The sequence below is a fragment of the Bufo gargarizans genome, chromosome 2 (assembly GCF_014858855.1).
Source record: "Bufo gargarizans isolate SCDJY-AF-19 chromosome 2, ASM1485885v1, whole genome shotgun sequence".
Classification (NCBI taxonomy): domain Eukaryota; kingdom Metazoa; phylum Chordata; class Amphibia; order Anura; family Bufonidae; genus Bufo; species Bufo gargarizans.
The window spans coordinates 652,706,291-652,778,379 of NC_058081.1; the positions used below are offsets into that span (position 1 = coordinate 652,706,291).

General features: G+C 46.8%; 1 protein-coding gene across 1 annotated transcript; it reads left to right on the forward strand.

Moving 5' to 3' along the window:
* The first annotated feature begins 10,971 nt into the window (after nt 1-10,971).
* On the forward strand, nt 10,972-45,330 carry PLAUR (plasminogen activator, urokinase receptor). Its single transcript, XM_044277635.1, has 8 exons — nt 10,972-11,113; nt 11,646-11,759; nt 17,090-17,101; nt 22,393-22,530; nt 28,867-29,013; nt 32,462-32,614; nt 36,551-36,682; nt 45,083-45,330. The coding sequence occupies exons 1-8, from the start codon at nt 10,972-10,974 to the stop codon at nt 45,328-45,330; spliced, it is 1,086 nt and encodes a 361-aa protein (XP_044133570.1).
* The last annotated feature ends 26,759 nt before the right edge of the window (nt 45,331-72,089 follow it).

The following is a 72,089-nucleotide window of genomic DNA, read 5'->3' on the forward strand; positions in this document are numbered from 1 at the left end:
TACATTGTATAGTGGATGCATTTGGTATTGCAACCCCAGCCCTTTTCAATTTAATATCAATCGTTCATGTTTTTCAAGATCTCCGCTTGTTGTCATTTGCAGTGGACAAAAATGTGTCCTGATCACGTGACACGCAACTCTGAGCTGTGCCTCTGCTTAAAGAAGTCAATGAAGATTCCCATTTAATGACAGCAAGCAGAGATCTTGAAAACCAGGAGAAACTGACCCAGAAAGTGTATTGGAAAATGATACATCTTTTACTTTGTATCTTTTTTTTTATCTCTCCTGATTTCGCCGATTTGCTCGGATCTGCACAGACGAGCATGACGTGATGGGAATGTATTGCGTCAGGTCACATGAATAACACATTATGGAATTTACTTTTTTGGGTGGCGTTCCTGCTTATAGGTCAAGTATTTATTACTGTAATATTTACAATTTTCTGTTGCATTTTTTTGCTGGGGAGGGAGAAAAAAAAAAAAAAGAAGCGAGGTGTGTCCATCGTCATCACCAAACCAGTTCTGAGCTATGTCCTCAGTAGTGTACCCAGCTGAGGGACAGGCGAGGACTGAGCGTCCCCCCACACACCGGGCGGATAAGAGGAGAGACCCTCAGGGCTGACCTGGACTCCGCGAGATGAAGGCCAAAGACTGGACACTCTTACTGCTCTGCCTCCACATCTCACCAGGTAAGTGACCGTCCCCTGGGCGACCATGGAGGAACGTCAGACTATGCCTGCTGGACTCGTGGATGGGATCGCATCCATTCCCTCTTACCACAGAGATGTAGCAGAGCTGAGTTTATCATTTGACACATTTGTAACCTATAGTCTTACATAGGACTGCTAGTAAACCTAGTGTGAGCTATCACAATGCAACCAAAAAGAGCTAAGTGTCATTGTCAGCTCTGCTACATCTGTCCTGGGCCTCTGTTCTAATCTGATATCATAACGAGGGAAAGGGCCATTAATTGCTTTCCACTGGATTGCTGTTGGACATCATTTCGCCTAATTTTGGGGAGCCCAATTTTTTTTTAAGGGGAATTGAATGGTGTTGATATAAGTTTGGTTGATAGAAATGGAGCGGAGCAGATGTCTGCCCTGTCCCTGCATCAAAATACCTTGACGATGGCGGATCGGTTCGTTTGGACTCCCTTGAAACCGGCATCTGGGGCCCCTCGGCGACACAATGACAATGATTAATTGCGAGGGGTGCCCACATTCCAAGTGCTCTGTGGCCCCCAGGCCTGGAATCTTAGTAATCCCATTACGCCCTGGCAGAGGTTGGGTGGGATACGATGACCTCACAACGTAGTGTACAGGCGGCCACAAGCTGGAGTCATCTAGGACGGAATCTTAGTAATCCCATTACGCCCTGGCAGAGGTTGGGTGTGATACGATGACCTCACAGGTCCAGGAGGATCACAACGTGGTGTACAGGCGGCCACAAGCTGGAGTCATCTAGGACGGAATCTTAGTAATCCCATTACGCCCTGGCAGAGGTTGGGTGGGATACGATGACCTCACAACGTAGTGTACAGGCGGCCACAAGCTGGAGTCATCTAGGACGGAATCTTAGTAATCCCATTACGCCCTGGCAGAGGTTGGGTGGGATACGATGACCTCACAACGTAGTGTACAGGCGGCCACAAGCTGGAGTCATCTAGGACGGAATCTTAGTAATCCCATTACGCCCTGGCAGAGGTTGGGTGTGATACGATGACCTCACAGGTCCAGGAGGATCACAACGTGGTGTACAGGTGGCCACAAGCTGGAGTCATCTAGGACGACTTAGGCTACTTTCACACTTGCGTTGTTGGATTCCGGCAGGCAGTTCCGTTGCCAAAACTGCCTGGCGGTTCCGGCAATCTGTATGCAAACAGACAGCATTTGTAGACAGATCCGGGTGCGTCTCACAAATGCATTGCAATACCGGATCCGTCTCTTCGGTTGTCATCCAGAAAAATGGATCCGGTATTTATCTTTTCCACATTCTTAAAGTTCTGGGCATGGGCAGACCGCAAAACCGGATCAGTTTTTCCAGAACAGATCCGGCATTAATGCATTTTAATGGTGCGGTATTTTCGCCGTCCAAAAACCGTACAGTGACTGAACTGAAGACGTCCTGATGCATCCTGAACGGATTGCTCTCCATTCAGAATGCATGGGGATAAAACTGATCCGTTTTTTCCGGTATTGAGCCCCTAGGATGGAACTCAATACCGGAAAAGTTTAACGCAAGTGTGAAAGTATCCTAAAAAAAAGTTTCTACAAATCTAAAACAAACAGCAAAAATTCACCACCAATAAACAATAAAAAATATAAATAAATTGCTAACGCCGCGAAAAATTACAATATCACTCTATTTATCCCATATGGTGAAGATCGTTAAAAAAAAAGTGCAATGTCAGAATTATCAATTTTGGTCACGATGCTTCCCAGTGAAAAAAATGTAATAAAAAGATAATTAAGAACTCATACTGTATGTGCCTCAATAAAAACTTCAGCTCGCCCTTGAAAAAAACAAGGAGCAAAAAACACGGAGAATTAAAAAAAATGTATTTACTTATTTAAGTTTTTTTTACTTTGTAAAAGCACTAAAACATAAAAACTATAAAAGTTTGATATCGCCGTAATCAAGACATATTATATGGAACATTAAATGGCGCCACTAAAAAATACAAAATGGTTACACCGCGTGTCAATGGGACAATAAATAAAGTTATGGCTTTCGGACGGCGAAGGGAAGGGGGTAAAACTATCACCCCCATTATTGGCCGGATGTCCTGCGGAGGTGCAGTTTGCGTGGTTTACCTTTAGGGGGCGCCCAGGAGCTCTTTCTGATAGCGGGATCCCTTTAAGATGCCGCTCGTTAACGTCTCATCTGTCATGTCTACGAGGCCAACACGAAGTGCCGCCTCATACCTCACAGGCGCCCCCTGCGCTCATCCCACAGATAAATCTACCGTCACGATGCAGATCTCCTCGACCTGCATGCAGCCGGCAGATAATGGCGGCGCCCGTGTAATTATCGCCGGCGCCCCAGCTGAAACGCGCCGCCTTGATGTTTCCCGCTGATTGAAGACTTGTTATTTCCCTTTATAGCAGTTTGTTCTTTGATATTTTACAAGCGGCGTTATCCGAGGCGGCAGCGGCGGCGGCGTAGAGATAAGGCCATTGTCTCTCTGCGCCTCCATAAGAAGATGGAAAGTGATGGATCCTTCTGCTTCAAAAGTCGGAATTTACTTATTTTTATGGCAGGAAAAGAAGCCAAAAATGGGAGATAATTGACAATAATTGCCGTCATGTCTGGTAATTAGCGTTACCTGGAGCGCCGCCATTCAGGAGGCTGGATCCGTAGAGATTGTGAGAGGCTGATGATAAGATATTGGCGGCGTACGGCTAGGCCAGTCAGTCGGGAACCCGGATACGCGACGCTCTTCTGCCAACGTCATGTCCTTGACCAGGTTTCCGGCTTCGGCTATGGAGGGGGCGTCACTTCCGCTGTGGACGGGGACAGAACTATTCCTCTCTCCTCATCCCACTCCATCTGCGCAGGCGAATTTGCGTGGTCCGTGAAATACTAGGGGACTGGCCTAGGTCCGAAGATGGTGGAGCACGGGTCGCACCAGAGGTCCCAGCCACACAGGCTCCAGAAGTGGGGCCCCGACTGATAGCACATTCATGGCTGCTGCTATCAATATGCCAATATATGTGGACGGCTCTTAAAGGGGTTGTCGTCGGCATTTCTATATTGATGACCTGTTGTCAGTATCTGATCAGTGGGGTCTGACTCCCGGGACCCCCACCGATCAGAGAAAGCAGGTTCGTGCTCTCGTCTTGTTTCCCTGCTCGCCGCCGTCATTGCGGTGATCATACAGTGTGAATACGGCTCTGACGTCCTGTTGACGTGAAGCCGGAGCCGCCCCATCGAGGTGAACGGGACGGTATTCACACTGTATGATGACCGCAATGACGGCGGCGAGCAACAAGAAGAGAGCACGGCGCTCGTCCGAACCTGCTTTCTCTTCATACAGCTGATCGGCGGGGGTCCCGGGAGTCAGACCCCACCGATCAGACACTGACAACAGGTCATCAATATAGAAAAGCCGACAACCCCTTTAATAAGGATGAGCTGATGAGAATGATCGACAGATAGATAGACATATGAGATATCTCGGAACTGTCCATCCGGGGCTGAAGACGCGACTCCGGGAGATATCAGCCCTCGGTCGCACGGAGCTGCAGAGCTGAGTTGGTTATTTAACCCAATCAACCATGATAATGATATTGATGCAGAAAGGCACAAATCCAGCTCTGCTACATCAATAAATTCCGTCTACAGTTTGGAAGCATCAGATCCTCGTAAACTTCCTCCCACGAGTGACACTGACGTCCCAAATAGTGATTTCTATGCAGAAGAAGTGAAACATGACGAGTGAGCGCCACGTGAAGGACAATGGGAGGCATGGGGGGGGGGGGGGGGCGACGCTCACAATGCGCTGCAATCCTCTGCTTTTGTCTCTGTAATCTCAGCCTTTCGCCGTATTCTCCGCAGACTCCCCACCGCCCACTCCTTTATGTGGTCGACATAAAAGCCCCGGGAACAGATGTCACAGCCCGGGGCGGAGGGCTCGGCCAGGAGGACACCAGGGGCCCCTCACCAGCGACACTGACGCCCCAAACACTGAAAAAACATTCACATTTTTACCAGACACTCCCCAGAGGTTCCTGACACCCTTATACCATCTCCAGCAGCAATGTTGTCAGCAGTTTGCTCTACATCGCCCATGACCCTGTGGCTGATTGTCCTTCCCGGAACTCTTTTTGGTAGGTACCGACCACTACATACCGATATACTGCACACCGCCGTCCTTCTGGAGTTCTCATCCCGTCGTCTACAGATCCTCATGCTCGCCCATCTTTCCCCCTTGCGTTCGCCCATCTTTCCCCCTTGCGCTCGCCCATCTTTCCCCCTTGCGCTCGCCCATCTTTCCCCCTTACGCTCGCCCATCTTTCCCCCTTGCGCTCACCCATCTTTCCCCCTTGCGCTCACCCATCTTTCCCCCTTGCGCCCACCTATTTTTCCCCTTTGCGCTCACCCATCTTTCCCCCTTGCGCTTGCCCATCTTTCCCCCTTGTGCTCGCCCATCTTTCCCCCTTGCGCTCGCCCATCTTTCCCCCTTGCGCCCACCTATTTTTCCCCTTTGTGCTCGCCCATCTTTCCCCCTTGCGCTCGCACCATCTTTCCCCCTTGCGCCCGCCCATGTTTCCCCCTTGCGCCCACCTATTTTTCCCCTTTGCGCCCACCTATTTTTCCCCTTTGCGCTCGCCCATCTTTCCCCCTTGCGCTCGCCCATCTTTCCCCCTTGCGCCCGCCCATCTTTCCCCCTTGCGCTCGCCCATCTTTCCCCCTTGCGCTCGCCCATCTTTCCCCCTTGCGCTCACCCATCTTTCCCCCTTGCGCTCACCCATCTTTCCCCCTTGCGCCCACCTATTTCTCCCCTTTGCGCTCACCCATCTTTCCCCCTTGCGCTCACCCATCTTTCCCCCTTGCGCTCACCCATCTTTCCCCCTTGCGCCCACCTATTTCTCCCCTTTGCGCTCACCCATCTTTCCCCCTTGCGCTCGCCCATCTTTCCCCCTTACGCTCTCACATCTTTCCCCCTTGCGTTCGCCCATCTTTCCCCCTTGCGCTCGCCCATCTTTCCCCCTTGCGCTCGCCCATCTTTCGCCCTTGCGCTCGCCCATCTTTCGCCCTTGCGCTCGCCCATCTTTCCCCCTTGCGCTCGCCCATCTTTCCCCCTTGCGCTCGCCCATCTTTCCCCCGTGCGCTCGCCCATCTTTCCCCCTTGCGCTCGCCCATCTTTCCCCCTTGCGCTCGCCCATCTTTCCCCTTACGCTCGCCCATCTTTCCCCCTTACGCTCGCCCATCTTTCCCCCTTGCGCTCGCCCATCTTTCCCCCTTGCGCTCGCCCATCTTTCCCCCTTGCGCTCGCCCATCTTTCCCCCGTGCGCTCTCACATCTTTCCCCGTGCGCTCTCACATCTTTCCCCCTTGCGTTCGCCCATCTTTCCCCCTTGCGTTCGCCCATCTTTCCCCCTTGCGTTCGCCCATCTTTCCCCCTTGCGCTCGCCCATCTTTCGCCCTTGCGCTCGCCCATCTTTCCCCTTGCGCTCGCCCATCTTTCCCCCTTGCGCTCGCCCATCTTTCCCCCTTGCGCTCGCCCATCTTTCCCCCGTGCGCTCGCCCATCTTTCCCCCGTGCGCTCGCCCATCTTTCCCCCTTGCGTTCGCCCATCTTTCCCCCTTGCGTTCGCCCATCTTTCCCCCTTGCTCTCGCCCATCTTTCCCCCTTTCGCTCGCCCATCTTTCCCCCTTAGCGCTCGCCCATCTTTCCCCCTTGCGCTCGCCCATCTTTCCCCCTTGCGCTCGCCCATCTTTCCCCCTTGCGCTCGCCCATCTTTCCCCCTTGCGCTCGCCCCATCTTTCCCCCTTGCGCTCGCCATCTTTCCCCCTTGCGCTCGCCCATCTTTCCCCCGTGCGCTCGCCCATCTTTCCCCCGTGCGCTCGCCCATCTTTCCCTCTTGCGTTCGCCCATCTTTCCCCCTTGCGTTCGCCCATCTTTCCCCCTTGCGTTCGCCCATCTTTCCCCCTTGCGTTCGCCCATCTTTCCCCCGTGCGCTCGCCCATTTTTCCCCCTTGCGCTCGTCCATCTTCCCCCTTACGCTCGCCCATCTTTCCCCCTTACGCTCGCCCATCTTTCCCCTTTGAGCTCGCCAATCTTTCCCCCTTGCTCTCGCCCATCTTTCCCCCTTGCGCTCGCCCATCTTTCCCCCTTGCGCTCGCCCATCGTTCCCCCGTGCGCTCGCCCATCTTCCCCCGTGCGCTCGCCCATCTTTCCCCCTTGCTCTCGCCCATCTTTCCCCCTTGCGCTCGCCCATCTTTCCCCCTTGCGCTCGCCCATCGTTCCCCCGTGCGCTCGCCCATCTTTCCCCCGTGCGCTCGCCCATCTTTCCCCCTTGCGTTCGCCCATCTTTCCCCCTTGGCGTTCGCCCATCTTTCCCCCTTGCGTTCGCCCATCTTTCCCCCTTGCGCTCGCCCATCTTTCCCCCTTGCGCTCGCCCTTACGCTCGCCATCTTTCCCCCTTGCGCTCGCCCATCTTTCCCCCTTGCGGTCGCCCATCTTTCCCCCTTGCGGTCGCCCATCTTTCCCCCTTGCGGTCGCCCATCTTTCACCCTTGCGCTCGCCCATCTTTCCCCCTTGCGCTCGCCCATCTTTCCCCCTTGCGCTCGCCCATCTTTCCCCCTTGCGCTCGCCCATCTTTCCCCCTTGCGCTCGCCCATCTTTCCCCCTTGCGCTCGCCCATCTTTCCCCCTTGCGCTCGCCCATCTTTACCCCTTGCGCTCGCCCATTTTTCCCGCTCATGCTCGGCCATCTTTCCTGCTTCCAACTCATCAACCTCAAGGGCTGACGGTTCTGTCGGTGGCCGATGTAAACCTGATAATCAGTGCAATTCCCTTCACCTGTCGGTGGTTTTACGGTATTTTCATCGCGCTCGCCCATCTTTCCCCCTTGCGGTCGCCCATCTTTCCCCCTTGCGGTCGCCCATCTTTCCCCCTTGCGGTCGCCCATCTTTCACCCTTGCGCTCGCCCATCTTTCCCCCTTGCGCTCGCCCATCTTTCCCCCTTGCGCTCGCCCATCTTTCCCCCTTGCGCTCGCCCATCTTTCCCCCTTGCGCTCGCCCATCTTTCCCCCTTGCGCTCGCCCATCTTTCCCCCTTGCGCTCGCCCATCTTTCCCCCTTGCGCTCGCCCATCTTTCCCCCTTGCGCTCGCCCATCTTTCCCCCTTGCGCTCGCCCATCTTTCCCCCGTGCGCTCGCCCATCTTTCCCCCGTGCGCTCGCCCATCTTTCCCTCTTGCGTTCGCCCATCTTTCCCCCTTGCGTTCGCCCATCTTTCCCCCTTGCGTTCGCCCATCTTTCCCCCTTGCGTTCGCCATCTTTCCCCCTTGCGCTCGCCCATTTTTCCCCCTTGCGCTCGTCCATCTTTCCCCCTTACGCTCGCCCATCTTTCCCCCTTGCGCTCGCCCATCTTTCCCCCTTGCGGTCGCCCATCTTTCCCCCTTGCGGTCGCCCATCTTTCCCCCTTGCGGTCGCCCATCTTTCACCCTTGCGCTCGCCCATCTTTCCCCCTTGCGCTCGCCCATCTTTCCCCCTTGCGCTCGCCCATCTTTCCCCCTTGCGCTCGCCCATCTTTCCCCCTTGCGCTCGCCCATCTTTCCCCCTTGCGCTCGCCCATCTTTCCCCCTTGCGCTCGCCCATCTTTCCCCCTTGCGCTCGCCCATCTTTACCCCTTGCGCTCGCCCATTTTTCCCGCTCATGCTCGGCCATCTTTCCTGCTTCCAACTCATCAACCTCAAGGGCTGACGGTTCTGTCGGTGGCCGATGTAAACCTGATAATCAGTGCAATTCCCTTCACCTGTCGGTGGTTTTACGGTATTTTCATCGCACGTACACGGCTCTCTCATATAGGTCACGTTTTGATTCCTTTCCATTTTTAACCCCTTAATGACCACCCATAAGTATTTTTACAGCGGTCATAAATGTCCTTTATTCTAGGCCACCTCCTCACGTGCAGTAGAGAGTGGGGTCTCAGCTCTCACATGATGAGAACTGGGCTCCTACTTTAATGGCACAGATCGGCAGAAGTGCTGATCTGGGCTACTTAACCCCTTAGATGCCACGGTCAATAGCGACTGCGGCATCTTAATGGTTTAGGGGGAGAGGGTTTGCTCTCTCAGGCATTAGCACTCCAGGGTGCTGATGTCTGTGCACAGCAGACTGGAGCCTAATGAAGGCCCCCAGGACTGTCTGCAGTGTATGCCCTATCAGGCTGTACCTCTCTGGCGCACCCTGATGGTGCCTGTCAGTATAGCACTGACAGTATAATACACTGTATGCATAAGCAGTAGAATGCATTACAGAAGCGACCAAAGGATCCCCTGGCAAAGTCCCCTTGTGGGGCTAATTAATGGTAAGAAAGGAGTTAAATAAAGTTTTTTTTAAATTTCTAAAAATTAAAATACTCCCTTTTCCATTGAAAAAAAAAAAGCAAAAATAAAATCCCCTCCATGTATTTGGTATCACTGCATCCGTAACAATCTGCACTATACGGTTATCACATCATTTATCCCTTCTGGAGAATGGTGAATTCTGTAAAGAAATATAAATAAAATCAATGGCAGATTTGCAGTTTTTTGCTTTTCTGTCACCAAAAAAAGAACGGAATACAAAGCGATCAAAAAGTGTTTTATACTCCAAGATGATACCGATGAAAACTATTAGAGAAGCTTCATGTGAATAACTGCAGCTCATTGGAGCCCATACATTCTAATACTGTATGGAGACGGATCTCCGTACAGTATTGTTCGAAGCGACGCCGGATGAAGCATAAGAAGCGCGCTTCGCTCAACACCCAGGAACAATCAAGCCCTCACACAGCTCCGCACAACGAAAAATAAAAAAGTTATGGGTCTTGAGAAGCAGCGATGCAAAAACATTTTTTTAAAGAGTTTTTATTGTGTAAAAGAAGTAAAATGTAACCATACACGGAGTATACTGCACATGTGGTGTCGCTGCGATCGCGCTGACCCAGAGGAAGGCTATTTGTTAGTTATGCCACAAACTGAATGTCATAAAATTAGCAAATGTGTTTTTTTGTGTTTTTTTCCCCGTTCTCTCAGAAAGGGCTCGTTCACAAGACTGTATGGCTTTTTCAGTGTTTTGAGGGCCGTTTTTAACGGATCTGTTTTTCCGTTTTTTGTTTCAGTAGTGTTTCCGGTTCCATTCCGTTTTTCTGTTCCATTTTTCCGTATGGCATATACAGTATACTGTAATTACATAGAAAATATTGGGCTGGGCATAACATTTTCTATAGGCCTCATGCACACGGACGTTTTTTTTTTGCGCTCCGCAAAAACGGTTTCCGTTGTTCCGTGATCCCTGTCCGTTTTTTCTTCCGTGGGTCTTTCTTGATTTTTGGAGGAACCACGGACATGAAAAATGAAAAAAAAAATCTAAGTCAAGTTTCCCTTTTGAAATGATAGGAAAAAACGGACACAGATCACGGACACGGACGCGGATGACAATCTTGTGTGCAGCCGTGATTTTGCACGGACCCATTGACTTGAATAGGTCTAGTGAACCGTTGTCCGTGAAAAAAATAGGACAGGTCCTATTTTTTTCACGGACTGGAAACACGGATCATGGACGCGGATGCCAATTTTTCCACGGACACATTGAAAGTCAATGGGTCCTCGGAAAAAAAAGGAAAACGGAACAACGGCCGCGGATGCACACAACGGTCGTGTGCATGAGGCCATAGATGGTTCAGCAAAAACGGAACGGATACGGAAGACATACGGAGTACATTCCACTATGTGTTCTGTTTTTTTGCAGACCCATTGACTTGAATGGAGCCACGGAACGTGATTTGCAGGCTATAATAGGAAATATTCTATCTTTGGACGGAAAAACGGAAATACGGAAACGGATTGCATACGGAGTACATTCAGTTTTTTTTGTGGAACCATTGAAATGAATGGTTCCGTATACGGAACTCAAAAAACGTTTGTGTGAACGAGCCCAAAGAGTTAATAAAAGTTAAATCTGTAAGTTCTGTGCCATTGAAAATTAGAATAAAACAAACCCCCGTGCGGCTACATTGACGGAAAAACGTTATAGCTCCTGAAACGCAAAGATGAAAAAAAAACTGATTTGTCTCTTCAGCCCCAGATGCAGATGACAGGGGTTAAAACCTCTGCTTGATGTCACTGAATTATAACAATTTTCTCTCTTTCCAGAGGCTTCTCCCAGTTTAGATTCGTCTCCCAATGTACCCAGTTTACACGATCCTCTGATACATTTTACCTGCAATGATACAATGTTACAACCTGTCAGGAGAGGAGGGGGATGAGGTATGAGGTCACAGCAGGCGTCAGTCTATGTGACGCAGAACAGTACGGGCCCCGTGTACGCAGCAGTGATGAATATGTGGCTCCTAAGGCTACCATTAACCTTAAACAGGGAGGCCCAAACTGCGTCTCTCCAGCTGGTGCAAAACTACAACTCCCAGCATGCCTGGACAGCCTACAGCTGAGCATGCATGTGTCCTGTGTGGAGAGAGAGGAGAACGTTCCTGCCAGAGACCTCAGTCCTGTCCTCATTCCTTTAGCAGAATAAAGGGATTTCCCATGCTGGATCCTGATCACCCCCGATATCGGCTGCCGGTAGAGAGTCGGGCCGATCCCTCCGGAATCTGCGGGCTGGGCCGATATTTCGCTCACGTGCAGGGCCTGCTTTTGTTATGAAACAGGTGGAACGATGTAAATGTCAAGAGTTTTGTAAGGTTCAGAGGACGACTATGGAGGTTCACGCGATGGTGATGTCAGCACAGGGCGCAGTTTACACTTGACATTTAAGAAATAGGCGTCGTAGCCAGAAGGTTCAATGCCTGAGAATAATGGGGGGGGGGGGGGATTCACAGGTGATACCTGTACCTATCCCCCTTTTAATAGATGTGCAGATAACTGAGAGTCTCTGAAGGCTTCAGCTCCATCCTCACCCTTTTCTTCTTCCTCCCACAGTTCTCTGCCTGAAGTGCCTACAGTGCGTTGGCACCAGCTCCTCGTGTCGTATGGTAGCAAGGACGTGCCCATCCTATGAGACCACCTGCATCTCCCTGGCCTACAGGTCAACAGGTGAGGCTGATATTTCATACTTCTGTATCGGAGATGGACAATGAAGCTACAAACAAAGCAATCAGGGTTGTGCAACCATCTAAGCAGCTGTGTAACAGTCTCAAAGCTCGTGCACATGAACGTAGGGGCACCGTGACTGTTAGTGGTCCGCAATACATGGGCACTGGCCGAGCTGCGGATGGGAACCCATTGACTTGAATGGGTCTACGATCTGCAAAATACAGCCAAAGATGGGACATGTCCTATCTTTTGCGGAGCGGAGGCACGGATACTACGAAGCGCTTCTGTGAGCTTCCTGGTCCGTGCCTCCGCACCACAAAAGATAGGACATGTCCCATCTCGGGCAGCACCTTGCAGATCGCAAACCCATTCAACTCAGTGGTTGTGGGAGTGCAGGCGGCCAGTGCCCGTAGATGTAATCTACTGCTTTGGGTTAACAGCAAATATGCAGACCTTTGTGTCTCCATGGTTACAGACTACAAACATACCCAGGGTAGTCTGGTCAGATCCTGGCGTCATGTGTTAAAGGGTTTGTCTCATCATGGACAATGGGGGCATATCGCTAGGATATGCCCCCATCGTCTTATAGGTGCGGGTCCCACAGCTAGAACCCGCACCTATATCGAGAAAGGAGCCCTGCAAGTGTAGGAGGACGCACTGAGCATGTGGCCCTCCTTATATTCTCTATGGGGCGGCGATTTCCGTTGGCCCCATAGAAATTAATGGGAGAGAGGTCCGCGTGCGCGTGGTGCGATTCCATTCACTTCTATGGGAGCTGGCTTGGTGGTGGAGGGACCGGAGTCCTCCAGCCACCACCTTGCGGGGCTCCTTCCTCGATATAAGACAATGTCCTAGCGATATGCCCCCATTGTCCATAATGAGACAACCCCTTTAAGCCACCCATAGAATATGTTGGCTGCACCTCGGCATAAAGTTTGGGATTCAGCTGGACAAAAGTCACTGCAACTGTTTTTGTCCAACCGGATCCCCGCGTCAATGGGCTCCATCAGTGAACGGCTGCATCCAGAGACCCTGTGCCGGTGCCTGCCGCATTGCCTTAGCGCGAAAGTAGCCTCTCTGATAGCGGCTTGTTCTCCTCTCCATATTGACCTGTATGCTTGACCTGAGCCCAGCACGCATGTGGCCAGTGTCCGGGAGAGGATACTCATCTATCAGGGAACATGTAATATCACATGGCCCGCTATAAGGAACATGTGGGCCCGGCCTCCAGAAAATGTGTTAGCAGCCCCCTGCTCTGGTAAACAGGGTGGTCCATGCATAGGAACCTCTCTACATGTTCATTACATAGTACATAGTGATGGACAAACATCGGCCGGGACGGTTCGCGAACGCAAATGCGCTTTTACGATCAAATGTTTGCAAACCGGGCTTTCGCGGCGGGCCCCATTCACTTTAATGGCAGGTGAATCTGAAAAACCTTCAGGTCATATTTGCAGCCACCAAATACTTACTAGAAGTGCACAAATAGTCCCACCACATGGACAGTGATATACTAGAGAAGGATCACTGGCAAAAATTCCCACAAAAAATATGTATTTTAAACAGGGGCCATTTTTATGCATCTTAAAGGGAAGCTCTCAAAAATGTGCCCTGCTGGAGCCTAGAAATTTTTTATTTTAGGCCACGGGAGTACAGGCCCCAAAAATTCGGCATTCACCTGACAGAAAGGAACTTGTGATGATGTGGCTGGAGGTACATTAGGCGGTCACTGGAAACAAACTTTAGGCATTCACCTGACAGAAAAGGCTGTATTTACATAAGACAGGGACCATTCTTTGTTCTGGGTGGTGGCGGATATGTGTGGGCTGGCATGAGGAAATTCAATTACACGTGGTCGTCACAGGTGTTGAATTCCTCCGAGATCCATGCCTCATTCATTTTTAGAAATGTGAGGTAGTCCACACTGTCGTGATCTAGGCGAGTGCGCTTATCGGTCACGACCCCCCCCCTGCTGTGCTGAACGTCCTTTCGGACAGGACACTGGACGAGGGGCAAGTTAAGAGTTTCATGGCAAATTGTGCCAGCTCTGGCCACAGGTCAAGCCTGCACACCCAGTAGTCCAGGGGTTCCTCGCTTCTCAGAGCGTCCACATCGGCCGTTAACCCAATGTAGTCGGACACCTGTCGGTCCAGGCGTTCCCTGAGGCTGGATCCAGAGGGCGACTGTCGATGGGTTGGGTGCAAGAATGATCTCATATCCGAAGTGACCAACACACCTTCAAACCGCCCTCTTCTTGCAGGCACGGTAGGATTGGTAACTATTTCTCTGTTAATGGAAATTCCTCTGCCAGCGCCCGCAACAGCAGAATGCAGTATCTCTCGCAGTAAGGCCTGGAATGCTGCATTCTGCCAGCCCTCTGTGATGCTGGTAACATGTCCGCCATTTTGTGTTTGTATCGGGGGTCTAAGTATGTTGCCACCCTGTACTGGTCCTTGCCCTTTATGCTTTTTATACGGGGGTCCCTCTTCAAACACTGGAGCATGAAGGCCCCTATTTGCACTCAATTGGAAGCGGTGGAGCGTCCTGGCTCCTGCTCATCCCCCAGGAGAATGTCGTCCTCGGTCTCCTCCCCCCAGCCACGGACAACACCAGGGATCCCTGAAAAGTGTAAAGTCCCCCTCAAAGCCTGCTCTTCTTGCACCTCCTCCTCCTCCTCCGCCCGGCACTATCCTCCTCTGACTCCTCTTGAGACTCCTGCTGACTTGTCTCAGATTGAGCAGCCCCCCCGGGAATTCTTCCAGCATTGCGACTTCCTCATCTTCCAGCTCCTGCTCATCGACGGCTTAATCATTGACACGACGCAATGCACGCTCCAGAAAGAAGGCGTAAGGTACGATGTCACTGATGGCGCCCTGGCTGCGACTGACCAGTTTGGTGATCTCATCAAATGGCCGCAGAAGTCTGCATGCGTCGCGCATGAGCAGCCACTGGTGCGGTGAAAAGAAACCAAGCTCCACAGAACCTGTCCTGCCGCAGAGTTCGTACAGGTAGTCGTTAACGGCACGTTGCTGCTGGAGCAGCCTATCAAGCATATACAAGGTGGAGCTCCAGTGCGTCGGGCAGTCACAAATCAGACATCTGATGGGCAGGTGGTGTCGCCGCTGAACGTCAGCAAGGCGAGCCATGGCCGTGTAAGATCTTCTAAAATGGCCAGAGATTTTCCTGGCCTGTCGCAAGACATCCTGGACCCCGGGGTATTTGGAAAACGAATCACTGCACGACTAAGTTCAGGACGTGTGCCATGCACTGCACATGTGTCATTTTGCCCTGTTTCAGCGTGCTCAGCAGATTGGCACCGTTGTCGCACACCACTTTACCAACTGTCAAATTAAGCAGGGTTAGCCACTCATCGGCCTGTGACCACAGAGCTGAAAGCAGTGCAGGACCGGTGTGGCTCTTGGCTTCCAGGCACAACAGTCACAGCACAGCATGGCAATGTCTCACCTGGCACGTCGTATAGGTTCTGGGGAGCTGATTCCTCAGTTAAGTCTGTTTCCTTTATTTGTGTTTCCTTCCTGGCTTGATTGTAGGTGACCCTGACTCCGTCTGTATTAAGTGCAGGGAGCCGGTGGTCGTGTCCCCTCACTATTATAGGGTTTTCAGGTGTCACATAGTAAAGGTACGAGGGCATGCAATCGTCTACCATTAAGACCTTTGCATGGGCATAGCAGTCAGGGAGAGCTCTAGGGGTTTTAAGGCTCACCCATATGCTCCTTAGTTTGGGATCAAGCAAGTTGGATGTTTATTTATAATTCCAGCTTTCTGCAACACCATCCGTGACATTGCCAGAGATATATTCACTTGCCGCTGAACGTGGCCATATAGCTCCGGGATACCCTTCTGGGAGAAATATTTCCTTCCGGGGACCTTCCATTGCAGTGTGCCAATGGCCACACATTTTCTAAAGGCCTCCGAGTCCACTAGTTTATATGGCAGTAGTTGGCGGGCTAGCAGTTCCGACAAGCCAGCGGTCAGCCGTTGGGCAAGAGGGTTATCAGGCGTCATCATCTTTTTACGATATAACATTTGGGCCTCAGAAGCCTGCCTTCCGCCAGATGAACGCGCCAACGGCATGGTGAAAGGTGGAGTGGAGGACAAATGGGAGGAGAGAGGAGAAGGAATGAGGCAGGACGTGGAGCACCGGGAGTGTGGGTTCTGACGGCGTTGGTCCCACTAGGCTCGGTGATGGGAGGACAGGTGCCTTCTTAAGGCGATCGCCCCTAGGTCAGTGTTGGGCTTACCGCGACTTATGCGTTGACAGCACAGACTGCAGATGGCAACACTATTGTCAGCAGTGGAAACTTAAAAAAATCCCACACTGCGGAGCCATGTGCCGGCGTCCTGGGAGCGCCAGATGGGACCGTGCATGGTGGATCACACCCCTCAGTGTATCACACCTATCGATAGCACACCTATACCAGTCCTGAAAAGGAGTTTTGTGGCCCTATTAGCTTGTGCTTGGTGTCCCTAACAGCCTGTCCCTGATCCACACAGCAACCTCTCCAGATCGGGTTCTGTTATAGGGTAGGGGGTATGTCCATGTGCTGAAACGTCCTGTACCACCTGATGGATGTGTCGTGGGTAAAAGTTCGGCACAATGCAAAAGAATATAGCGCCGACGGACATCGCCATATGCTCGCATGTTCGGCGAATCGCGAAGTTCACAGCGAAACGACAGCCAGACAGCCATCTCTAATAGTACATATGAAAAGGGTTTGTCCTCGACAGACAACACCTCTAACACTTTCACTGCCTTCATATATGTGGACCACCTCTGGCAAATGGAGGGTTAATCTGTCTGTTGGACTACTGCCCGGATTCTCATCTGATATTAGAGGAAATCATCATACGCTGTAATCTTTCATAAAACTGTCTCATGGTTCATCCTGTGAGGGTTTGGTGGACCGAGACCTGCCTGCTCATGCGTCTCCGCGCTCCCTCGGGCCTCGCCGCAGACCTTCAGCTCATTTCACCCGATCATAAGTGAATTTCAAGCATCAAGAAATAAAAGAGAAGCAAATAAGAAAACAAAAGATGACAACGGCCGGAGTGACTCATTACATCAGAGACAACAGATGAGGAGATCACAGAAGCGCTCATCATCATCATCTAGACAGATCCAAAATTCCCTGCTGATTCATTTAATAATAAATATTTAAAACGATCGGAGCTCAATTATTCTTATACAGAGCTTCAAATCCCATAGATTATAAGATTTTGTCTGCCTGCAGTCACCACTAGAGGGCACTCACTGCATACTGTGCTATTATAGAATTTTATGTATTATCAGCATGCAGTAATCTCCTGAGCTCCCTCTAGTGGTGGCTGTATATATCTGTATGTAGTAATCTCCTGAGCTCCATCTAGTGGTGGCTGTATATATCTGTATGTAGTAATCTCCTGAGCTCCCTCTAGTGGTGGCTGTATATTTCTGTATGTAGTAATCTCCTGAGCTCCCTCTAGTGGTGGCTGTGTATATCTGTATGTAGTAATCTCCTGAGCTCCCTCTAGTGGTGGCTGTGTATATCTGTATGTAGTAATCTCCTGAGCTCCCTCTAGTGGTGGCTGTATATATCTGTATGTAGTAATCTCCTGAGCTCCCTCTAGTGGTGGCTGTATATATCTGTATGTAGTAATCTCCTGAGCTCCCTCTAGTGGTGGCTGTATATATCTGTATGTAGTAATCTCCTGAGCTCCCTCTAGTGGTGGCTGTATATATCTGTATGTAGTAATCTCCTGAGCTCCCTCTAGTGGTGGCTGTATATATCTGTATGTAGTAATCTCCTGAGCTCCTCCTAGTGGTGGCTGTATATATCTGTATGTAGTAATCTCCTGAGCTCCCTCTAGTGGTGGCTGTATATATCTGTATGTAGTAATCTCCTGAGCTCCCTCTAGTGGTGGCTGTATATATCTGTATGTAGTAATCTCCTGAGCTCCCTCTAGTGGTGGCTGTATATATCTGTATGTAGTAATCTCCGGAGCTCCCCCTAGTGGTGGCTGTATATATCTGTATGTAGTAATCTCCTGAGCTCCCTCTAGTGGTGGCTGTATATATCTGTATGTAGTAATCTCCTGAGCTCCCTCTAGTGGTAGCTGTATATATCTGTATGTAGTAATCTCCTGAGCTCCCTCTAGTGGTGGCTGAAGGCAGACAAAATGCATCTTTTAATTATGTTTATGCAGGGATTTGGAGCTGCGTATTAGAATCATGTATTAGGTGTTGCGCTTGCTGTACAGTTACAGCTATGGGTTGGTTTTTGCTCTGATGCATTGTCAGCTGTGAGACATTATACAGACGGGGCTGTTTCCTTCTGAATCCTGTCCAATCCACTGAATTTAACACAGGTAATTCCAATCAAGGTGTAGAGGCATCTCCTAAATCAGTGTTTCCCAACCAGTGTGCCTCCAGCTGTTGCAAAACTACAACTCCCAGCATGCCCGGACAGCCTTTGGCTGTGTGGGCATGCTGGGAGTTGTAGTTTTGCAACAGCTGGAGGCACACTGGTTGGGAAACACTGTCCTAAATGATCCTAAGTTAATGGGAGGCCCCAGAGCTAAATGTCAAGTTTCATAGCAGAGGGTATGAATACTTATGTACTTAGGCCACATTTCAGTTATATTACTGGCAAATATTTCTAACATTCTGTTCCCACTTTCTCATTGTGTGCAGAATCATGGGGGAAATATGATTTTTTTTTATTTTAGCACAAGGCCGCAACATAAAATGTGAAAAAGGTATAAAAAGACTTTGTGAATGCACTGTAGATGCCGAGTCACTATTGAATGCAGCATTTAGGAGATTAAACAGCTAAGGTTTAAGGTTCCTCCGATCACGGCTGTCTTTCGACGTCTATGCCAGGGAGTTAAGGGGTTACAATCTCCCTGTCCCTGCACCCTTACTGCCTTGTCTTGTGTTTGTGTAAGGTAGAGAGGCCGTCTACAGTGCTGCAGACAGACGAGGGGGGCGAGGAGAGGCTGCCCACGCGGGCCCCTCTCCTCTTTCCTATGGCGATTCAAAGCAGCAAAAATGAAGGGCCCAAGGGTCAGACTGACTAAGAGGGAAGCATGTGAAGGGCTGAAGAAGTCCTGGACCGTCTGGGGCAAAGTGGAAAAGGTGCGGCATGTACGCCCCCTACCATGAGAGGTGACCACAACTTTTTCGGGGCCCCTCGGGGGTGGGGGATTCTGCTAGTCTGCATTAAGTTCCCGACCACCCTACAGTTTATTAAAACCATATGGAAGCAGCATCTAGTTTTTAATCGGAGGAGAGAAGATTATCTATGTAGATGTATGCAGCCCCGAGCGATGACACCGGTGATTTCACAGTATGGCTGACACGGCTGTTGTCTAGACCGCTTCTGTCACGGTAATAAATTCTCGGTGGCCCCCAGGTGGAAATATCTTTATATTATTGTCGCTAAGGGGACACATTTCAGACGCTGCTGACGTACGGCTATAAATCTTTACTGAGTCGCACAGTTCACAAGACGCCATCCCCCGCCCTGCAGAAAAAGACAGCAGAAAACACAGCATGGAGCGCCATGGCCCCTCTTACACCGGCCGTCGGCTGACCACTGCTCCGGAAACCCTCAGCCTATGAGAATGGAGGCTGACCACGGACAGACCGCGTCCGCCACAGCGAGGGCAGCTCTTGGACACGGCTGAATGCTCACATGCACGCACGGTTTGGATGAGTGTGCGTGTGCTCTGAATGGGGAGAGGGGCGGAATTTCTCCCCAAGGACAAAAGGATTGGGCATGTTGAAATCCATCAGCCCGATCCTCGTCTCCGGAGGCTCCCACACACATTAGATCAATATTCTCCAACCGGTGACTCTCCAGCTGTTGCTAAAGTACAACCCCCATCATGCATCCCATGACGGATATCCTGTAATAACCTGTTATCTTCGTAGTATCACCGAGGGCGTCAATCCCAAAATTCCTATAGCCCCCCCCCCCCAAGACCAGCCTATCTTGGGCCAAAACAGTATTTCTTTTGTTTTTGACTCCTCGCCCTCAAAAGAACATAACTTCTTTATTTTTCAATGGTTGCAGCCATAGCAGAGCTTGTGTATTGTTGGGGACAGTATCTGTTGGGCTATGGTCACACTAGTGTTTCCATTTTCCGGTATTGAGATCCGTCACAGATCGGATCGCTCCAAAATACATTCCGTTCCGTTCTCATGCAGGAGAGCAGCATGTTGTAGTTTGCTTTCCGTCCTGGGATGCGGAGCAAGACGGATCCGTCATGACCCACAATGCAAGTCAATGGGCAAGGATCCGTCATGACCCACAATGCAAGTCAATGGGCACGGATCCGTCATGACCCACAATGCAAGTCAATGGGCACGGATCCGTCATGACCCACAATGCAAGTCAATGGGCACAGATCCGTCATGACCCACAATGCAAGTCAATGGGCACGGATCTGTCATGACCCACAATGCAAGTCAATGGGCATGGATCCGATTTCTCTGCCACAATCTGCCACAATAGAAAATGGATCCGTCCCCCATTGACTTGAAGGATCCGTCTTGGCAATGTTAGAGATAATATAACCGGATCTGTTCATGACGGATACAGACGGTTGTATTATTGTAACGGAAGCGTTTTTGCTGAACCCTGCCGGATCCAGAAAAACGCAAGTGTGAAAGTCGCCTAAATTACTTCAATTAACTTTTAGCAGCATTTGTTCTTCTACACCTTTCATTGTAAAATATACATTTTCTTTCTCTGCCGATGTATGATACATGTATGACATTAGTATGATATATTTATATGTGGATTCTATATGGATCATATATTATTACTGTTGCACCAAACAAGCCTTTTTCATAGAAAATGTATATATTTTTTCACCACCGTCCCATTCGGAGAATCCTGTCTGTTTTCCCGTTGATGGGCGAGGACCTGTCTTCAGCAGGTGGAGTTTCGCCATCAGCGGTCAATGATTGGCTTCTGGTCACATTTCTTAGAGGACGTCAGTTACATGATTTACTAAGTGGCATAAAGAACATTTTCAGGGAGATTATAACTGGAAAAGGAAGGGGGGGGGGGGGGGGTGGAGAGGCAGTAGTTGCACCATAGAAGCAGGATTTGCACCATATAGGAATTACTTGCACTATAGGCAGTGACTGCACCATGGAGGTAGTAATTATACCACAGAGGCAGTGATTGCACCACAGAGGCCATAATTGCACTATAGAGGCAGTAATTGCACCACAGAGGCCATAATTGCACCATAGAGGTAGTACTTGCACCACAGAGGCTGTAATTGCACCATAGAGGCCATAATTGCACCACAGAGGCCGTAATTGCACCATATAGGCAGTAATTGCACCGCAGAGACAGTAATTGCACCATAGAGGCCGTAATTGCATTATAGAGGCCTTAATTGCACCATAGAGGCCTTACTTGCACCATAGAGGCCGTAATTGCACCATAGAAGCAGTAATTGCACCATATAGGCAGTAATTGCACCATAGAGGCCTTAATTGCACCATAGAGGCCTTAATTGCACCATATAGGCTGTAATTGCACCATATAGGCATAATTGCACCATAGAGGCCGTAATTGCACCACAGAAGCAGTAATTGCACCATAGAGGCAGTAATTGCACCATAGAGGCAGTAATTGCACCATAGAGTCAGTAATTGCACCACAGAAGCAGTATGGCACCACAGAAGCCATAATTGCACCACAGAGGCTGTAATTGCACTATAGAGGCAGTAACTGAACCAAAGAGGACATAATTGCACCATATAGGCAGTAATTGCACCATATAGGCAGTAATTGCACCGCAGAGACAGTAATTGCACCATAGAGGACGTAATTGCACCATAGAGGCAGTAATTGCACCACAGAAGCAGTAATTGCACCACAGAAGCAGTAATTGCACCAAATATGCAGTAATTGCACCATAGAGGCAGTGATTGCACCATAGAGGCCATAATTGCAACATAGAGGCCGTAATTGCACCATAGAGCAGTGATTGCACCATAGAGGCCGTAAATGCACTATAGAGGCAGGGATTGCACCATAGAGGCAGTGATTGCACCATAGAGCAGTCATTGCACCATAGAGGCAGGGATGGCACCATAGAGGCAGTGATTGCACCATAGAGGCCATAATTGCACCATAGAGGCCGTAATTGCACCATAGAGGCCGTAATTACACCATAGAGCAGTGATTGCACCATAGAGGCAGTAATTGCACCATAGAGGCCGTAATTGCACCATAGAGGCAGGGATGGCACCATAGAGGCAGTAATTGAACTATGGCTGCAATCACTTAGCAGTCTCAGCCTTAGGGCCCATGCACATGACTGTATATTTTTTCTGCATCCGATCTGTACACCCATTCGTATGTCCATACAATGGCCCCGCAAAAAAATAGAACATGTCTTATTCTTGTCCTTTTTACGGACAAGGATAAGACTGTTCTATAGAGGACCGGACATTCTGTTCCACAAAATGCGGAACACACACGGCCGGTATCCGTGTTTTGCAGATGCGTGAGCATTTAGAAGAGTAGGCAGATACAGGCGGACCCGAGTCTCTAAACGCAGGATGAATGGAGGATTCTGAATGTATCACCTGATTTCTGATCTGCAGACCGTAACACTGTGATGAAAGGCTGCTCCACCACCGACCTGTGCAACCAAACCTCAATCATCGACATCGGGGACCAATTCATCTACATGTCCTCCACCTGCTGCGAGAGTAACTTCTGCAACATCAACCGCTACTCCAGTAAGTATCCACATCATCTGTGGCTGTCAAGGCATGCTGTGGGTTGTAGTGGAAATCCCCCGCTTACATCGGCCATATGAACTTTACTTCCACCGTACAGGAAAGCCTAGCAGTCTTCAGGGGCAAAGCTACAGCTGACTGCCCCCCCCAATGACATCATCACGCTGAGATCCGGTGCAGGCAGCGCTATCGACCGCCTGCGCTGTTCTACCGGTGAGCGGCGATACAGTTGTATAGCCTGAGGTCACAGCACCAGGCACCGAGGATAAATATGCCCCCGGTAATGGCACATTTACCACCTGACTGGCTGCATTCTGCACAACTGCAATAATACACTGTAATGGTCGCGGCCTGGTCCTGGTGGTCGGGAGGGGGGGGACTGTGCTCCCCAAGGCTCATTTACTGTATTGTGAAATACAGGGCGCAGTATAATATACTGGAATCTATATAATATATATATTACACCTACCCCCAAATAATAATACTTTTAGAGACAATATATTATCAACATACCGAGACTAAATAATACCGCCATACTGGATAATAGCTCATACCATGACTAGATAAAAACACAAAAATGTTGTAGCCATATACAGTGACTGAATAACACCGCCATACAGTGACTGGATAACACCGCCATATAGTGACTGGATAACACCACCATACAGTGACTGGATAACACCACCATACAGTGACTGGATAACACCGCCATACAGTGACCGGATAACACCTCCATACAGTGACCGGATAACACCACCACACAGTGACTGGATAACACTGCCATACAGTGACTAGATAACACCGCCATACAGTGACTGGATAACACCGCCATACAGTGACCAGATAACACCACCACACAGTGACTAGATAACACCGCCCTACAATGACTGGATAAAAACTCCACAGTGACTGGATAACACCGCCATACAGTGACTGGATAACACCGCCATACAGTGACTGGATAACACCTCCATACAGTGACTGGATAAAAACTCCACAGTGACTGGATAACACTACCATACAGTGACTGGATAACACTGCCATACAGTGACTGGATAACACCGCCATACAGTGACCGGATAACACCTCCATACAGTGACCGTATAACACCTCCATACATTGACTGGATAAAAACTCTACAGTGACTGGATAACACTACCATACAGTGACTGGATAACACTACCATACAGTGACTGGATAACACTACCATACAGTGACTGGATAACACCGCCATACAGTGACCAGATAACACCACCACACAGTGACTAGATAACACTGCCATACAATGACTGGATAAAAACTCCACAGTGACTGGATAACACCGCCATACAGTGACTGGATAACACCTCCATACAGTGACTGAATAACATCACCACACAGTGACCGGATAACACCTCCATACAGTGACCGGATAACACCTCCATACAGTGACCGGATAACACCTCCATACAGTGACTGGATAACACCTCCATACAGTGACTGGATAACACTACCATACAGTGACTGGATAACACTACCATACAGTGACTGGATAACACTGCCATACAGTGACTGGATAACACCGCCATACAGTGACCAGATAACACCACCACACAGTGACTCGATAACACTGCCATACAATGACTGGATAACACCTCCATACAGTGACTGGATAACACCTCCATACAGTGACTGGATAACACCGCCATACAGTGACTGGATAACATTACCATACAGTGACTGGATAACATTACCATACAGTGACTGGATAACACTGCCATACAGTGACTAGATAACACCGCCATACAGTGACTGGATAACACCGCCATACAGTGACCAGATAACACCACCACACAGTGACTAGATAGCACTGCCATACAATGACTGGATAACACTACCATACAGTGACTGGATAACACTGCCATACAGTGACTGGATAACACTGCCATACAGTGACTAGATAACACCGCCATACAGTGACTGGATAACACCGCCATACAGTGACCAGATAACACCACCACACAGTGACTAGATAGCACTGCCATACAGTGACTGGATAAAAACTCCACAGTGACTGGATAACACCGCCATACAGTGACTGGATAACACTTCCATACAGTGACCGGATAACACCTCCATACAGTGACCGGATAACACCTCCATACAGTGACCGGATAACACCACCATACAGTGACCGGATAACACCTCCATACAGTGACTGGATAACACCTCCATACAGTGACCGGATAACACCTCCATACAGTGACCGGATAACACCTCCATACAGTGACCGGATAACACCTCCATACATTGACCGGATAACACCTCCATACAGTGACCGGATAACACCTCCATACAGTGACTGGATAACACCACCATACAGTGACTGGATAACACCTCCATACAGTGACCGGATAACACCTCCATACAGTGACCGGATAACACCACCATACAGTGACCAGATAACACCACCATACAGTGACTGGATAACACCACCATACAGATAACACCACCATACAGTGACCGGATAACACCTCCATACAGTGACCGGATAACACCTCCATACAGTGACCGGATAACACCTCCATACAGTGACCGGATAACACCTCCATACATTGACCGGATAACACCTCCATACAGTGACCGGATAACACCTCCATACAGTGACCGGATAACACCTCCATACAGTGACCGGATAACACCTCCATACATTGACCGGATAACACCTCCATACAGTGACCGGATAACACCTCCATACAGTGACCGGATAACACCACCATACAGTGACTGGATAACACCTCCATGCAGTGACCGGATAACACCTCCATGCAGTGACCAGATAACACCATCATACAGTGACTGGATAACACCGCCATACAGATAACACCACCATACAGTGACCGGATAACACCTCCATACAGTGACCGGATAACACCTCCATACAGTGACTGGATAACACCTCCATACAGTGACCAGATAACACCACCATACAGTGACTGGATAACACCACCACACAGTGACTGGATAACACCACCATACAGTGACCGGATAACACCTCCATACAGTGACCGGATAACACCTCCATACAGTGACTGGATAACACCTCCATGCAGTGACCGGATAACACCTCCATGCAGTGACCGGATAACACCACCATACAGTGACCAGATAACACCACCATACAGTGACTGGATAACACCGCCATACAGATAACACCACCATACTGTGACCGGATAACACCTCCATACAGTGACCGGATAACACCTCCATACAGTGACTGGATAACACCACATAGTGACTGGATAACACCGCCATACAGTGACTGGATACCACCATACAGTGACTGGATAACACCTCCATACAGTGACCGGATAACACCTCCATACAGTGACCGGATAACACCTCCATACAGTGACTGGATAACACCACATAGTGACTGGATAACACTGCCATACAGTGACTGGATAACACTGCCATACAGTGACTGGATAACACCACATAGTGACTGGATAACACCTCCATACAGTGACCGGATAACACCTCCATACAGTGACTGGATAACACCTCCATACAGTGACTGGATAACACTACCATACAGTGACTGGATAACACTACCATACAGTGACTGGATAACACTGCCATACAGTGACTGGATAACACCGCCATACAGTGACCAGATAACACCACCACACAGTGACTAGATAACACTGCCATACAATGACTGGATAACACCTCCATACAGTGACTGGATAACACCTCCATACAGTGACTGGATAACACCGCCATACAGTGACTGGATAACATTACCATACAGTGACTGGATAACATTACCATACAGTGACTGGATAACACTGCCATACAGTGACTAGATAACACCGCCATACAGTGACTGGATAACACCGCCATACAGTGACCAGATAACACCACCACACAGTGACTAGATAGCACTGCCATACAATGACTGGATAACACTACCATACAGTGACTGGATAACACTGCCATACAGTGACTGGATAACACTGCCATACAGTGACTAGATAACACCGCCATACAGTGACTGGATAACACCGCCATACAGTGACCAGATAACACCACCACACAGTGACTAGATAGCACTGCCATACAATGACTGGATAAAAACTCCACAGTGACTGGATAACACCGCCATACAGTGACTGGATAACACTTCCATACAGTGACCGGATAACACCTCCATACAGTGACCGGATAACACCTCCATACAGTGACCGGATAACACCTCCATACAGTGACCGGATAACACCACCATACAGTGACCGGATAACACCTCCATACAGTGACTGGATAACACCTCCATACAGTGACCGGATAACACCTCCATACAGTGACCGGATAACACCTCCATACAGTGACCGGATAACACCTCCATACATTGACCGGATAACACCTCCATACAGTGACCGGATAACACCTCCATACAGTGACTGGATAACACCACCATACAGTGACTGGATAACACCTCCATGCAGTGACCGGATAACACCTCCATGCAGTGACCGGATAACACCACCATACAGTGACCAGATAACACCACCATACAGTGACTGGATAACACCACCATACAGATAACACCACCATACAGTGACCGGATAACACCTCCATACAGTGACCGGATAACACCTCCATACAGTGACCGGATAACACCTCCATACAGTGACCGGATAACACCTCCATACATTGACCGGATAACACCTCCATACAGTGACCGGATAACACCTCCATACAGTGACCGGATAACACCTCCATACAGTGACCGGATAACACCTCCATACAGTGACCGGATAACACCTCCATACATTGACCGGATAACACCTCCATACAGTGACCGGATAACACCTCCATACATTGACCGGATAACACCTCCATACAGTGACCGGATAACACCTCCATACAGTGACCGGATAACACCACCATACAGTGACTGGATAACACCTCCATTCAGTGACCGGATAACACCTCCATGCAGTGACCAGATAACACCATCATACAGTGACTGGATAACACCGCCATACAGATAACACCACCATACAGTGACCGGATAACACCTCCATACAGTGACCGGATAACACCTCCATACAGTGACTGGATAACACCTCCATACAGTGACCAGATAACACCACCATACAGTGACTGGATAACACCACCACACAGTGACTGGATAACACCACCATACAGTGACCGGATAACACCTCCATACAGTGACCGGATAACACCTCCATACAGTGACTGGATAACACCTCCATGCAGTGACCGGATAACACCTCCATGCAGTGACCGGATAACACCACCATACAGTGACCAGATAACACCACCATACAGTGACTGGATAACACCGCCATACAGATAACACCACCATACTGTGACCGGATAACACCTCCATACAGTGACCGGATAACACCTCCATACAGTGACTGGATAACACCACATAGTGACTGGATAACACCGCCATACAGTGACTGGATACCACCATACAGTGACTGGATAACACCTCCATACAGTGACCGGATAACACCTCCATACAGTGACCGGATAACACCTCCATACAGTGACTGGATAACACCACATAGTGACTGGATAACACTGCCATACAGTGACTGGATAACACTGCCATACAGTGACTGGATAACACCACATAGTGACTGGATAACACCACCATACAGTGACTGGATAACACCTCCATACAGTGACTGGATAACACCACCATACAATGACTGGATAAAAACTCCACAGTGACTGGATAACACCGCCATACAGTGACCAGATTTGCCTGATAGGTACACCACTGGCAGTCTTTCCTATAAAAAGTACCACCTGAAAAAAAAAAAAACATCCAGTGCAATAAATGTTTTTTTTTTTTTTTTTTTTACCATGGTACCCTATGGGCGACATATGCAGTGGCTCCCAGTACATAGGAGCCGTCCATTGGAGGTCTCCTCCTGATCACGGTGTCTGCAATGTCGCTTCATAGCTATTGTACCGTACACAGTGCACTGCCGGGGAAATAGGCGTCCTTCTTCACTGGCCCCTATAGCACGTCTCTCCATTCACCTCCCAGTCACCAGGTTACTGGGCGAGCAGTTCTTCATAGAGTTCTGCATCAAGTGCTAGACGATTGTTAGGAAGTGTCTGCAATGTCACTTGCTCCTTATCTATAAATGGGGCCAGGTCCGTGTGTAATATCATCTGGTGCGTCCTAATCCTTTACATTGCCCCGAGCACCCCCTCCTCGTGTGATGTCCACGTGCTCTCCCCATCCTGTTGGAAATTCTTGAGATCTCTATGTCCGAGTATGGCTAACGTATTGTCTCCCTTCCTCAGCTAAGGCGGTTTACTCCAGCCGCTTGAACTGTTACTCTTGTGACAGTACCAACCCCTCCTTGTCCTGCACATCCACATCGAACACTGCATTCTGCGATGAAGTCAACAACCACTGCGTGGACCTGGTCACTACGGAGTGGAGGAACGGTGAGAGATCTGGTTGTCATCGCTTGTGTCACATGTAGCCACCAATGTACGGCTATAGGCAGCATCTGGCATCCCTGGATGTCCAGGCCTACACCAACATACCCATCTACCAAGGGATTGCTTGGACTGGAGACAGTTGCAGCAAACCCTCAGAAGTTAGAAGGTCTGTAATTGAATGGAGATGAACTGTAGAATGGGCAGAAGTGACTCTTTTCAGGAGGAAAGCAGCCATGTCTGTATTTCCTCTAGAAACAGCACCACGCCTGTGCTCAGGCTGTGTCTGGTATTGCACCTCAGCTCCGTGGAATTCAGCAGAGCTAAGCTGCATTACCATCCACAACCAGTGAGCAAGAGTTGCACTGTTTTTGGAAGAAAGATGCCATGTTTTCTAATCATGGAGAACCCCTATAAAGGTTATGTGCACCTCTGGGGTCATTTTGTTATGATTGCATTCTACTCATTTTGGGCTTAAAATAATTTTTTCAATTGGTCTTTATTAAAAATGTCCAGCTGTTTCTGAGAAACAAGGGTTAAAAAATCAGCTGGTTTTTCAAACTGTGACTTTCTGTTGTCTTTGAATCCCATCGGCTGACGGCTCATGCACAGCTCGTATCTCTGATCTCCTGACCTCTTAAACACTTTTTTAAAATTTCCCCCATATGCTTGGCACACCAATTCTACTTATCTGGCTCCCCGCGGGTGGATGAGAACATCCGATTTCGGGGTGGGGGCAGCCAATGGCAGGCAGTAACGGGTGACACTAGGGAGGCTTGTCCCCGCCACTGCCTGCCTCCCCTCCCCGACACTGGATGTTTTCATCTGCGCACAGGGAGAAGCAGCGGGGACCAGGAGCGGCTCAAGGAGCGGGGAGCCAGGTAAGTAGAATCAGTGTGAGGGGCCCAGCTTATGGGGGGGCATTTCCAGGCTCGGATAACCCCTTTAAGCCATATTCTTATCAGTTTGATATGAATTTCACTATAATGTTTATGAGGTCAGGAGATTAGAGATAAGAGCTCTACATGATCCCTCAGCTGACAGGATTCAAAGCAAACAGAAAGTCATAGCTCGTAAAATCAGAAATGGTTTAATTTTTTTTTACTGAAGACTAACTGAAAAAATGGTTAGCCACAAGTAAAGTTCAATCATAAAAGATGCCCCCAACGGTGTCCATAGCCTTAAGATATAACTACATAGAGTCAGAAGAACATCTCTCATACAAAAATAGTAAAGTTGTGTTTTTTTTGTTTTTGTTTTGTTTGTTTTTTTGGGGGGGGGGGAGATTTGTGTCATTATTTTCTATACATTTAGGAGTCTTCCTGTAAATGATTTCTTTGGTTGCTTCCAAAAATTCTCCCTGATAAAACAAGAGGAATTCAATGTTCTTGTGTCCCAACTGTCTTTTTGATCCACCCTCAAGGTGCAGGCATCCAAAGTTTTTCTTCGACTTCGACTTTTACTTGTGAGTCAACATCTGCACGCCAGCGATCGGCCCACAATGACCTATTTTCTAGTCAGAGTGTGACGCACCCAGGAGGCCATTTAATCAGACGTACCGGCTGCCCTGTCATTATAAATAAAGTCTTGCAGCTTCATTTCCATTCGGTTTTTGATGTGCGCATCAGAAACTTTTATCCCATCTCGTCTTAACGCTCCATGAAATTGATCTGCTATTTACATATTGCTGGTTGCAGTGCTTGCCTAATGGAGAAAAACGTACAGCTCTCGTTAATGTACCGGCTGGACCATGGGGCTTCGGCAGCAGACGAGGAAATGATGTTTTGGAATTTAGTTCAAAGTTCTAGTAATGTTCTTTTACGACTGACGATGACGATATCTACAAAGGAGATCAAGATTAAGTGTGTAGATAATACCATGACTGAAAATGAAGAGTCAATCAAAATGAACCAAGGATTGACTTCAGAAGTCAGGTGTCTTCGCCATCATCTTGGAGATGGAGAGTCAATCCTTACTCAATATCCACCATGGGGGTTGAGGATGCCTTCTTCTTCCCCTAAAGGTCCATGTGGAAAAGAAGAACCACTACTGTTTAACATCATGTTTGGGAAAAATGCATAAGGGATCACTAAAACTCAGAACTTTCCCCTCTTCATAGACCACCAAAGGGGTTGGCCACATAGAGTTCATCCGAGATAATGTGAACCACAACAGGTTGCCATCATCCTTGAGGAAGGAGATAGCTGAGTGTGGGCTTTTTTCTTTCCATACAGTATGTCTCACAGAAAATCAAAATGAAAACTTCTTGTGGCTTCTGGCCCACCAGATAAGTAAAACTGGAGTTGGAAAGTGCTCCACCAATCTGTACTCATTATCCACCGAGAAAGTTGATGATGCCTCCTTCTTCACCTCGTGGTCCATGTGGAAAGAAATAACCACCACAAGTTGACACCATCCTTGGGAAAATGAAATAAGGGTTCACTGGAAGTCAGCTTCTGCCCTCTTCAAAGGCCACCACAGGGGTTGGCCATGTAAAGATCATCCCAGATAATGTGGTCCACCAAAGGTTGACTTTATCATTGAGGAAGGATATAGGGACCACCTAAACTTGGACGTCATTCCCTTCATAGGTCTCATAGCTTTTTCACAGTTCGATTTTTTGGTCGGTACAGTATGTCCTTGATTCAACACAAGTTCTGGTAACTAGATTGCAGGAGATGGGACAATGATCCAGGAATTTGAGTCAGGATGGAGGTTTAATCCTAATATTAGGTTTTTGTGTTCCTCTGGATGAACACAGTAGCATAACAGTGTTGGTGGAAAACCACTGTGTCAACCAACCGATTTGACTTTGGCCTAAACCTAAGGGTGTTATCCTAGCAGTCACCTGGGATTCACCATGGGATACAGGGATCTGGGCTTTGTTGCAGGGGAGCCATCAGGCTGCTACTTCATGGAGTAATCCTGATGTGGTTGACAGCAGACCGACAGAGATATCACAAAGCACTGGTTTGTCAGACAATACTGGTAGTCACTAATAGGCTGAGGTTGGGACAGGAAGAGTACATGTGAATCTGAGAAAGAGTCCAAAGGTCTGGACAGGCAGCACAGTGTCAGTATGGTGATGCACCCTCTTTGGTTCCTGAGCACTGTTCTCAATGACCGTGGCTCCATAGAAACAGTTTTTGGTTCTACGCTTCCAATTCAATGCAATCAAACCAAGAAGTCAATACCAGGATGAAATATCATCAGGTAGCTTGTAGCTGTAGTCACGAGAGGTTAAGGGTGTAGTCTTCTGGTAGTCAAAAAGTGAGGAATATACTAGATATAAGCAACTGACTGATGACCATGCCAGCTCTGACCTTGGGGGAGTAACTAATAAATGACCATGAGACATCATCGTTGTGAAGAATGAGGGATGGTAAGAAGGCAAAGTATCTACTACGTGTGGGATTCTGGGTGAATCTAACAAGACGCCGACCTTATCTTTCAGGGAAAGTTTCTGCAACATCGTACGCAAAAGGTTGTGGATCAGGAAGCACTTCTGCATGTACAGACCTGTTTGCCTACAACACGGGACGTTACCAACGCTACACTTATCTTCAATGCTGCAACATTGATAAATGCAACAAAAACAAAGTAACCAGTGAGTATGACCGAAATCAGCAGCACATGTCCCCATATTAGAAAAAGGTGACATCGTGCTCTCCTTCCAACAGTCTGGAGACCCCCTTTCCCTTCCTGCAGACTCTAACCTAAAGCAGTAAATAGAAGAGGGGGAAGAGGTGGATGCGGCTGCAGTTTATTCTGTGAGAGGGGAGAGGGAGCAGTAGATTGGCTCAGCACAGCTCTTACACCAGTGTCTACTAAAGCAATTTGTTACTGACGTAATCTTTGAATGCACTGGGAAGGTTACGTAGTTACATAGTTAATACGGTTGAAGAAAAGAGATAAGTCCATCAAGTTCAGCCAAGGGATCGGTGGGGGCGCGAATCCTAGAAAGGACACATTTTCATAAGCATTAATGTAATTTACTTTTAAGAATTAATCTAAACCCTTTCTACTGTTCCTGCCGTGACCACGTCCTGAGGAGTCTACTCCACAGATTCACAGTTCTTACAGTAAAGAAGCTTTGACGCTTCTAGAGACTGAGCTTCTTATTCTCCAGTCGGAGGCAGCGCCCCCTTGTCTTTTGAGGGTATTTTACATTGAGCAGCTTTTCACCATATTTTTTGTATGGTCCATTTATATATTTTTATAGGTTAATCATGTCCCCCCTTAGACGTCTCTTCTCAAGACTAAATGCATTTAATTATTTTAACCTTTCCTCATAACTCAGACCCTCCATGCCCCTTATCAGTTTAGTCGCTCTTCTCTGTACTCTCTTCAGCTCCAGGGCATCATTTCTATGGACTGGTGCCCAGAACTGAACTGCAGATTCCAGATGAGGCCGCACCAACGCTTTGTAAAGTGGTAATATCACATCCCTGCCCCGCGAGTCCATGCCTCCTTTAATGCATGACAATATTCTGGCAGCTTATTGACATTGTGCTGTTATTTAATCTACCATCCACAAGGACACCCAAATCCTTCTCTATAAGTGACTCTCCCAGTGTTACATCCCCTAGGACATATGAAGCACGGAGATTATTACTACCAAGATGCAGAACTTTACATTTATTCACATTGAACCTCATTTGCCAAGTTGATGCCCAATCACTCAGAGTGTCCAAGTCAGCTTCTAGTTTGGACATCTTTCACAGACTGTACAGTACTACACAGCTCAGTGTCATCTGCAAAAATACAAATGGTGCTATTAATACTGTCCTCAATATTATTAATAAATGAATAAATGAAATGGAGGACCCAGCACTGAACCTTGGGGTCACCACTTATAACCCGGGACCATTCTGAATAGGAATCATTGACCACAACTCTCTGGACACGGTCCTTCAGCCAGTTTTCAATTCAATTACAGACTTAATTACAAACTATACTTTCCAAGCCTATAGACCTTACTTTACCTATTAAACATCTATGAGGGAAAGGATCAAATAGCTCTGTAAAATCCAGAAAAACACTATATCCACAGCCGCCCCTCTGTCCAGGCTTCTACTGACCTCACTACATCCACAGCCGCCCCTCTGTCCAGGCTTCTACTGACCTCACTACATCCACAGCCGCCCCTCTGTCCAGGCTTCTACTGACCTCACTACATCCACAGCCGCCTCTCTGTCCAGGCTTCTACTCACCTCACTACATCCACAGCCGCCCCTCTGTCCAGGCTTCTACTCACCTCACTACATCCACAGCCGCCTCCTCTTTCCCGGCTTCTACTCACCTCACTACATCCACAGCCGCCCCTCTGTCCAGGCTTCTACTCACCTCACTACATCCACAGCCGCCCCTCTGTCCAGGCTACTACTCGCCTCACTACATCCACAGCCGCCCCTCTGTCCAAGCTACTACTCACCTCACTACATCCACAGCCGCCTCTCTGTCCAGGCTTCTACTCACCTCACTACATCCACAGCCGCCCCTCTGTCCAGGCTACTACTCGCCTCACTACATCCACAGCCACCCCTCTGTCCAGGCTTCTACTTACCTCACTACATCCACAGCCGCCCCTCTGTCCAGGCTTCTACTTACCTCACTACATCCACAGCCGCCCCTCTGTCCAGGCTTCTACTCACCTCACTACATCCACAGCCACCCCTCTGTCCAGGCTTCTACTCACCTCACTACATCCACAGCCGCCCCTCTGTCCAGGCTTCTACTTACCTCACTATATCCACAGCCGCCCCTCTGTCCAGGCTTCTACTCACCGCACTATATCCACAGCCGCCCCTCTGTCCAGGCTTCTACTCGCCTCACTACATCCACAGCCACCCCTCTGTCCAGGCTACTACTCACCTCACTACATCCACAGTCAACCCTATGTCCAGACTTCTGTTTTGCCACCTGCTGTTCATTTTGTATTTTTCAGATTTTATCTCCTTTATACAGATTTTATTAAGCCCCTTGTAAACTTAAAGGCTACAGCTGACCCCTCAGATTTGTATTTTTGTAAATTTTTTCCCTTTTTACAGTAGATGTAAGCCATGGGGGGGGGGTAATTTTTAAAGTGAATATCTGGGATTTTTGGGGTTACCTTGGTTGATATTGTTAGTATGTAACAGGTCCATGTTACCAGCAGCTCTATTTTTCATCAGTGTACAGTTCTGCCCAGTCTTCTCCCTACTTTCCTTACTAACCCCAGCCCAAACTAAATCCCCTCTGTCCCCTCCTATATCCCACTCTCTACCTACACTATCTACCCCCTCATTAGTATGACCCCCACCCTCCCCCCAGATCCTAGTTTATAAGCTCCTCCAGCCGTCTAACCATTCTTTCCCCCAGGGCAGTTGCACTCTCCCCATTAGGGTGCCGCCGGTCCGTACTGTAAAACCTGTAGCCTACAGAGAAGTCAGACCAGTTCTACATGAACCCAAACCCTTCCTTCCTGCACCAGCTTCTGAGACACTTATTTAACTCCCTAAGCTCCCACTGTCTCTCTAGTGACGCTGGTGGCACTGGTAGTATTTATGAAAACACTACCTTGGAGGTCCTGGACTTGAGCTTCTCTCCTAGTTCCCTAAAATAATTTTTAAGGTCCTTCCATCTCCCCCTGATTTTGTCATTGGTACCAATATGGACCATGACCACGAGTCTTCCTCAGCCCCAACCAGCAATCTGTCTATCCGATCCGTAATATGCCAAACCTGAGCACCCGGAAGACAACACACTGTATGGCACTCATGGTCTCGCGAGTCTCCTACCACCAGCCTCTGTCTGAACTTTGCTGCATTTCTTTTCCCATCCTATAGCAGTCATCCTACTGGTTGCTAGGGCCACTGCCCTGCAACAGTGTTGCTGGCCCTGGGCTTTCGTCCTTAATATCAGCCAAAGAGGCATATTTACAAGGGCATTCCACCTCATGACTAGCCTCCCTGGCAATTGTACCTCTACCCCTATTTACCCCATAGTCCTGATCTTGCCATCCTCCACTCACCTCCATTCACTGACCGCAGCCAGTGCCTGCACAGGGAGGTCTAAGCCTCTCTCCAAGTCTGCAATGACCCTAAGTATTTAGATCCAAGATCTGGGCTTCCAAATATACAACATGCATCTAGGGCAAATGTATTCACCCTTCAATGGCTCTTCAAGGCACGCAGACATCGCACAGGACACACACTTAGTAGCATGGTCCATGGAGCACACGTTTAGATGGGGATAAACAGCAAAGAAGGAAAACAGTAAATATGAGTTTAGATTTAGACCCCGACCGCTGTAACTGGAGAACCTTCAAGAATCAAGGAAACAACACACAAGGAAAATCTACCCAACCTTAGTTTCTTGCTCCTTGTCTTAAACTCCGGTTCTTTAACTCTTTAACACTTATTCACAAGCCCAGAAGGAGCAGGTTAGCTCGTCGTGTAAGAGAATATTACCGTCATGGATTCACAAAATTCCTTACCTATTATTAGAGGCTATACCGGGGATCCAGCTTATACTCATGTAGTTTATTGCTTTTTCATCCCAGCTCAGGTGCTAAATAACAAAAATGGAATATATTGTCATGGATGTCTGGAGACTGGAAATAACGAGTGCGCAGAGAAAGCACAAGAATCGGTGGAGTGTAAAGGCTACATGATCCGATGCATGGAGGCGTTTGGTGAGTACTGTATATATTCCGGTATACCATTTTGGTCCAGGAGAAGTTTTATACTTGTACATAGGGTCAGTATTATAGTAGTTATATTCTTGTACATAGGAGCAGTATTATAGTAGTTATATTCTTGTACATAGGAGCAGTATTATAGAAGTTATATTCTTGTACATAGGAGGCAGTATTATAGTAGTTATATTCTTGTACATAGGAGCAGTATTATAGTAGTTATATTCCTGTACATAGGAGCAGTATTATAGTAGTTATCTTCTTGTACATAGGAGGCAGTATTATAGTAGTTATATTCTTGTACATAGGAGCAGTATTATAGTAGTTATATTCTTGTACATAGGAGGCAGTATTATAGTAGTTATATTCTTGTACATAGGAGCAGTATTATAGTAGTTATATTCTTGTACATAGGAGCAGTATTATAGTAGTTATATTCTTGTACATAGGAGCAGTATTATAGTAATTATATTCTTGTACATAGGAGCAGTATTATAGTAGTTATATTCTTGTACATAGGTGCAGTATTATAGTAGTTATATTCTTGTACATAGGAGGCAGTATTATAGTAGTTATATTCTTGTACATAGGAGCAGTATTATAGTAGTTATATTCTTGTACATAGGAGCAGTATTATAGTAGTTATATTCTGTACATAGGAGCAGTATTATAGTAGTTATATTCTTGTACATAGGAGCAGTATTATAGTAGTTATATTCTTGTACATAGGAGCAGTATTATAGTAGTTATATTCTTGTACATAGGAGCAGTATATAGTATATTCTTGTACATAGGAGGCAGTATTATAGTAGTTATATTCTTGTACATAGGAGCAGTATTATAGTAGTTATATTCTTGTACATAGGAGCAGTATTATAGTAGTTATATTCTTGTACATAGGAGGCAGTATTATAGTAGTTATATTCTTGTACATAGGAGCAGTATTATAGTAGTTATATTCTTGTACATAGGAGCAGTATTATAGTAGTTATATTCTTGTACATAGGAGGCAGTATTATAGTAGTTATATTCTTGTACATAGGAGCAGTATTATAGTAGTTATATTCTTGTACATAGGAGGCAGTATTATAGTAGTTATATTCTTGTACATAGGAGCAGTATTATAGTAGTTATATTCTTGTACATAGGAGCAGTATTATAGTAGTTATATTCTTGTACATAGGAGCAGTATTATAGTAGTTATATTCTTGTACATAGGAGCAGTATTATAGTAGTTTATTCTTGTACATAGGAGCAGTATTATAGTAGTTATATTCTTGACATAGGAGCAGTATTATAGTAGTTATATCTTGTACATAGGAGGCAGTATTATAGTAGTTATATTCTTGTACATAGGAGGCAGTATTATAGTAGTTATATTCTTGTACATAGGAGCAGTATTATAGTAGTTATATTCTTGTACATAGGAGCAGTATTATAGTAGTTATATTCTTGTACATAAGAGCAGTATTATAGTAGTTATATTCTTGTACATAGGAGCAGTATTATAGTAGTTATATTCTTGTACATAGTGCAGTATTATAGTAGTTATATTCTTGTACATAGGAGGCAGTATTATAGTAGTTATATTCTTGTACATAGGAGCAGTATTATAGTAGGTATATTCTTGTACATAGGAGCAGTATTATAGTAGATATATTCTTGTACATAGGAGCAGTATTATAGTAGTTATATTCTTGTACATAGGAGCAGTATTATAGTAGTTATATTCTTGTACATAGGAGCAGTATTATAGTAGTTATATTCTGTACATAGGAGCAGTATTATAGTAGTTATATTCTTGTACATAGGAGCAGTATTATAGTAGTTATATTCTTGTACATAGAGGCAGTATTATAGTAGTTATATTCTTGTACATAGGAGGCAGTATTATAGTAGTTATATTCTTGTACATAGGAGGCAGTATTATAGTAGTTATATTCTTGTACATAGGAGCAGTATTATAGTAGTTATATTCTTGTACATAGGAGCAGTATTATAGTAGTTATATTTCTTGTACATAGGAGGCAGTATTATAGTAGTTATATTCTTGTACATAGGAGCAGTATTATAGTAGTATATTCTTGTACATAGAGCAGTAGTTGCTGTACATAGGTAGTATAGTAGTATATTCTTGTACATAGGAGCAGTATTATAGTAGTTATATTCTTGTACATAGGAGCAGTATTATAGTAGTTTATATTCTTGTACATAGGAGCAGTATTATAGTAGTTATATTCTGTACATAGGAGGCAGTATTATAGTAGTTTATTCTTGTACATAGGAGCAGTATATAGATAGTTATATTCTTGTACATAGGAGCAGTATATAGTAGTTATATTCTTGTACTAGGAGCAGTATTATAGTAGTTCTATTCTTGTACTAGGGAGCTATTATAGTAGTTATATCTTGTACATAGGAGTCAGTATTATAGTAGTTATATTCTGGTACATAGGAGCAGTATTATAGTATTATATTCTTGTACATAGGAGCAGTATTATAGTAGTTATATTCTTGTACATAGGAGGCGTATTATAGTAGTTATATTCTTGTACATAGGAGCAGTTATTAGAGTAGTTATATTCTTGTACATAGGAGCAGTAGATATAGTAGTTATATTCTTGTACATAGGAGGCAGTATTATAGTAGTTATTCTTGTACATAGGAGCAGTATTATAGTAGTTATATTCTTGTACAGAGGAGCAGTATTATAGTAGTTATATTCTTGTACATAGGAGCAGTATTATAGTAAGTTATATTCTTGTACATAGGAGCAGTATTATAGTAGTTATATCTTGTACTAGGAGCAGTATATAGTAGTTATATTCTTGTACATAGGAGCAGTATTATTGTAGTTATATCTTGTACATAGGAGCAGTATTATAGTAGTTATATTCTTGTACATAGGAGCAGTATTATTTATATTCTTGTACATAGGAGCAGTATTATAGTAGTTATATTCGTACATAGGAGCAGTATTATAGTATTTATTCTTGTACATAGGAGCAGTATATAGTTATATTCTTGTACATAGGAGCAGTATTATAGTAGTTATATTCTTGTACATAGGAGCAGTATTATAGTAGTTATATTCTTGTACATAGGAGCAGTATTATAGTAGTTATATTCTTGTACATAGGACAGTATTATAGTAGTTATATTCTTGTACATAGGAGCAGTATTATAGTAGTTATCTTGTACATAGGAGCAGTATTATAGTAGTTATATTCTTGTACATAGGAGCAGTATTATAGTAGTTATATTCTTGTACATAGGAGCAGTATTATAGTAGTTATATTCTTGTACATAGGAGCAGTATTATAGTAGTTATATTCTTGTACATAGGAGCAGTATTATAGTAGTTATATTCTTGTACATAGGAGCAGTATTATAGTAGTTATATTCTTGTACATAGGAGCAGTATTATAGTAGTTATATTCTTGTACATAGGAGCAGTATTATAGCTAGTTATATTCTTGTACATAGGAGCAGTATATAGTAGTTATATTCTTGTACATAGGAGCAGTATTATAGTAGTTATATTCTTGTACATAGGAGCAGTAGTAGTATTCTGTACATAGGAGGCAGTAGTTAGTTATATCTTGTACATAGGAGCAGTATTATAGTAGTTATATTCTTGTACATAGGAGCAGTATTATAGTAGTTATATTCTTGTACATAGGAGCAGTATTATAGTAGTTATATTCTTGTACATAGGAGCAGTATTATAGTAGTTATATTCTTGTACATAGGAGCAGTATTATTGTAGTTATATTCTTGTACATAGAGCAGTATTATAGTAGTTATATTCTTGTACATAGGAGCAGTATTATTGTAGTATATTCTTGTACATAGGAGCAGTATTATAGTAGTTATATTCTTGTACATAGGAGCAGTATTATAGTAGTTATATTCTTGTACATAGGAGCAGTATTATAGTAGTTATATTCTTGTACATAGGAGCAGTATTATAGTAGTTATATTCTTGTACATAGGAGCAGTATTATAGTAGTTATATTCTTGTACATAGGAGCAGTATTATAGTAGTTATATTCTTGTACATAGGAGGCAGTATTATAGTAGTTATATTCTGTAATAGGAGGCAGTATTATAGTAGTTATATTCTTGTATATAGGAGCAGTATTATAGCAGTTATATTCTTGTACATAGGAGGCAGTATTATAGCAGTTATATTCTTGTACATAGGAGCAGTATTATAGTAGTTATATTCTTGTACATAGGAGGCAGTATTATAGTAGTTATATTCTTGTACATAGGAGCAGTATTATAGTAGTTATATTCTTGTACATAGGAGGCAGTATTATAGTAGTTATATTCTTGTACATAGGAGGCAGTATTATAGTAGTTATATTCTTGTACATATAGTGGATATAAAAAGTCTACACACCCCTGTTAAAATGTCAGGTTTCTGTGATGTAAAAAAATAAGGCAAAGATAAATCATTTCAGAACTTTTTCCACCTTTAATATGACCTATAAACTACAACTCAATTGAAAAACAAACTGAAATCTTTTAGGTGGAGGGAAGAAAACAATAATATAATGTGGTTGCATAAGTGTGCACAACCTTAGGCCTCATGCACACGACCGTTGTGTGCATCCGTGGACGTTGTGCCATTTTCAGTTTTTTTTCGCTGACCCATTGACTTTCAATGGGTCCGTGGAAAAATCGTAAAATGCACCGTTTTGCAGCCGAGACCGTGATCCATGTATCCTGTCCGTCCAAAAAATAAGACCTGTCCTATTTTTTTGACGGACAACGGTTCACGGACCCATTCAAGTCAATGGGTCCGTGAAAGAACACGGATGCACACAAGATTGGCATCCGCGTCCGTGGTCCGTAGGCTACTTTTACACAGACGGATCCGAAGATCCGTCTGCATAAAAGCTTTTTCAGAGCTGAGTTTTCACTTAGTGAAAACTCAGATCCGACAGTATATTCTAACACAGAAGCGTTCCCATGGTGATGGGGACGTTTCAGGTTAGAATATACTAAAAGAACTGTGTACATGACTGCCCCCTGCTGCCTGGCAGGTGCTGCCAGGCAGCAGGGGGCAGACCACCCCCCTCCCTCCCCCCCTGTATTTAACACATTGGTGGCGTGTGCGGCCGCCCCCCCCCTCCCTCTCCTGTAGTTAACTCATTGGTGGCCAGTGCGGCCGGCCCCCGTCCCTCCCCTGTATTTAACTCATTGGTGGCCAGTTAGGCCGGCCCCCCCCTCCCTCCCCTGTAGTTAACTCATTGGTGGCCAGTGCGGCCGCCCCCCCCTCCCTCCCCTGTAGTTAACTCATTGGTGGAGGAGGGGCCGGCCGCACTGGCCACCAATGAGTTAACTACAGGGGAGGGAGGGGGGGCCGGCCGCACTGGCCACCAATGAGTTAACTACAGGGGGGAGAGGGGGCAGTCATGTACACAGTTCTTTTAGTATATTCTAACCTGAAGCGTCCCCATCACCATGGGAACGCCTCTGTGTTAGAATATACTGTCGGATCTGAGGTTCACGATGTAACTCAAATCCGACAGTATATTCTAACATAGAGGCGTTCCCATGGTGATGGGGACGCTTCAAGTTAAAATATACCATCGGATTTGAGAAAACTCAGATCCGATGGTATAAAAGGGACTCCTGACTTTACATTGAAAGTGAATGGGGACGGATCTGTTTGCAATTGCACCATATTGTGTCAACGTCAAATGGATCCGTCCCCATTGACTTGCATTGTAATTCAGGACGGATCCGTTTGGCTCCGCACGGCCAGGCGGACACCAAAACGACTTTTTTTTCATGTCCGTGGATCCTCCAAAAATCAAGGAAGACCCACGGACAAAAAAACGGTCACGGATCACGGACCAATAGAACCCTGTTTTGCGGACCGTGAAAAAATACTGTCGTGTGCATGAGGCCTTAAACGAATACTTTGTTGAAGCACCTTTTGATGTTATTACAGCACTCAATCTTTTTGGGTATGAGTCTATCAGCATGGCACATTTTGACTTGGCAAGATTTGCCCACTCTTCTTTGCAAAAACCCTCTAAATCTGTCAGATGGCGAGGGCATCTCCTGGGCACAGCCCTCTTCAGATCACCCCACAGATTGTGAGGGCATCTCCTCGGCACAGCCTCTTCAGATCACCCCACAGATTGTGAGGGCATCTCCTGGGCACAGCCCTCTTCAGATCACCCCACAGATTGTGAGGGCATCTCCTGGGCACAGTCCTCTTCAGATCACCCCACATATTGTGAGGGCATCTCCTGGGCACAGCCCTCTTCAGATCACCCCACATATTGTGAGGGCATCTCCTGGGCACAGCCCTCTTCAGATCACCCCACATATTGTGAGGGCATCTCCTGGGCACAGCCCTCTTCAGATCACCCCACAGATTGTGAGGGCATCTCTTGTGCACAGCCCTCTTCAGATCACCCCACAGATTGTCAATCGGATTCAGGTCTGGGCTCTGGCTGGGCCATTCCAAAACTGTAATCTTCTTCTGGTGAAGCCATTCCTTGGTTGATTTGGAAGTATGCTTTGGGTCATTGTCATGCTGAAAGATGAAGTTCCTCTTCATGTTCAGCTTTCTAGCAGAAGCCTGAAGGTTTTGTGCCAATATTGACTGGTATTTGGAACTGGTCAGAATTCCCTCTAGCTTAACTAAGGCCCCAGTTCCAGCTGAAGAAGAACAGCCCCTCGGCATGATGCTGCTACCACCATGCTTCACTGTGGGGATGGGGTTCTTCTGGTGATGTGCAGCGTTGTTTTTGCCCCAAACATATCTTTTGGAATTATGGCCAAAAAGTCCAACCTTGGTTTCATCAGACCATAACACCTTTTCCCACAGGCTTTTGGGAGACTTCAGATGTGTTTTTGCAGAATGCAGCCTGGCTTGGATGTTTTTCTTGGTAAGGAAAGGCCTTTGTCTTGCCGCTCTACCCCATAGCCCAGACATATGAAGAATATGGGAGATTGTTGTCACATGGACCACACAGCCAGGACTGGCCAGATATTCCTGCAGCTCCATTCATGTTGCTGTAGGCCTCTTGGTCGCCTCCCAGACCAGTTTTCTTCTCATCTTTTCATCAGTTTTGGGGAGACGTCCAGTTCTTGGTGATGTCACTGTTGGGCCATATTTCCTCCACTTGATGATGACGGTCTCCACTGTGTTCCATGGTATATGTAATGCCTTGGACATTCTTTTGTCCCCTTCTCCTGACTGATACCTTCTAACAATGAGGTCCCTCTGATGCTTTGGAAGCTCTCTGTGGACCATGGCTTCTGCTGTGGGATGTGACTAAGAAGATTTCAGGAAAGACCAACTAGAGCAGCGGAGCTTTATCTGGGGTTAATCGGAGGCCCTTTACATGACGGCCGGTGTCTGCCGACTCCTATTTAACAGGATTCTGAATGTGATTGCTTCACTCTGAACACAGCTACCTCCCCAGTTATAAGAGGGTGTGCACACTTATGCAACCACATTATTTTTTTGGGTTTGTTTTCTTCCCTCCACCTAAAAGATTTCAGTTTGTTTTTCAGTTGAGTTGTACAGTTTATAGGTCACATTAAAGGTGGAAAAAGTTCTGAAATGATTTATCTTTGTCTCATTTTTTTTACAACACAGAAACCTGAGATTTTAACAGGGGTGTGTAGACTTTTTATATCCACTGTATAGAGTAGTATAATATGTATTAAGTGTTACTTAAGAGAATCAGTAAACCAGTTTATTACATTTTACAGACAGATCAAAATATATTCCTTCCTTTGAAGTAAATGGCAGTTGTTGCCCCAGGAATCATACGTGTTTACACCCAAAATATCCGCGCCTCCACCCTTCAATGCACACGGCATAAAACCATATAGACGGTTACATGAACTTAACGTGGAGAAATCATTGGTTGCTGTCACATGTTCAGATGGTGATTACTACCACGTAGACAATAATGTCACTCGCTTTAGGCTACTTTCACACTCGCGTTCAGATAATACAACCGTCTGCATCCGTTCAGAACGGACTCGTTTGTATTATCTGTAACATAGACAAAACTGATCCGTCTTGAACACCATTGAAAGTCAATGGAGGACGTATCCGTATTCTATTGTGTCATAGAAAACTTTTGGCTCAGTTTAGTCAGACGGACACCAAGCGTTTTGGTGTCCACCTCCGAAGCAGAAAGGAGACGGATCGGAGGCAAACTGACGCATTCTGAGCAGATCCTTTACCATTCAGAATGCATTAGGGCAAAACGGATCCGTTTTGGACGCTGAGCCCTGAACGGATCTCACAAACGGAAAGCCAAAACGCCAGTGTGAAAGTAGCCTTAGTTTGACAGCCATATCTCCTTAGATAAATGGGTTTGACTTGGTTTTCCATTTGTTCCTTTCTAGATCAGAACCGGAAGACAGTCATGAAGGGTTGCAGTTCGGTGGCCTTCTGTTCATCTACGTTCCCAACAATAGGAGTCCCCAACATTTCAGAGATCCAGTGCTGCGCAGGTACCTACTGCAATAACTTTACCCGGGAGACCAGCAGCCCTAGCACCGTGGTCAGTAGCTCCACAAGACTAAACACAGACTTAAGGCTCCCGGCCTTTCTTATTACCTTAATATACGCTATAATAAGGCACTTTCCCTAGCGGTATCCTTCAGAAAGCACTAGGACTTGTACAGAAGACTGACTATTTATATTGAAGAACTCAGTGTCCTTAATTTGGATACAAACTCATTTTGTCAGAGATCCAGACTTGTGCAATGGTCTATCATTGGTTCTCATGAAGTGAGGAGCACCACATTATGGAGAAGGCCGGAGAGGTCACTGGAATACCGCATGTAATTTCCAATAGTACCTAAAGTATCCAGGTATTCATTGGAGACTGGGTTAGTATTCTTAAAAAAGTTGGCTTTCTTCTATCCCATAGAAAATGATCAATGGTACCACCATGACCACCTCCACCACCACTGGTCATCAGCTTCTATTGAATGGTCAATGTCTGACTACTTGATAACTATAACTTATTTTTGAGTCCCCTTCCCTTTTTATTTTAAGTAAAATTAAGTCTAACAGGTTTTTTTTTTACATTTTCTTTGAAAACTGGTGATGAGAGCGGTCTATCCGCCCTGCCTTGAGGCTTCTCTACAGATTTACCACTGTCCCAGATACGTCTCCAGTTCCTCAGAGGTTTTGCATAACCTCGTTATTGTGCCTCGTCTGGAATGTCCACTATCACCGCAAAATCTCTGAGACGTCCCTAGAAGTTACATTTATTTTTCTCCCACATTTTTAAGTCTTTCAGTCTGAAGTCGCTTACCTTCACCATCCGCATGATGCATCCAATAAGTCTACAGCGTCAAAGCCGGGCTTGGGGCGAACCGCAGGGTTCTTCAGCATCGCAAAGTAGCAATGAAAGCTATATGGGTCATTTCAAAGTGGGATCTACAAATGTAATAATGGCGGGAATTACTGCCGTATGTGCATTCAAATGTCCCACTCTTGGAACGTGGGTGGGTTCAGCCGAGGGGGTCAGACGTATTCCAACACATTTATCAGTTGTTATATTGGTGCAAAAAGCTCATAGCGGACGTAAATGTCATTTTCTGCCTGTAACAGTCGCAACAGCTAACAGAAGATCCAAATGGTGCCAATTCAAGGATAGAACTGAGAAGGTGCGACCACCTCAATAATGTAACGGAGGTGGACAGAGAAAAGTGGAAAAGAACAAACAGCAGGTGGCGCTATGTAGATACATTTTATTTAATAAGATTCCGGCGTTTGTTTGAAAAATGTAGAATATTTTTCATGGGACAAGCCCTTTAAGAGGCATGCACATCTAAGTACATGCAGTGCAATAATCTCCAAAGATGCTTGCTTAAAACCAGCAAATGAAACCAGACGTAATACATTTCCCTCAATGTGTTTGTATAGAAAGGCCTGTTCCTCCGTATGTGTGAGGCTCTTGTTTTTATATCTGATACCGAACTCCTCTGTATTGTCAAAGGGGACATTTATTTCACGTGTAATATGGGCCAGTTCTGTGGCACACATCTTGATGTTGGACTGAGGAACTCTGCCCCTGGCCCGGCCCTCGCCAGTCCACGTACTGTTCCAATCCACCCACCTTTTGCAAACATAGTGAGGGTGTCACAAAACAGGTGAAAAATGTTAAATTTGCTATTTTCTGTGTACCAAAAAGATAAATTACTGTTATAGATATATAATAAAACAGTTTTCAACCGGCACGAGAGTGAAAGAAGGAGCTTACGGTAAACCGATATATATACAGCCACCACTAGAGGGAGCCCAGGAGATTACTGCATACAGATATATACAGCCACCACTAGAGGGAGCTCAAGAGATTACTACATACAGATATATACAGCCACCACTAGATGGAGCTCAGGAGATTACTACATACAGATATATACAGCCACCACTAGGGGGAGCTCAGGAGATTACTACATACAGATATATACAGCCACCACTAGAGGGAGCTCAGGAGATTACTACATACAGATATATACAGCCACCACTAGTGGGAGCTCAGAAGATTACTACATACAGATATATACAGCCACCACTAGAGGGAGCTCAGGAGATTACTACATACAGATATATACAGCCACCACTAGAGGGAGCTCAGGAGATTACTACATACAGATATATACAGCCACCACTAGAGGGAGCTCAGGACATTACTGCATACAGATATATACAGCCACCAGTAGAGGAAGCTCAGGAGATTACTACATACAGATATATACAGCCACCACTAGAGGAGCTCAGGAGATTACTACATACAGATATATACAGCCACCACTAGAGGAGCTCAGGAGATTACTACATACAGATATATACAGCCACCACTAGAGGGAGCTCAGGAGATTACTACATACAGATATATACAGCCACCACTAGAGGGAGCTCAGGAGATTACTACATACAGATATATACAGCCACCACTAGAGGGAGCTCAGGAGATTACTACATACAGATATATACAGCCACCACTAGAGGGAGCTCAGGAGATTACTACATACAGATATATACAGCCACCACTAGAGGGAGCTCAGAAGATTACTACATACAGATATATACAGCCACCACTAGAGGAGCTCAGGAGATTACTACATACAGATATATACAGCCACCACAAGAGGAGCTCAGGAGATTACTACATACAGATATATACAGCCACCACTAGAGGGAGCTCAGGAGATTACTACATACAGATATATACAGCCACCACTAGAGGGAGCTCAGGAGATTACTACATACAGATATATACAGCCACCACTAGAGGGAGCTCAAGAGATTACTACATACAGATATATACAGCCACCACTAGAGGGAGCTCAGGAGATTACTACATACAGATATATATATATAGCCACCACTAGAGGGAGCTCAGGAGATTACTATATACAGATATATGCAGCCACCACTAGAGTGAGCTCAGGAGATTACTACATACAGATATATACAGCCACCACTAGAGGGAGCTCAGGAGATTATTACATACACATATATACAGCCACCACTAGAGGGAGCTCAGGAGATTACTACATACAGATATATACAACCACCACTAGAGGGAGCTCAGGAGATTACTACATACAGATATATACAGCCACCACTAGGGGGAGCTCAGAAAATTATTACATACAGATACATACAACCACCACTAGAGGTAGCTCAGGAGATTACTACATACAGATATATACAGCCACCACTAGAGGGAGCTCAGGAGATTACTACATACAGATATATACAGCCACCACTAGAGGGAGCTCAGGAGATTACTACATACAGATATATACAGCCACCACTAGAGGGAGCTCAGGAGATTACTACATACAGATATATACAGCCACCACTAGAGGGAGCTCAGGAGATTACTACATACAGATATATACAGCCACCACTAGAGGGAGCTCAGGAGATTACTACATACAGATATATACAGCCACCACTAGAGGGAGCTCAGGAGATTACTACATAAAGATATATACAGCCACCACTAGAGGGAGCTCAGGAGATTACTATATCAGATATATGCAGCCACCACTAGAGTGAGCTCAGGAGATTACTACATACAGATATATACAGCCACCACTAGAGGGAGCGCAGGAGATTATTACATACACATATATACAGCCACCACTAGAGGGAGCTCAGGAGATTACTACATACAGATATATACAACCACCACTAGAGGGAGCTCAGGAGATTACTACATACAGATATATACAGCCACCACTAGGGGGAGCTCAGAAAATTATTACATACAGATACATACAACCACCACTAGAGGGAGCTCAGGAGATTACTACATACAGATATATACAGCCACCACTAGAGGGAGCTCAGGAGATTACTATATACAGATATATGCAGCCACCACTAGAGTGGGCTAAGTTTTTTCCCCATGCATTCTGAATGGAGAGCAATCCTTTCAGGATGCATCAGGATGTCTTCAGTTCAGTCTTTTTGACTGATCAGGATGGAGATAATACTGCAGCATGCTAAGGATTTATCTCTGGCCCAAAAAACTGAACACTTGCCTGAATGCCGGATACAGCATTTTCTTCCATAGGAAAGTATAAGTGCCAAATCCGTCTTTCTGGTCTGCACATGAAAAACATATTTAATGGATCCGCTTCTCCAGATGACATACGGAGAGACGGATCCGTTCTTGCAATGCTCCGCATCTGGATCCATCTACAAATGCTTTCCGTTTGCATGCAGATTGCCGGATCACTCTGCTGCAAGTGTGAAAGTAGCCTTAGGATAAAACTGATCAGTTCTTTTCCAGTATTGACCCCCTAGGAAGGAACTCAATGCCGGAAAAGAATAACTCTAGTGTGAAAGTAACCTTATTACTGAGTCTTTCCTTCTCTTTCTACATCACTGCGGCATAGAGTATGAAGAAGGCCTATGTGCTGAAACGTTACTCATATTATTATTATTATTATTATTGCCGAATGTCAAAAAATAAATAAAAATTCTCTACTATCAAGATAAAAATAGTCTAATGCTGTAGTTGTATTGTTTATTACAAACGTGGTTGGAACCCTACTTACAGCAAGTTCTACGACGTGCGACAAAGAATTACTACATACAGATATATACAGCCACCACTAGAGGGAGCTAAGGAGATTACTGCATACAGATATATACAGCCACCACTAGAGGGAGCTCAGGAGATTACTACATACAGATATATACAGCCACCACTAGGGGGAGCTCAGGAGATTACTACATACAGATATATACAGTCACCACTAGGGGGAGCTCAGGAGATTACTACATACAGATATATACAGCCACCACTAGAGGGAGCTCAGGAGATTACTATATACAGATATATACAGCCACCACTAAAGGGAGCTCAGGAGATTACTACATACAGATATATACAGCCACCACTAGGGGTAGCTCAGGAGATTACTGCATACAGATATATACAGCCACCACTAGAGGGAGCTCAGGAGATTACTGCATACAGATATATACAGCCACCACTAGAGGGAGCTCAGGAGATTACTACATAAAGATATATACAGCCACCACTAGAGGGAGCTCAGGAGATTACTAGATACAGATATATACAGTCACGACTAGAGGGAGCTCAGGAGATTACTACATACAGATATATACAGCCACCACTAGAGAGAGCTCAGGAGATTACTGTATACAGATATATACAACCAGCACTAGAGGGAGCTCAGGAGATTACTACATACAGATATATACAGACACCACTAGAGGGAGCTCAGGAGATAACTGCATACAGATATATACAGCCACCACTAGAGGGAGTTCAGGAGATTACTACATACAGATATATACAACCAGCACTAGAGGGAGCTCAGGAGGTTACTACATACAGATATATACAGCCACCACTAGAGGGAGCTCAGGAAATTATTACATACAGATACATACAACCACCACTAGAGGGAGCTCAGGAGATTACTACATACAGATATATACAACCAGCACTAGAGGGAGCTCAGGAGATTACTACATACAGATATATACAGACACCACTAGAGGGAGCTCAGGAGATAACTGCATACAGATATATACAGCCACCACTAGAGGGAGCTCAGGAGATTACTACATACAGATATATACAGACACCACTAGAGGGAGCTCAGGAGATTACTACATACAGATATATACAACCAGCACTAGAGGGAGCTCAGGAGATTACTACATACAGATATATACAGCCACCACTAGAGGGAGCTCAGGAGATTAACTACATACAGATATATACAGCCACCACTAGAGGGGGGATACTACATCAGATATATAACCATCACTAGAGGGAGCTCAGGAGATTACTACATACAGATATATACAAGCCACCACTAGAGGGAGCTCAGGAGATTACTACATACAGATATATACAGCCACCACTAGAGGGAGCTCAGGAGATTACTACATACAGATATACACAGCCACCACTAGAGGGAGCTCAGGAGATTACTACATACAGATATATACAACCACCACTAGAGGGAGCTCAGGAGATTACTACATACAGATATATACAGCCACCACTAGAGGGAGCTCAGGAGATTACTACATACAGATATATACAGCCACCACTAGAGGGAGCTCAGGAGATTACTACATACAGATATATACAGCCACCACTAGAGGGAGCTCAGGAGATTACTACATACAGATATATACAGCCACCACTAGAGGGAGCTCAGGAGATTACTACATACAGATATATACAGCCACCACTAGAGGGAGCTCAGGAAATTATTACATACAAATACATACAACCACCACTAGAGGGAGCTCAGGAGGTTACTACCTACAGATATATACAGCCACCACTAGAGGGAGCTCAGGAGATTACTACATACAGATATATACAGCCACCACTAGAGGGAGATCAGGAGATTACTACATACAGATATATACAGCCACCACTAAGGAAAGGTCAGGAGATTACTACATACAGATATTTACAGCCACCACTAGAGGGAGCTCAGGAGATTACTACATACAGATATATACAGCCACCACTAGAGGGAGCTCAGGAGATTACTACATACAGATATATACAGCCACCACTAGAGGGAGCTCAGGAGATTACTACATACAGATATATACAGCCATCACTAGAGTGAGCTCAGGAGATTGCTACATACAGATATATACAGCCACCACTAGAGGGAGCTCAGGAGATTATTACATACACATATATACAGCCACCACTAGAGGGAGCTCAGGAGATTACTACATACAGATATATACAACCACCACTAGAGGGAGCTCAGGAGATTACTACATACAGATATATACAGCCACCACTAGAGGGAGCTCAGGAGATTACTGCATACAGATATATACAGCCACCACTAGAGGGAGCTCAGGAGATTACTATATACAGATATATGCAGCCACCACTAGAGGGAGCTCAGGAGATTATTACATACAGATATATACAGCCACCACTAGAGGGAGCTCAGGAGATTACTACATACAGATATATACAGCCACCACTAGAGGGAGCTCAGGAGATTACTACATACAGATATATACAGCCACCACTAGAGGGAGCTCAGGAGATTACTATATACAGATATATACAGCCACCACTAGAGGGAGCTCAGGAGATTACTACATACAGATATATACAGCCACCACTAGAGGGAGCTCAGGAGATTACTACATACAGATATATACAGCCACCACTAGGGGGAGCTCAGGAGATTACTACATACAGATATATACAGACACCACTAGATGGAGCTCAGGAGATTACTACATACAGATATATACAGCCACCACTAGAGGGAGCTCAGGAGATTACTACATACAGATATATACAGCCACCACTAGAGGGAGCTCAGGAGATTACTACATACAGATATATACAGCCACCACTAGAGGGAGCTCAGGAGATTACTATATACAGATATATGCAGCCACCACTAGAGTGGGCTAAGTTTTTTTCCCATGCATTCTGAATGGAGAGCAATCCTTTCAGGATGCATCAGGATGTCTTCAGTTCAGTCTTTTTGACTGATCAGGATGGAGATAATACTGCAGCATGCTAAGGATTTATCTCCGGCCCAAAAAACTGAACACTTGCCTGAATGCCGGATACAGCATTTTCTTCCATAGGAAAGTATAAGTGCCAAATCCGTCTTTCCGGTCTGCACATGAAAAACATATTTAACGGATCCGCTTCTCCAGATGACATACAGAGAGACGGATCCGTTCTTGCAATGCTCCGCATCTGGATCCATCTACAAATGCTTTCCGTTTGCATGCAGATTGCCGGATCACTCTGCTGCAAGTGTGAAAGTAGCCTTAGGATAAAACTGATCAGTTCTTTTCCAGTATTGACCCCCTAGGAAGGAACTCAATGCCGGAAAAGAATAACTCTAGTGTGAAAGTAACCTTATTACTGAGTCTTTCCTTCTCTTTCTACATCACTGCGGCATAGAGTATGAAGAAGGCCTATGTGCTGAAACGTTACTCATATTATTATTATTATTATTATTATTATGATGATTATTGCCGAATGTCAAAAAATAAATAAAAATTCTCTACTATCAAGATAAAAATAGTCTAATGCTGTAGTTGTATTGTTTATTACAAACGTGGTTGGAACCCTACTTACAGCAAGTTCTACGACGTGCGACAAAGAATTACTACATACAGATATATACAGCCACCACTAGAGGGTGCTAAGGAGATTACTGCATACAGATATATACAGCCACCACTAGAGGGAGCTCAGGAGATTACTACATACAGATATATACAGCCACCACTAGAGGGAGCTGAGGAGATTACTACATACAGATATATACAGCCACCACTAGAGGGAGCTCAGGAGATTACTACATACAGATATATACAGCCACCACTAGAGGGAGCTCAGGAGATTACTACATACAGATATATACAGCCACCACTAGAGGGAGCTCAGGAGATTACTACATACAGATATATACAGCCACCACTAGAGGGAGCTCAGGAAATTATTACATACAGATACATACAACCACCACTAGAGGGAGCTCAGGAGATTACTACCTACAGATATATACAGCCACCACTAGAGGGAGCTCAGGAGATTACTACTTACAGATATATACAGCCACCACTAGAGGGAGCTCAGGAGATTACTGCATACAGATATATACAGCCACCACTAGAGGGTGCTCAGGAGATTACTACATACAGATATATACAGCCACCACTACAGGGAGCTCAGGAGATTACTACATACAGATATATACAGCCACCACTAGAGGGAGCTCAGGAGATTACTACCTACAGATATATACAGCCACCACTAGAGGGAGCTCAGGAGATTACTACCTACAGATATATACAGCCACCACTAGAGGGAGCTCAGGAGATTACTACATACAGATATATACAGCCACCACTAGAGGGAGCTCAGGAGATTACTGCATACAGATATATACAGCCACCACTAGAGGGAGCTCAGGAGATTACTACATACAGACATATACAGCCACTACTAAAGGGAGGTCAGGAGATTACTGCATACAGATATATACAGACACCACTAGAGGGAGCTCAGGAGATTACTGCATACAGATATATACAGCCACCACTAGAGGGAGCTCAGGAGATTACTGCATACAGATATATACAGCCACCACTAGAGGGAGCTCAGGAGATTACTGCATACAGATATATACAGCCACCACTAGAGGGAGCTCAGGAGCACAGTAGGCAGAGTCCCCCCTAAAGTCTGTTGCAGTTTGCCAGGCATTCACATTTAAATTTTTTTATATTGAGCTCCGCTATAATAATACATTTCATAAGTACAAACTTTTGGACTTCTTCATTGCGCAGCGTCAGGTCCTGATATGGGACGAGCTTCGACTAAGCTCTGCATCCAGGCGGCTCCTGACAAGCCTCTTCCTTTAGAGCTGGCCATACATATTAGACTTCTTTAACACTAGCGTTTTTTGCGGATCCGTCATGGATCTGCAAAAACGCGCCTGACTAATAAAACTGGGGAACTGGAATTAGTGATGTGTGAGGAGAACTATGACATAGTGGGAATAACTGAGACACAGCTGGATGATAGCTATGACAGTGGGAATAACTGAGACACGGCTGGATGATAGCTATGACAGTGGGAATAACTGAGACACGGCTGGATGATAGCTATGACAGTGGGAATAACTGAGACACGGCTGGATGATAGCTATGACAGTGGGAATAACTGAGACACGGCTGGATGATAGCTATGACAGTGGGAATAACTGAGACACGGCTGGATGATAGCTATGACAGTGGGAATAACTGAGACATGGCTGGATGATAGCTATGACAGTGGGAATAACTGAGACACGGCTGGATGATAGCTATGACAGTGGGAATAACTGAGACATGGCTGGATGATAGCTATGACAGTGGGAATAACTGAGGCATGGCTGGATGATAGCTATGACAGTGGGAATAACTGAGACATGGCTGGATGATAGCTATGACAGTGGGAATAACTGAGACACGGCTGGATGATAGCTATGACAGTGGGAATAACTGAGACACGGCTGGATGATAGCTATGACAGTGGGAATAACTGAGACATGGCTGGATGATAGCTATGACAGTGGGAATAACTGAGACACGGCTGGATGATAGCTATGACAGTGGGAATAACTGAGACATGGCTGGATGATAGCTATGACAGTGGGAATAACTGAGACACGGCTGGATGATAGCTATGACAGTGGGAATAACTGAGACACGGCTGGATGATAGCTATGACATAGTAGGAATAACTGAGACACGGCTGGATGATAGCTATGAGAGTGGGAATAACTGAGACATGGCTGGATGATAGCTATGAGAGTGGGAATAACTGAGACACGGCTGGATGATAGCTATGACAGTGGGAATAACTGAGACATGGCTGGATGATAGCTATGACAGTGGGAATAACTGAGACACGGCTGGATGATAGCTATGACAGTGGGAATAACTGAGACACGGCTGGATGATAGCTATGACATAGTAGGAATAACTGAGACACGGCTGGATGATAGCTATGAGAGTGGGAATAACTGAGACATGGCTGGATGATAGCTATGAGAGTGGGAATAACTGAGACACGGCTGGATGATAGCTATGAGAGTGGGAATAACTGAGACACGGCTGGATGATAGCTATGACAGTGGGAATAACTGAGACACGGCTGGATGATAGCTATGACAGTGGGAATAACTGAGACACGGCTGGATGATAGCTATGAGAGTGGGAATAACTGAGACACGGCTGGATGATAGCTATGACAGTGGGAATAACTGAGACACGGCTGGATGATAGCTATGAGAGTGGGAATAACTGAGACACGGCTGGATGATAGCTATGACAGTGGGAATAACTGAGACACGGCTGGAGGATAGCTATGAGAGTGGGAATAACTGAGACACGGCTGGATGATAGCTATGACAGTGGGAATAACTGAGACACGGCTGGAGGATAGCTATGACAGTGGGAATAACTGAGACATGGCTGGATGATAGCTATGACAGTGGGAATAACTGAGACATGGCTGGGTGATAGCTATGACTGGGCGGTTAATGTACAGGGTTACAGCCTGTTTAGAAAGAATCGTCAAAACCGGAGAGGGGGAGGGGTCTGCCTTTATGTGAAGTCCTATCTAAAGCCCACACTCCGAGAAGATATAAGTGAGGGACATGAACATGTGGAGTCTCTGTGGGTAGAGATACATGGAGGCAAAAACAGTAATAAATTACTAATAGGAGTTTACTATAAACCACCTAATATACCAGAGTCCACAGAAAATCTACTACTGTATGAGATAGACGAGGCGGCAAATCATAATGAGGTGGTTATTATGGGGGAACTCCGCAGATACAGACTGGAAAACTGAGACCTGTACATCTCATAGAGGAAACAGGTTCTTGGCAATAACCAAAGACATTGCTGACACTCTGCTTGAATCGGCTGACATCTGTGCTGTGATGTCAGCTGTTTACCCTTTTCCATGCCGCAGTCCGTAGGGACCGCTGTATGGTAGGGGTTAACAGGGAGGGAGCTCCCTCCCGCTCCGATCAAGGCTGCTGTGCCGTTTCAGCCCCTGATTCTTGACGGGATCCCAAGATCACAGAAGGAGGGGGCCGCCCTCCTTCCCCATCACCTGCTGCTCTGTTGTGGCAGCGGGCGATGGTTACCATAGCTACCGGGCGCCTTCACAGGCTTCCGGCTTGCCATGGTAAGGCTAAATCTGATCAGACTAAGAGTAAAGTTACAATACACTATAGTACACTATATAGTGTACTGTATTGTATTATACAGACATCTGACTCACTGGATCTTCAAAAACCAAGTGGGTCTGGGTCAACAAAAAAAAAAAAAAAGTGAAAAAAACAGTAAAAAAAAAATAACAAAACACATTTATTACTGATTAAATATTTTGAAAGCCTTAAAAAGCCTTAAAAAAAATAAAAATAAAAACTATGATGAAATTTTGCCCACCTTACTTCCCAAAAAAAGTAATAAAATTGATTTAAAAAAATCATATGTACGCTATAATGGTACCAATCAAATTGGCACCTCATCCCGCGACAAATGAGCCCCTACATGAGACAATCGCCCAATAAGAAAAAAAATATGGCTCTCAGACTATGGAGACACTAAAACATGATTTTTGTTTTCTAAAATGCTGTTATTGTGTTAAAGTAAAATAAATTTTGAAAAAACTATACATATTAGGTATCACCACGTCCGTAAGAACCTGCTCTAAAAAAGTATCACATGACCTAACCCATAAAAAATATAAAATAAAAACCATGTAAAAAAAGCCATTTTTTGTCACCTTAGATCACAAAAAGTGTAATAGCAAGCGATCAAAAAGTTATATTCACCCCCAAAATAGTGCCAATCAAACCGTCATCTCACCCTGAAAAAAAGACAGACTCCCAAAAAATCTATAAAACTATGGCTTTCAGAATGTGGAGACACTAAAGAATCATTTAAAAAAAAAAAATGCTTTGGTATTGTCGCATCCGTAACAACCTGCTCTATACAAACACCAAATGATCTAACCTGTCAGATGAATGTTGCAAATAAAAAATAAATAAAAAGTTTCTACTCTAGGGGTGCATCAGGGGGGCTTCAAATGGGACATGGTGTCAAAAAACTTCCAAAAACGGTATGGCATTCCTTTCCTTCTGCGCCCTGCCGTGTGCCCGTACAGCAGTTTACAACCACCTATGGGGTGTTTCTGTAAACGGCAGAGTCAGGGCAATAAATATTGAGTTTTGTTTGGCTGTTAACCCTTGCTTTGTAACTGGAAAAAATAGATTCAAATTGTTGTGGAACACCTAAAGGGTTAACAGTTTGTAAAATCAGTTTTGAATACCTTGAGGGGTGTAGTTTATAGAATGGGGTCATTTTTGGGTGATTTCTATTATGTAAGCCTTGCAAAGTGACTTCAGACCTGAAATGGTCCTGAAAAAGTGGGTTTTAGAAATTTTCTGAAAATTTCTTAGATTTGCTTCTAAACTTGTAACATCCCCAAAAAATAAAATGGCATTCACAAAATGATCCAAACATGAAGTGAATGTAAAGTAATAACTATTTTTGGAGGTATTACTATCTATTATAAAAGTAGAGAAATTGAAATTTGGAAATTAGCCAATTTTTAAATTTTTTTGGTGAATTTAGAATTTTTTATGAATAAAAATGTATTTTTTTTTTACTCAATTTTACCACTGTCATGAAGTACAATACGTGACGAGAAAACAAGCTCAGAATGGCCTGGATAAGTAAAAGTGTTTTAAAGTTATCACCTCATAAAGTGACACTGGTCAGATTTTCAAAAACTGGCCTGGTCTTTAAGGTGAAAATGAGCCCGGTCCACACGGGGTTAAAAGTGCCCTGTCTGACCTAAGAAGTACAGCGGCGTCTTAAAAATATTAAAATAGACAAATCGCCGGGGCCAGATGGCATACGCCCCAGTATCCTAAGAGAAATAAGTAATGTCGTAGCTGCTTGCAGCATTATTCTGCCTGCAATGGGAGAGCAACCAAATGGAATGGAATGCATTCTGGTGGATTCTGTTTCTTCAGTTCAGTTCTGTCCCCATTGACAATGAGTGGGGACAAAACTGGAGCGTTTTCCTCCGCTATTGAGATCCTATGACAGATCTCAAAACAGAATTAAAAACGCTAGTGTGAAAGTAGCCTTAGGTGTCATCAGCTGTCCTTCTCGACCCTCCCCCGCACATATTCACTCGTGTTGGCCGAGTGTGCAAGTGTTCCCAACTGCTGCTGCCAGAATTGCTCCTTTTCTATGCACTTTTTAGTAGAGAAGGGAAACTGACAACTCCAGTGGGTGACACAGTCTCTAGAGTAGTTGTCACTTCCCAGCCCCAGGAAACTTGGCTGGGAGACCCGCCCTGCCGTATCGGTTACATTCCAGGCTGAACTGCTTTTTGGTTTCACCATAAATATCTGCCAATAGTCCCAGTGTTGGAGGGACTAGACTGATTGTGGACCTAGGAGGCGATTTATGGGAAGAACATGCATTTGTTTGCATTGCTATCGGCTCAGTAGTGGCCCCACAACTGGGGGCCCGAGGGCCACACAAGTATTCAGTCCATGGCCTATTAAAAGAAGGAACTTGTTCTACGGGATTTTTGTGCACCCGATGATGTGGATGATGGCTCGAAGCCATTGTGAATGTTCTACATATGAAGGCAGGGCTCATGCTCCTCTCTACAGAAGCAAAATAAGATGGTGAGAGCAAAACAAAAACATGCGGATAATACCCGGCGGCGGGCACTGCCGAGGGCATCCAGTTCTATGTCATCATGAGGACTGGTATCATCCAGTTTGCATGCTCTGAAAACTAGTCTGTCTGCTCTGGATGTCAATGCATATACTGGATAACTGTACAATCAGCTAACGTGATTTATAAGACAATGGCGCCCTCCTCGGGGGAAGTGTGTGAGGTGCAGCAAACAGTAAAACACGTGAGACATTTCTAAAAGAGAAGTAAATAAAAGGAGAGATCTGACATTCTTAGTTTATGTGCACCTTGTCAATACAATGTATAACCTGTACTGATCCTGGGTTAAATCCTCTATTATACCCCAGAGCTGCACTTACTATTCTGCTGGTGGAGTCGCTGTGTACATACATTACTTATCCTATACTGATCCTGAGTTACATCCTGCATTATACTCCAGAGCTGCACTCAATATTCTGCTGGTGCAGTCACTGTGTACATACATTACTTATCCTGTACTGATCCTGAGTTACATCCTGTATTATACTCCAGAGCTGCACTCAGTATTCTGCTGGTGCAGTCACTATGTACATACATTACTTATCCTGTACTGATCCTGAGTTACATCCTGTATTATACTCCAGAGCTGCACTCACTATTCTGCTGGTGCATTCACTGTGTACATACATTACTTATCCTGTACTGATCCTGAGTTACATCCTGTATTATACTCCAGAGCTGTACTCACTATTCTGCTGGTGCAGTCACTGTGTACATACATTACTTATCCTGTACTGATCCTGAGTTACATCCTGTATTATACTCCAGAGCTGCACTCACTATTCTGCTGGTGCAGTCATTGTGTACATACATTACTTATCCTGTACTGATCCTGAGTTACATCCTGTATTATACTCCAGAGCTGCACTCACTATTCTGCTGGTGCAGTCACTGTGTACATACATTACTTATCCTGTACTGATTCTGAGTTACATAATGTATTATACTCCAGAGCTGCACTCACTATTCTGCTGGTGCAGTCACTGTGTACATACATTACTTATCCTGTACTGATCCTGAGTTACATCCTGTATTATACTCCAGAGCTGCACTCACTATTCTGCTGGTGCAGTCACTGTGTACATACATTACTTATCCTGTACTGATCCTGAGTTACATCCTGTATTATACACCAGAGCTGCACTCACTATTCTGCTGGTGCAGTCACTGTGTACATACATTACTTATCCTGTACTGACCCTGAGTTACATCCTGTATTATATTCCAGAGCTGCACTCACTATTCTGCTGGTGCAGTCACTGTGTACATACATTACTTATCCTGTACTGATCCTGTGTTACATCCTGTATTATACTCCAGAGCTGCACTCACTATTCTGCTGGTGGAGTCACTGTGTACATACATTACTGATCCTGTACTGATCCTGAGTTTTACAGCAAGACACGGAGGCTTCGTATTGCTTTCTCCTTCTTTACTGAACCACCAATAGCAGCAAAGAGAAAAAATGTACATACAAGGAACCATAGCAACCAAGGTCCCTCCCCACTGGCCCCTATAATAGGCCGCTCTTCCTCTGTAACTTCCTCTTTCTTTGCTGCTGCCAAGCTAAGTGCACCTTTTATTCTCTGCTGTGTTTAGCTTTGTGTTAGGTGTCTCTTTTGGGTTGCGCTGCGTACACTGGGTGACTAACCCTGTTTCTGTACAGCGCTCCCCTTGCGTTTTCCTTACCCCTTGCTTTGCAGGTTAGGGGTTTTTGATCGCTGCGCTTATCCCTGCGCTTTAGGGTTATTCAGTCCGCGCCTTTAGGGTGCCTTTTGGGCGCCATTAGGGCGTTTCCCCCCCCCCCCCCATTTTTTCCTGTGCGGCTTTTCTTTTTGTGATTGTCTTGGTTCTGGCCTTGCACGTCGCTGGCCTGCCTCCCGCTCCCCCCCTGGACATATTTTTACCTCACTTGCTTCCGCGCGGCCCGAGGGTTGAGGGGCGGATCCTCCCTCTCGATCTTCGGTGGCGCCATTTCCCAGCGCTTCTCTATTCCGGGTGGCCGCGAGATCTCGCGATATCTCGGCGGCCATCTTGGAAGCCCTCTGTGATCGGCCGGCCGCGTGATCTCGCGAACGCGGAGCTCCGCTCCCTCAGACAAAAGAGGGCAATAGAACGTGCGTCCCCTGCGTGGGGGTCTGTGATCAGCAATATATTCCTCGTTCAGAAGAAGGGCGGGCAGATGAGGCCAGTCATCAATCTTCGCGCGCTGAATGCGGTTGTTCGCTACCGACATTTCAAGATGGAGGGAATTCACCTTCTGCGGGACTTGCTGGTTCCTGGGGACTGGATGGTGAAGCTGGACCTGAAGGATGCTTACCTGACGGTCCCAGTGGCCAATTGTTCCAGGGACTTGCTCCAGTTCAGGTGGAATGGCGAGGTATGGAGGTTCACTTGTCTGCCATTCGGTCTGTCGTCAGCTCCTTGGTGCTTCACCAAGTTGCTGCGTCCGGTCGTGTCCTGGTTGAGGACTCGGGGCGTCCGCCTCATCATTTACCTGGACGACATTCTTCTGATGCACGAGTCCAGGGTGGGATTACTGGAACATCTCCAGTGGACGTCGGATTTGCTTTCGGATCTCTGATTCCTCCTCAACATAGAGAAGTCCTGCCTCATCCCGGCTCAGAGGATGGAGTTTTTAGGATTCACGGTGGACTCTCTCTCGGAGTCCCTCAGTCTGCCGACGGCAAAGTTGCGGTCGATCCGCAAAGAATTGAGACATACGCTCCTCTTACCCCATCTCTCATTGCGTCACCTGGCCCGCATCATCGGGCTTCTGGCCTCGTCCATTCAGGCGGTGTTTCCAGCCCCGTTACATTACCGGGCACTCCAGCGTCTGAAGATCGCCCATCTTCGGACAGGTGCTTCATTTGCGGACGCGGTGCTTCTGGACACGGAGGCACGAGAGGAGTTGCGTTGGTGGATGGCCAATCTGGAGGCGTGGAACGGCAGAGCGATCTTCGGATTCTTGCCGGAATTGACAATAGAATCGGATGCGAGCCTCCAGGTTTGGGGTGCCCATTGCAATGGCATTTCCACGGGGGGCCCCTGGTAAGCGGAGGAGTCTCTCCTGCACATCAATGCGTTGGAGCTCCTTGCGGGATCTTTTGCGCTGAGGAGTTTTTCCAACGGGATCGCCAACGCGTGCATCAAGCTGCGGATGGACAATATATCGGCAGTCCAGTATGTCAACCGATTGGGGGGTACCCGCTCGGCAACGTTGGCTCGCTTGGCCAAAGACTTTTGGTCCTTTTGCCTGTCCAGGGACATCATGGTGCAGGCGGAGTACTTGCCGGTGTTGAACAACGTTCAGGCGGATTGGAATTCGCGCTACCTATCGGATGGCAGCGATTGGCAGTTGGATCCTCGGGTCTTCTCCGCAGTCTCGGAATTATGGGGTCCGATGTCGATCGATCTGTTCGCATCACGTCTGAACAGACAGCTCACCCGGTTTTTGAGCTGGCGTCCGGATCCGGAGGCTGTAGCAGTGGAAGCGTTTCTTCAAGATTGGTCGGTGTCCCGCCTGTACGCGTTTCCTCCATTCTCGATGATTCCGAGGACTCTCTTGCAGGTGATTCGTCATCGGGCGGACCTGGTTCTGGTGGTCCCATTCTGGGGGTCTCAGGTCTGGTTCCCCTCGTTGCTGAGGATTCTAGTGGAGATTCCCGTTCTTCTCCCGACCCGGTCGGATCTCCTCCGCAACCCTCTGGGTCTGCAACACCCCCTTCTGCTAGACGGATCCCTACGGCTGCTGGCGTGCCGGAACTCCGGACACCTGGATCGTTCGAGGGAGTTTCGGCAGCAACTCGACAACTATTGGACAGTGCATGGGCTCCCGGCACCAGGAAGTCGTACCGGGCAGCCTGGAGAACTTGGGCTAACTGGTGCGTGGAACGGGACTTGGATCCACTCGCTAGAATTTCTCACCTCTCTCTTAAGGGGGGCTCGTTTGTCTCGCCCTCCGCGGCCTCGTTTTTCTACTACATGGGACGTTTCTCTGGTCCTTACCTTTTTGGCCTCCTGACCCGGGAATTCTGAACTCACGCTTAGGCAATTGTCGGCGAAATTGTTGGCGTTATTTTGCCTTATTTCATGCGAGAGGGTCTCGGATGTGAGGGCGCTTGATCATGATGCGCGTTCCTTTACCCCGGAGGGGGTTACCTTTAACATCTCGCGTCGCACCAAGACTAGCATCCGTTTCGTGTCTTACCACAGTTTTCCTTCCTCTCCGGTCTTATGTCCCGTGGCGTGCCTTCAGGAATACGAGTCCAGGACTCTGGCGCATCAGTCCTCGGCCAGTTCTCAGTTGTTCCTTTCTATACGTCATCCTTTTGGTCCGGTTTCTAGCCCTACGCTAGCTCGCTGGCTTAAATGGGTCATGTCGTTAGCGGGTGTTGACGTTTCTGTCTTCACGGCCCATTCTGCGCGTGGGGCCTCTGCCACCGCCTTGGCGGTTTCGGGGGCCAGATTGGAGGATGTTATGCGTCTGGCTGATTGGTCCAATGTTACCACGTTCAGGGAGTTCTATGTCCGTCCTCCACCTAATTTGTTTTCTTCAATCATAGACGGGCTTTGAACTAGCAATACGAAGCCTCCGTGTCTTGCTGTAAAACTAAATGATTTTCCTATTTCATGACGTAAAGTCATAGTTTTATTAAAGACACGGAGGCGAGTATTGCCCACCCTATTCCCTCCCTTGGGGTTTTTTATTACAGGGGTCATGTATCATTGCCTCTAGGTATTATTGACCTTTTTATGTTGTTGTATTTAGGTTTTATTGTCCTAATGTTTCTTTCATTGCCATTGTATTGCATGTTATTTATTACAATTCTTATTGTTTTCTGTCCCTTGTCGCCTGTTGAGTCAGTGGCATAGATGGCGTCCGGACGTTCTGTCCTGATATGTTTGTTTCACCTAGGCCTATGGTCTGTTTTATTTTCCAGGATGAAGTCTTTTCGTGACAAGATGCCGTTTTACCGGTGGATGTGTTCTACAGTTTAGCCAGGTTGGCTAGTTGATTGCGCTTCATGGGCGTTGGACTTTCCGTTCCAGTTAAAGTTCGGAGTTATCGTTGGGATGTTCGGGTTGTCAGCACCGGAGTTTCAAAGAAAGAGGAAGTTACAGAGGAAGAGCGGCCTATTATAGGGGCCAGTGGGGAGGGACCTTGGTTGCTATGGTTCCTTGTATGTACATTTTTTCTCTTTGCTGCTATTGGTGGTTCAGTAAAGAAGGAGAAAGCAATACTCGCCTCCGTGTCTTTAATAAAACTATGACTTTACGTCATGAAATAGGAAAATCATTTAGTTACATCCTGTATTATACTCCAGAGCTGCACTCACCATTCTGCTGGTGCAGTCACTGTGTACATACATTACTTATCCTGTACTGACCCTGAGTTACATCCTGTATTATATTCCAGAGCTGCACTCACTATTCTGCTGGTGCAGTCACTGTGTACATACATTACTTATCCTGTACTGATCCTGAGTTACATCCTGTATTATACTCCAGAGCTGCACTCACTATTCTGCTGGTGCAGTCACTGTGTACATACATTACTTATCCTGTACTGATCCTGAGTTTTACATCAAGACACGGAGGCTCATATTGCTTTCTCCTTCTTTACTGAACCACCAATAGCAGCAAAGAGAAAAAATTAACATAACAGGGAACCATAGCAACCAATGTCCCTCCCCTCTGGCCCCTATAATAGGCCGCTCCTCCTATGGCTCTTCCTCTTTCTTTGCTGCTGCCAAGCTAAGTACACCTCTTTTTCTCTGCTGTGTTTAGCTGTGTTTTAGGTGTCTGTTTGTTAGCTTTTTGCGCTGCTTACTAGGGTGACTAACCCTGTTTGCTGTGCAGCGCTCCCCTCGTATTTTCCCCCTGCAGTCTGGCTTTGCTGGTGGGGGTTTGCTTGCGTTTATCCCTGCGCTTTGTGGGATACTCTGCAGCGCTCTCTGGCCCCCCCCCCGCTTCCCTGGTGGCGATTTTCTTGCTGGCCCAGCATTGCTTTGCTGGCCGTTGTCTCCCGCCCCTCTTTTAGTTACCGGCGCTTGTCCGCACTGTTCGGGTGTTGGGGGCGGGTCCTCCCTCGTCTTTTCGCGGCGCCATTTCGGCGCTCCTCCGTTCGGGGTGGCCGCGAGATCTCGCGAGATCTCGGCGGCCATCTTGGATTCCCTCTGTAGTCGCCGGCTGCGAGATCTCGCGAGATCTCGCGAGATCTCGGCGGCCATCTTTGTTAGCTTCAGCCGTGTTCGCGGGCTTCTGGGGGCGGTCTTCCCAGGTCTTCCTGCTACCGGTCTCTCGTTCCGGCTCCTGGCACGGTCGGCGGCTCCTGCTCCATTGCCCCAGCGTCTCAGGTGATCTCGGCCCTGTCCCCTGCTTTAAGCGTTTGGGTACCAGCTCTGCCCCCATTAGGCATTGACTTCAAGTATGTCTGCTCCTACTCCACCTCCTACTTCCAGTCGCCCCCCCTCCTCTCCTGAGGGACTTAGCCCCACTGATACTGATGCGCATGCGCTGGCTCTGCAGCGCTCAGTGTCTGACGCAATTATGGTGGCCATGGGCTCCATGTCGTCGGTGTTATCGCAGACTATTGCCCAGGCCCTGTCCGCACGTCCCACTTGTGCTCCCTCTCAAGACCCCATTGCCGTACCGCAGCCTACCTCTGTTGATCCCCCTGTTTTACAGGGGACTTTGAATGGTGTGCATCCCGCCACCCCGGAACCCGTGCTTAGTTCACGGACAAGGGCCTCTTCCCGCCAGGCAGAAAGAGCGCGGACATGGAAACGCGCTAGAGCGCAATCACCGGACCTGTCTGACTCGGATAGAGTTTCAGACGAGGAGGCTATGGCGGACTTTGATTACGGCACAGAGGAGGATCTCACCCCCCCAGTTCAGGGCCCATCTACCTCCGCTGCGGCGGCCTCCTCTGCCAAGGAAGCGGCGACGAATTCCACCGCTGCCCGTTCTGAGGCCGTCTTGGATGATTCGGGCGAACCGATGTTCGATCCCGAGTCGTTACATCACCCTCGCTCGGCGGAATGGCTTCCCTCCCCTCATGTGGGGGCCTATTTGGAGCACTGGGTGCGTCACCCGCTCAGCCGCGAGTCACGCAATAAGCTTAGGGCCGAGTGCCCCCGGCCAGTGGTCCCCAATAAGGTCTGTGACACCCCGTTGGTGGACCCCAAGATGTCGCAGTTCTTGTCCAAAACAGGTTGGAACGCGAAAAAGGGCCTGGATTCAGCGCTACGCAGCTGCCAGGATAAGATTCTTGATGTGTTTGGTCCCTTGACTAGGATCTTAGAGTTGGCCGAAGCGGCCAGGATTGAGGGTACCCCGATTGACCCGGTAGAATTGAGGGGCTGGGCCCAGAGGGCCATATGCCTGAACGGAAACGCCAATACCGCCATGGCGATTGAGAGACGTAAGGCGATCTTGTTTAAGATTGACCCCAAATTGGCCAATTTAGCGCTCACTGAGGCAGGGAAGGATGCCCAGGGCCTCCTCTTTGGTGAGTCCTTCATCAAGGACATGAGCCGGTTCGTGGGCACTTTTACTGCGCTGGACAAGGCCCAGTCCTCTATGCGCAGGGTCTTCCAGGGACGGGTCTCTCATCGGGCCGGCAGTGGTAGGGGCCGCCTGTCCGGCCGTGCAAATTTCCAGGCCCGTGGAACGACCAGAGGTTCCGGTGGACATCGTCCTCAGTTCCAGGAACAACGCAACGCGTCTCCGTTCTTCACCACGAGAGGACAGCAATGGCGTTCTCGCTCCTTCCGGGGCAACCCGAATCACCGCAGACCCTTGGGTACCTTGTGTAGGGGGCCGACTCCAGCTTTTTTCCCACGCTTGGAGCCTCATTACCGCGGATCCATGGGTGCTTGCCACGGTCAGGGGATTTCACATAGAGCTCACGGGCTCCCCCTATGTGATTCCTTCCCCTCCGCTTATTCCCCTATCGCGCGCGGATCGTGCGTTGGTGGACGCGGAATTACAGTCCCTCTGGCGAAAGTTGGCAATAGAGCCTGCGCCCCCGGCATTGGTGGGTGTGATCAGCAACATCTTTCTTGTGCAGAAGAAAGACGGGCAGATGAGACCGGTCATCAACCTTCGCTCTTTGAATGCGGTAGTACGTTACCGTCATTTCAAGATGGAAGGGATCCATCTCCTTCGGGACTTGTTAATCCCTGGGGACTGGATGGTGAAACTGGACCTGAAGGATGCGTACCTGACGGTCCCGGTATCCGCCCTTTCCAGAGACCTGCTTCAGTTCCGGTGGCAGGGAGAGGTTTGGAGGTTCACCTGTCTGCCGTTCGGGCTGTCTTCAGCTCCCTGGTGTTTCACCAAGTTGCTGCGTCCGGTCGTGTCGTGGTTGAGGACCCGGGGTGTGCGTCTCATCATCTACCTGGACGACATCCTGCTGATGCACGAGTCCAGAGCGGGATTGCTGGAACATCTACGCTGGACGGCGGATCTGCTTTCGGGTCTCGGGTTCCTCCTCAACCGAGAGAATTCCTGTCTTACTCCGGCCCAGAGGATGGAGTTTCTAGGATTCACGGTGGATTCACTCTCGGAGTCTCTCAGCCTGCCGACGGCGAAGTTGCGGGCGATCCGCAAGGAGTTGAGACATGCTCTCCTCGCTCCCCATCTCTCGTTACGTCACCTGGCCCGCATTATCGGCCTGTTGGCCTCTTCCATTCAGGCGGTGTTCCCAGCCCCGCTGCATTACCGGGCGCTCCAGCGACTGAAGATCGCCCATCTTCGGACCGGTGCCTCCTTTGCGGACGCGGTGGTTCTGGACTCGGAAGCCCGGGAGGAACTGAGTTGGTGGATAGCCAACCTGGAAGCGTGGAACGGGAGAGCAATCTTTGGATCCCTGCCGGAGTTGACGATCGAATCGGACGCGAGCCTCCAGGGCTGGGGGGCCCATTGCAACGGGGTCTCCACTGGGGGTCCCTGGTCGGCGGAGGAATCCCTCCTGCACATCAATGCGTTGGAGCTCTTGGCGGGGTCCTTCGCTGTGAAGAGTTTCTCCAACGGGATCGCCAACGCGTGTATCCGGCTGCGGATGGACAACGTGTCGGCGGTCCGGTATGTCAACCGTCTGGGGGGTACTCGCTCGGCCACTTTGGCGCGTTTAGCCAAAGATTTTTGGTCGTTCTGCCTGTCCAGGGATATCATGGTGCAGGCGGAGTATTTGCCGGGGTTGAGCAACATTCAGGCGGATTGGAACTCTCGCTACCTGTCGGACAGCAGCGATTGGCAGTTGGATCCGCCGGTGTTTGCGGCGATTTCGGATTTGTGGGGTCCGATGTCCGTCGATCTCTTCGCCTCTCGGCTCAACAGGCAGCTAACCCGGTTCTTCAGCTGGCGTCCGGACCCGGAAGCGGTGGCGGTGGATGCTTTCCTCCAGGACTGGTCGGTGTCTCGCCTGTACGCGTTTCCGCCGTTCTCAATGATCCCGAGGACTCTCCTGCAGGTTCTCCGCCATCGGGGGGATCTGGTTCTGGTGGTCCCGTTCTGGGGATCCCAGGTTTGGTTCCCTTCATTGTTGAAGATTCTGGTGGAGGTTCCTATTCTTCTCCCGAACCGGTTGGATCTCCTACGCAACCCTCAGGGTCTACTTCATCCCCTCCTCCTCGACGGATCCCTGCGGCTGCTGGCGTGCCGGATCTCCGGACACCTGGATCTTTCGAGGGAATTTCGGCTGCGACTCGACGACTATTGGACAGCGCGTGGGCTCCCGGCACCCGAAAGTCTTACCGGGCAGCCTGGAGAACTTGGGCTAATTGGTGCGTGGAACGGGACTTGGATCCCGTTTCGGCACCTGTAGCTGACCTGCTGCGTTTCCTCACCTCTCTCTTTGAGGCGGGGAAGGCTTATCGGACCATTAACCTTTTCAGGTCCGCTATTTCTTCTACCCACGAGGGCTACGCGGGTGTCGCGGCTGGTCAACATCCTTCTGTGTCTCGCCTCCTTCGGGGGGCTCGGTTGTCTCGTCCCCCTCGGCCTCGTTTTTCCACTACTTGGGATGTCTCCCTGGTTTTGGGCTTTTTGGCCTCTTGGCCCGAAAATTCTGCTTTATCCATTAGGCAATTGTCTGCTAAATTGTTGGCATTGTTTTGCCTCATTTCTTGTAAGAGAGTGTCGGATGTGAGGGCCCTTGACTACGACGCGCGTTCGTTTACCCCGGAGGGGGTTACCTTTAACATCTCGCGTCGCACTAAGACTAGCATCCGGTTTGTTTCCTACCCTAGTTTTCCTACATCTCCGATCTTATGCCCCGTGGCGTGCCTTCGGGAGTACGAGTCCAAGACTCTGGCACACAGGTCTCCTTCCAGGCCACAGCTGTTCGTTTCCATTCGGCATCCGTTTGGCCCGGTGACTAGCCCTACGTTAGCGCGTTGGCTTAAATGGGTTATGTCATTGGCGGGTGTTGACACTTCGGTCTTCACAGCCCATTCCGCACGGGGGGCCTCGGCCACCGCTCTGGCGGTTTCGGGGGCCAGATTGGAGGACGTGATGCGCCTGGCCGACTGGTCTAATGTTACCACGTTCAGGGAGTTCTATTTCCGTCCTCCAACTAATTTGTTTGCTTCGATTATTGACAGGCTTTGAACTTGCAATATGAGCCTCCGTGTCTTGATGTAAAACTAAATGATTTTCCTATTTCATGACGTAAAGTCATAGTTTTATTAAAGACACGGAGGCGAGTATTGCCCACCCTGGATTCCCTCCCTTGGGTCTTTTGGTGGGTTGTTTTCTTTCAGGGCTCGCTTATGTTTATGTCTTTACGGCGTTATTGTCCTGTTATTTATTATTGACATTGTATTTATTGCTCTGTTGGTTATTTCATTGCCATTGTAGTGTTTGTTTAATGCACTTTATTGCCGTTGGTCATTCAACCCCTATCGGGTCTGTTTGAGCAGTTGGTGTCCGATGCTCTTGTCCTGACATGCCGGTTTCACCTGGGCCCATGGTCTGTTCTCTCTTTCAGGTTGAAGCTTCTTCAAGAGTGGTATACCGTTTTCCAGTTTAAGTTCTTCGGTGGTTGACCAGGTTGGCGACTGCTGGTTCCTGCTTCGTACAGTGTGGAGTTCTTCGTTCCGGTTGAAGTTCAGAGTTCGTTGGAGTGTTCGGGATTTTGGCACCAGGATCCCAAAGAAAGAGGAAGAGCCATAGGAGGAGCGGCCTATTATAGGGGCCATAGGGGAGGGACATTGGTTGCTATGGTTCCCTGTTATGTTAATTTTTTCTCTTTGCTGCTATTGGTGGTTCAGTAAAGAAGGAGAAAGCAATACTCGCCTCCGTGTCTTTAATAAAACTATGACTTTACGTCATGAAATAGGAAAATCATTTAGTTACATCCTGTATTATACTCCAGAGCTGCACTCACTATTCTGCTGGTGCAGTCACTGTGTACATACATTACTTATCCTGTACTGATCCTGAGTTACATCCTGTATTATACTCCAGAGCTGTACTCACTATTCTGCTGGTGCAGTCACTGTGTACATACATTACTTATCCTGTACTGATCCTGAGTTACATCCTGCATTATACTCCAGAGCTGCACTCACTATTCTGCTGGTGCAGTCACTGTGTACATACATTACTTATCCTGTACTGATTCTGAGTTACATAATGTATTATACTCCAGAGCTGCACTCACTATTCTGCTGGTGCAGTCACTGTGTACATACATTACTTATCCTGTACTGATCCTGAGTTACATCCTGTATTATACTCCAGAGCTGCACTCACTATTCTGCTGGTGCAGTCACTGTGTACATACATTACTTATCCTGTACTGATCCTGAGTTACATCCTGTATTATACTCCAGAGCTGCACTCACTATTCTGCTGGTGCAGTCACTGTGTACATACATTACTTATCCTGTACTGATTCTGAGTTACATAATGTATTATACTCCAGAGCTGCACTCACTATTCTGCTGGTGCAGTCACTGTGTACATACATTACTTATCCTGTACTGATCCTGAGTTACATCCTGTATTATACTCCAGAGCTGCACTCACTATTCTGCTGGTGCAGTCACTGTGTACATACATTACTTATCCTGTACTTATCCTGAGTTACATCCTGTATTATACTCCAGAGCTGCACTCACTATTCTGCTGGTGCAGTCACTGTGTACATACATTACTTATCCTGAGTTACATCCTGTATTATACTCCAGAGCTGCACTCACTATTCTGCTGGTGCAGTCACTGTGTACATACATTACTTATCCTGTACTGATCCTGTGTTACATCCTGTATTATACTCCAGAGCTGCGCTCACTATTCTGCTGGTGCAGTCACTGTGTACATACATTACTTATCCTGTACTGATCCTGAGTTACATCCTGTATTATACTCCAGAGCTGCACTCACTATTCTGCTGGTGCAGTCACTGTGTACATACATTACTTATCCTGTACTTATCCTGAGTTACATCCTGTATTATACTTCAGAGCTGCACTCACTATTCTGCTGGTGCAGTCACTGTGTACATACATTACTTATCCTGAGTTACATCCTGTATTATACTCC

Coding starts and splice junctions, on each gene's coding strand:
- PLAUR (XM_044277635.1), top strand. CDS start 10,972: ATGAGGTATGAGGTCACAGCAGGCGTCAGTCTATGTGACGCAGAACAG. Junction 11,114..11,645: donor AAACTGCGTCTCTCCAGCTG/GTGCAAAACTAC, acceptor TTCCTCCCACAG/TTCTCTGCCTGAAGTGCCTA. Junction 29,014..32,461: donor CACTACGGAGTGGAGGAACG/GTGAGAGATCTG, acceptor CTTATCTTTCAG/GGAAAGTTTCTGCAACATCG.